This window comes from Nicotiana tabacum, chromosome 5 (genome assembly GCF_000715075.1).
Source record: "Nicotiana tabacum cultivar K326 chromosome 5, ASM71507v2, whole genome shotgun sequence".
In the NCBI taxonomy this organism is placed as follows: domain Eukaryota; kingdom Viridiplantae; phylum Streptophyta; class Magnoliopsida; order Solanales; family Solanaceae; genus Nicotiana; species Nicotiana tabacum.
This window is the reverse complement of record NC_134084.1, coordinates 93979127-94051215: the sequence shown is the minus strand read 5'-3', so window position 1 is coordinate 94051215 and position 72089 is coordinate 93979127. Positions and strand designations below refer to the sequence as shown.

General features: G+C 37.4%; 1 protein-coding gene, 1 long non-coding RNA gene and 1 pseudogene across 2 annotated transcripts; 1 reads left to right on the top strand and 2 right to left on the bottom strand.

The window, feature by feature from the left end:
* Window positions 1-39621: 39621 nt before the first annotated feature.
* On the bottom strand, window positions 39622-42523 carry LOC107818586 (senescence-specific cysteine protease SAG39-like; annotated as a pseudogene).
* A 5404-nt stretch (window positions 42524-47927) lies between these two features.
* LOC142180625 (uncharacterized) lies at window positions 47928-48276 on the top strand. The gene is made up of 3 exons (XR_012709244.1): window positions 47928-47949; window positions 48037-48168; window positions 48255-48276. It is a non-coding gene; the product is annotated as an uncharacterized LOC142180625 (long non-coding RNA).
* Window positions 48277-58768: 10492 nt separating this feature from the next.
* On the bottom strand, window positions 58769-60148 carry LOC107797005 (ethylene-responsive transcription factor ERN1-like). Its single transcript, XM_016619839.2, has one exon. The coding sequence runs from the start codon at window positions 60021-60023 to the stop codon at window positions 59076-59078; it is 948 nt and encodes a 315-aa protein (XP_016475325.1). The 5' UTR covers window positions 60024-60148; the 3' UTR covers window positions 58769-59075.
* Between the last annotated feature and the right edge of the window lie 11941 nt (window positions 60149-72089).

Sequence of the window (72089 nt, the reverse complement as noted above, 5' to 3'; positions counted from 1 at the left end):
GTATTTGTTAAACAACCTCCAGGGTTTGAAAGCAAGGAGTGTCCTGAACATGTGTACAAATTAGACAAGGCTCTCTATGGACTCAAGCAGGCTCCTAGAGCATGGTATGAATGTCCAAATTCCTGCTTGAGCATGGCTACAAAAGAGGTAAAATTGACAGTACTCTATTCTTGAGGGAAAAAAGTAAGGATCTTCTTATGGTACAAATATATGTTAATGACATAATTTTCGGGGCAACCACTGACAAACTGATTAAGGATTTTGCCAAATTAATGGGGAGTGAGTTTGAAATGAGTATGATGGGTGAGCTTAACTTTTCTTAGGCTTACAGATCAAACAAAGCCCAAATGGAACCATGATCCATCAGCAGAAATATGCAAATGAGCTGATCAAAAAGTTTAAAATGGATGAATCAAAGGAAATAGATACCCCCATTGCAACTGCCACTAAAGTAGACATAGATGAACCTGGTTCATCAGTTGATCAGAAGTTGTATAGGGGTATGATTGGTTCACTTTTGTATCTAACTGCCAACAAACCTGACATAGTTTTTAGTGTAGGGCTCTATGCTCGCTTTCAGGCTAATCCAAAGGAATGTCACTTGACTGCTGTCAAGAGGATATTGAGATATTTGAAAGGCACTACTGATCTGTGTCTTTGGTACCCTAAAGGTAGTAATTTCAATCTAGTAGGGTATGTTGATGCTGATTATGCATGCTTACTTGTGAATAGGAAAAACACCTTAGGTATGACTCATTTTCTTGGTTCATTTCTTGTATCATGGGCCACTAAAAAGCAAAATTCAGTGGCCTTATCCACTGCTAAGGCTGAATATGTTGCTGCTGCCTCTTGTTGTGCTCAATTACTGTGGATCAAACAGCATCTTGTAGATTTTGGCATTGAAGTTGGTTGCATTCCTATCTTCTGTGATAACACTAGTGCTATAAGTATGAAAAAGAACTCTGTTCATCATAAGAGGACTAAGCACATAGATGTTAGACACCACTTCTTAAGAGATAACTATGAGAAAGGATTGATCTCCATAGAATTCTGTGCTACTGATAGACAAATTGCTGACATCTTTACTAAAGCATTGAGTAGAGAAAACTTTGAGAGGAACAGGTTGAAATTAGGGATGATTAAGATTACCTAATAGGACCAGCTCAGAATGCAAAATGAAAAAAATGACAAAAAATTGAAAAAAAATGAAAAAAAATATTTTTTTGGCTAGGAAATCTAAACTTGTGTAAATATCTAGATTAATTTTTACTCAGCTTCATACTATAATTAGTATAATCCTGTGACATGTGTTAATATGACTTACTGATCTCTTACAAAATTTTCTATATTATGGCAAATTGAGGCATGTTCAAGAGAATTCTAAATGAAGAACCTGGTTCATCAGTATGGGTTCATCTGAGAGCTAAGGTATATTTTATATACTCTGCACAATTAGAAATATAAATATTTAAATCATAAGCAGAAGTCCTACAATTGATTCAATTCCTTAGAAAATACTATCCGTTAGCATTGAACCAGTTCCGTCTGCCTTAGAACTCTAAACCACAAAAATTGCCTAAAATCTAGGGAAGCTTAACCGATCATTCAAACCTGCAATTTCAGGTTGATTAGACCTCTAATTGACCACTACTAAAGTTGTCGTTATACATTAAATGTGTATTTCTCCTTAAATACACATCATTACCTCCTGCCATCTCCATAATTCTATACCGTCAAAAAATCCCTCTTCACTTTCATTTGCTTTCTTCTCCAAAACTCTAACTCACCAATTCTCTCAAGAAACTAGCAATCATGACAAACCCATAAGTTAATCCTGGAACTCCACCACAACCCACTCCCTCTGATTCATCTACCCCTCCTCCACCCAGTACATCTCCCAAACCCAGGCTGAGAAGGGTAAAAATGCTTGCTCGGAAAACAGTAGCGTCTAGGGCTCTCAAAAAGAAATTAAATGAGAAATTAAAGGCAAGACAAGTCTAAGACTCTGACTCTAACTCTGATTCTGAGTCATACAAATCCGCCAGTGAGGGGGAAGGACCTGGGTCTTATGACTCTGAAAAAGATCAAGAATCCCCTTCTAAGGTAAGTTCTTCTGTGTGTGAAAATCTAGAAACTAGGTTTGTTCTGGTTGGACCTATTAAGGATATAGAATTACCTGAGTTACGAAGGAGTGGAGGTAAAAAGAAATCTGGAAAAAAAGAGAGAAAGAGAGAGAGGGTACATGTGGTGAAGAGAGGGGAAATGGGAAAAGAGTGGTTGATCATTCACCCATTGCTGATTTGCCTGTGCCTGCTATTTATAGGGTTGAACAAGAAAAGGTATAAAAGAGTGGGAAGAAGTCAGGGGGAAGTTCTTCTGGTGAATCTGCTGAAGGGTTAGTTCATCTAAGCACACAAAGAGATGAACCTGGTTCATCTACTGAAGAGACCCTAGCTAACCTGTTGAAAAAGGTTGGGGCGAGTTATGATCCTAAGAAACGAAGAACTCCCACACCAAAAGCCCTCAGTGCTCCTAAACCTTCCAAGAAAAGAAAGGCTTCATCCCCAACACCTACTGAAATTTCATTGCCAAAGGGAAGAGCTACAAGAAGCAGGGTGAGGCAGAGTGAGAGTGATCTTCAAAAGGCTCTAGCTGAGAGTAAGAAGAAAAAGCTGGCTAAAGGAAAAGGGAAGGTTACAGAGTCCTCAGAGGATGTGGAGGTTGAGGAGATGGAACAAGTCCATCAGGAGGAAGTTCAAACAGTGCAGGTTCAGACCCCTAAGCCCAAAACGTCCAAGACTTCTTCCAAGAAGTCTTCCTCTGTGTCTGAGACTGCTGAACCTTCATTAGCCAAGAGGACAAGGTCTATAGTGAAAAGTAAACAAGTAAGAATTTTTGAAGATAAGGAATAGAGTGGAGAAGAAGAAGATGATGAGTCTGATGGTGAACAAGACAAGCTTGCCATGTTTGGCAAAAGAAAGATTTTGAAGGGTAGACTATTGAAAGACCTGGTGGAACCGGGAATGATGAGACTGGTGGATGCCTTAGCTGCTCAGGGGTGGAAGGACATGGTCCTTCAGATGGATGGTAGGCTATCTAGGAATAAGATCATCGAGTTTATGGAAGATGCAGAGGTTAAGGATGGCAAGGTTAACAGCCTGGTGAAAGGAGTTCAAGTGTCCTTTGATGCAGAAAAACTAGGAGAGATCATTGATATACCCTCTGAAGGGTTTGATGACTATACAAAGCAAAGGTGGCCTTGTATGGACTCCCTTCCTACTACCTTGACATTACCAGGAGGGTTTGTGATGCTGAATATATGAATGAGGCTAGGGCTATTCAGAATATGAAATGAGGCCTCAACACAAGGTCTTGTTTGAATTTGTCAATAAGTGCCTATTGCCCAGACATAAGAGAAGGCATATTGCAAATTATATGAACCTAGTTCTTATGGAGTGCCTGGAAAGTGGGAGGCAAATAAATTGGCCTGCCTTCATCATCAAGTTGCTAGACAGTGTCATCAATGGATCAAAGGCTCATGCTACCCCCTATGCCTTTATTCTGAGTACGATTCTGGATATGTGCAATGTTCCTTTGAAGAAATGGGAAATGGCTTCGAGCAAGGATCGCTTTGGCATTAACACTCTGATTGCTTGTGACTATTTGGTCAATGCCATCCCAAATGAACCTGGTTCATCCAAGAAGACTCCTATCAATAGTAAAGTCAGGGCTCTTATTCAGGAATGTGAAGCCAATGATGCTGAGATAGCTATGCTCAAGGCTCATGTAGCAGAGGTGGAATCTGAGAGGGATGCTCTCAGAACTGAGCTTGCCAAGGAAAAGGAGAAGAATGATGGAATTCTTCATAATATGCTGAATCTTCTCCAACCCCAAAACCAACCTTCTAGCTCCCTCAAGCGTTAGGAATTCTAGTTTTTGTCTCCTGAACCTTTCTAGTACCTTCAGTGACCCGGATTAGGGATTTTTCTATCTTTTTGCTCATGGTTTAAATGTTTTTCTGTTTTCTGGTTGTGGATTGTGGTAGTAACATATCCTCTGTCAATGATATCTACTATTTTTTTCTCTTGTTCGATGTTAATCTTTTCTTGATAGTTTAAATATGTTTGCCTGATTACTGATGATTAAACTATGATTGTACTTGCAGTTGCCCCAGTGGCCATGAGTACTTATTAAAATCTAGGAATCACACTTTGTATGCAACTTTTAGATGATGCCAAAAGGGGAAAGAGATAGTGCTTTACACACATTCTGAATTAAGTGATATTTATGACCTAATTAACTTGGTCCTTGATGATAAGTGAATTTTCTAAACTTTGAATTGATGGTTCAACTGAGTTCTTACATGATCCAAGTAAGTAAAAAGCACAGAGTTTGTCATCATCAAAAAAGGGGAATTTGTTGGCCCAAGAACAGGTGAAGTTTTGAAGATTGACAAAAGAACTCAGACATGGACCAGGTCCATCTTGTGAAGCACAGTTATGATCAACCTATACATATGAGATGCACGTGAAGGAGATAAATCTAACTGATCATTAAACAATATCTCCTGATCTGATCGAAAAGATTGCATATTGGATAAGGAGAAAAGACTCCTTACATGAAGAGAACATAGTTTAGGAAGAAGATAGTGTTTTGAGATCACCATGAACTCTTCTACGATAGAAGAGTAGCAATTGAATCCTAGTCAAACTCTTTACTAACCTATTAAATGTCAGTGTTGTTCTCTTTTATAGGTAATGCACATAAGCATAAGTTAAACTTAAATTGAGAGCAAAAGATCAAGGCGATTTTGCAAGCAATTTATGTGTGATTTGAGTGTACGAACCTGAAGCTACTTGAACGAGATAGAAGAACCAGTTCCATGTGTCTATCTTTTATTGCAGTTTAATTGTAATAGGTGATTTTACATTGTACCTTTCAGCTTTCATAGAAGCAATTGTATTAGGTACCTAGAGTATTCAAGTTAAGAGTTAAATTGAAGTTGTCGCAACAGTTGAGGCAGTGTGCTACAACGGGATTAGAGTAAATCCTTAGGTTTATAAAGAGTTTTTGTAAATGCTGTTTTGGCTCAATGATTTTAGTGGAAGTTTGGGAAAATCCTACTGAGTAGTAGGTCATTTTTTTCACCTTTTGAGCCAGGTGTTTTCCACGTAAAAATCTCTGTGTTCTTTATTTTCTGTATTTATTATTCCGCAAACAGTAGTAGTTGGAACACCTAGAAGAACCAGGTCCTTCTATAGTTCAGTTAAGCGAAAATTGGGTACCACACAAATCACCCTCCTCTTGTGTGGTATTGACGCTAAAAACATCAGTTGAGTTATTTGCTTAAATTGCAATTACATACTCAGTCATATTCATTCAATTGCATATTATATCTCAAGCTGTATTATCATTTGTTGTCACATCATGTTATCATTGTTTGGGCTGATTGGCATGAGATTTGTGAGCCCGAGAGGCTGGAGAGATTGATGACATAGTGAGGCTGAGGGCCTGATTGTGAGTGATATTTCACGTTGTAGCATGCCATGATTGGCTTATATTAGCGCTTGGGCAGGATCTGCCCTTCCGGAGTCTGACATACTAGCAGTGAGCGTATGTACCTACTTAGTGCGAGTGCCGAGCGTGAATGCCGAGTGCGAGAGTGCAAGTGCCGAGTGACTAGGAGGACTGATTGACTGGGAGGACTGAGTGATTGGGAGGACTGAGTAACTGAGAGGACTGAGTGATTGAGCGTGTTGAGTGAGGTTGACTGCTCCGAGAGCATGAACACATGAGTTTATCACTGTGGTGCATTACAGTTACATGCATACTTAGCATATAGGCACAGAGATGCATTCCCTCATGTTGTACAATATTGTGACATTCATGACTTCACATACACATTGACATATAGGCATAGAGATGTACTTTCCTCATGCCATCTGATAATGAAACATCCTATCCGTTGTTGAAATTTTTTGGGGTAAATCACAGTTTTATGACATACTCACATTTTGGTGACTTCGGTGAAAGATTTGGGTTTTATTGTTATACCTGAAAAGCATGCCTATTTTTCGTATCGATGAACAAGCTGAACATCATATCTTTGAGTATTACTTGTACTGTTTTCATTATATTGTTACGAATTGTTCTTGGCTATTGATGTTGGACTCTGTCCGTTGTCCAAGCTCGTCGCTTCTTTCAACCTAAGGTTTGGTTTGTTACTTATTGAGTACATGAGGTCGATTGTACTCATACTATACTTTTGCACTTTGCGTGCACAGTTTGGAGCTGATATTGCTGTGTATGGCAGAAGCTGGCATTGAAGATGTACCTGCGTTCCAATTGTAGATGTCTCTTGTTCATGGAAGCTTTAGATTTATAAAAATTTGTTTATGTACATTTCGAACAGATGATGTATTTATTTAATACCATCTTTGTGAACTTTAAGTCTTATAAGCTCATGATTCGTACTACTAGTCCTTGGGATTTTATATAAAAACTTAGTTATTTCATCATTTATTTTCTCAGTTAATCTTATTTGACTTGGATTGTTGCTAAATGGCTTACCTAGCAGGTTGGGTTAGGTGCCATCACGACTAGTTGTATTTTGGGTCGTGACATGAGTACACCATTACGGTACCCAGTAAAAATAAAGCCTAACCTCGATATAGTAGTGATGAGGCCAGGTCAAGACACCTATTAGACAAAGAAACTTGTACAAGATATCCATGAAGCTAACAATAGAAAGAACATCAATGTAAGGCTAACAACGAAAATATTATTATTTTACAACCAACAACGAAATGATAGATATGCAAATGACAACAAGTAGTAAACGGGTAATAGAGAAGCAAAATAATCAGAACACTGATGAGATATGAATGAACTCAAATAAGGAGGAACCAATGATAGCTAAAATAATCAAATCATTCCCAACGCATGAGCCTAAAACACAAATTACCCTAAGGCACCTGACCTCGTAAATCACAATCATGGACCACAATTTCTAAATCTTACACGTATAGCACCTCATGCCCATAATAACAATTACCTTCACACTGCAAGGCCTATGTGCTACCATGTACATTGCAACCGTAACAAATATCAATTAAAATGATCGAGAGTTATATTTAAACACCATAAAACATAATAAAAATCTTGAATAAAGTAAGGCGTCAAATGAAATAATGAGTTTATTTTAGAAATTGATTAAAGGAAAATAAAATACAACTTATACAAAATAGAGCATCATATGGATTTAGTTTAGAAATCAATAAAATTGAGTAAAATGTCATATTTAAACAAAGCAAAACATCAGTTAAATTAACGTATTAAATATAGAATCTATCAAAAGAGAAACGTGATAACAATTTTAAGTAAGGTAACCAATCAACATGGTGTTGAGTATAACTTGAGAACCTAATTATAGTAAAAAGGCGATAACTATTTAAAATAGTAAGGCACCGAGTGAGATAGCGAGTTGTATCTTAAGAGACACATAGAATAAAGTATGTCAATGATTATATTATTTAAATATTTATATTACCAACAACTCAACGGAATATGTTATAGTGACTCCACGCAATTAAATTCATGTTGACAATCAATTCACCAAATTATAATGGAGGCACAGATTGATATGTTAAAGCAATACAATAAATCACTTAGAATGCACGACTCACACAAGAAGCCACAATCGTTCCAACACCAAGATAACAATGAATAACCAAACATAATCAAAATACGGATGAATGATTTAAGGAAGAACAATAACCGTTCAAATCAACAAGTTGTCTCAACATAGAATGTACAACAAGAATCACAACCGAGGTACCGCCTCGAAATCACAATTCACAAGACATAACACAATCTTTCCTTATACTGCCGATTTGAGCTTTACATTTGGATAGTTTTGAAAATATTTTCCCCCCAAAATAGCTACACGCACTTTAGCCCACCTTATGTTACCGCGTGGCTTCAAGTAATTCTCTTACTAGCAACACACACGTAAATCCCACCTTATATCGATGCATGCGCATTAACCCCTATCCTTATATCACTGCATGCGCATAAATATCACAACACAATCAGGGGCGAATTTACATGGGAGGGGGTGGTTCACGTGAACCCATCCTCCTTTCCCTAAACCTTGTATAGCACCAGTAAATTTCAGCACAAAATACTTGAATTTGTATGGGTGAACCCATCCTCAAGTGAACATTGTAATGCACTGGTAGAGAAGTGCACCTTCCATCCACCGGGTAGGTGGTTCGAATCCCCGTAATACCCTTTTTAAAATTATCCATTATTTCACTCTTTAATTAATAACTTGGCTACATACCCATGCTCCTAGGCCCGCAGTTTAAAGTTTCCCATGCTCTTTAGCACACACGTTCTTTTTCTTTTCCTCTCTTTATTACTACATAACTGCTTCTTTAGTCTTTCAGTTATACTTTCAAAATCCCTAAATTAAAAATACCTCTCTACACAAAACTCTCTAACGCTCTAAGTCTTCTGCAAATCAACAAAATACCAACTTTTCTGCAAACAAAAGTCACATATTTTTCAAGTTTCTTTATCAATCTCACTTCTTCTTTTGTTTCTTTATCTTTTTTCTTTGATTTATGAAGTTGGGTTGAAAAAAAATAACTTTCATGAAGCCAGAAAATTCAATAATGGTGTTTAAATGTTTAACATCCTTTGCCAGTGGGCTATGCAAGGGTGTTCAAAGTCTATTTTTTTTTAAAAATAAGTAATAGTTTACCCTATACATAGTATAATTTTTCGGCAAAGGATAGTCAGTTCGTCGTACATAGCTTCGCCCTGGGTGCACCCATTCTCGTGAAATCCTGGATACGCCTCTGAACACAATAACAACTCGCACCAGAAGTATCCATATGTCACAAACCAAAAATTATCAATACCAAAGTTACCACAATATATAGCCCACGACTCAACCACAATATGAACAAGAATCTCAATAATAACAAAATAAAGGTGAATAACCCAACAAGAAAGACATCTCAACAATTAACAACTTCGCCTCAATGTGAAAATGACTTTCACAACTTCAATACCAATAACTCAACAAGAAGATATTCCATGAAATAATAACTTTAAGTAAGGTAATTCAACAATTAAATAATTAACAAGACAATAATAAAGTCAATAACTTCAACTAAAGTATGTAAGAGAAAAATAACAAGTAAGAGATAGAGCAAGTGTTAACAATGTTAAATAAAGCATTCAAGGATAGATTAACACATGTAAGGGTAGATTAATAATGAAAGATATATAACATGTTATGGCAATTCAATTAAAGGCATGAAAAGAGTCTAAATAGTCTAAACCGGTCAAATACCATATATAGCCCGTGTACCCACTCGTCACCTTGAGTACACGGCTTTCACATAACACAAATAGCACAATCAACCTAAATCATAAGGGACAGTTCCTTCCCAATATTCTGAGTCGTTTGGCAAGCATAGTGGGGAGTCTGGGCAGTTAGTACTGTCCACTGGAAACAATAACGAAATTATACAAGCCAACGTGAGGAAGATGGTAATTAAATCCAAACTTTGGGCTGACCAAAGAGAGGATGATGATGAAGAAGACTGGGGTGCTGAAACTGCGGGGGATTCGACTAATGAAGGTGAGCGATGTAGTGGAGATGAGGAGATGCTTTCAGTTGGCTCACCATCTTTGCCAAAAATTGGTAGCTCTTCAAAGTTGAACTCAGGCAGCAAGTCAAACGCAAATGCCCCAGATTTTATCCCTAAAAATAGGCAGCAATAGATTGGAACAAGCACAGTAGGTGCTATTTCGATGGCCAAGGCAGTAGAAAGTACTGGACATCAGCAGGTTATTGCTAACAATCCAACTACTATATATGCAGCAGCAATATCAAGTCCTTGATAGCAACAACAGATTAATTCAGATGTTATTACTGCTGATGATCAAAAAGCAACAATAACACCAAAGTCCGGGCAGCAGCAAAATCGTGCAAACACTCCAGTCATTGCTTTGGAGGATAGATTGTTGCTGGATGCATTGGTAAGTACTAAACCCTCAGTGAATTCAGTTCATAATTTAAGCACTGGACATATGGCAAAGAACAGACGCAATACACAAATTGTTGAGCAACATTAAGACAAGGCAGTCATGACAAAGTCACAAGACGCAAATGTTTTGATGGCACAAGACACTATCCAAAACTTTCCAAATCCAATGAATGTAGGAAGAGACATGTATGAAGATGGAGAGGAAGATGAAATGCTACAAAAATGCAGGCAAGAGGTAGCAAAAAAAGGTGATTTATCACCTATGCACAGTGTAGAAGAAAGAAGACTCACACAAGGAAGAAGAGTTGGGACGACAAGGTGAATGAGGAAGCAAACGTTAGACGACTCCCAATGAGAGTTGCCAAACAAAAACAGGCTGCCCCAACCACATCTACGAGATCCAACCGTTCAAACAAGAAATCATGAAGTTTGAAGACATATTGAAGAGGGTTGATGAAGATAAAAAAGAATTACAACTTGAAGAAGTTGCAAATTTAGATAAGAAGGGACAACACATTAACTCTTACTACACTTTATTCTACCACTATGTTAGTATACTCATTTGTAATATCATCACAGAGTATGTTATAAACTTTGCGATGATCATAGAATATTTTGTACTCTCTAGTTCTTACTTTTTACATGCATGCTAGTAGTGGAGGTTTTTTATGCCTCGATAGGATTAGTAAGGTATGGTTTAGCCTAGTTTGTGTTGCTCTTGTCCTATGGCTTTGGAAAGATATCCTAATGGATATGAGATTATATGCCCTCGTGAGACTTTGCCGGTACCTACACCATGATCCTCTACATGAGGCTACCATCATAAGGCAATGTGAGGCGCAGATGAGTGATTATATAACCAAGGCATAGAGGAAACACTATTGGTGCTATTGTCCCCCTTATTTTTACTCTTCCTATGTGGTTTGCTTTTTACTATTAATAAAACTAGCCCTAGGCACCTCGCGCTAGTGGATTTGCTTTAAAAAAAAAGTTTCCCCATACAAACTTAGGCAAGATATCTTCCTTAAAGAAGCTAAATCAATACTTTATGAAGCCCTTCCCGTGTGAAACAACCTCTAAACGGCTCGAATATAGCCAAAATAACTTAATATCATAAATAAAAGCCATAGGAAACAATTTCGGATAATAAAGCTTCGGCCTTTAATAAAAAACAAAAAGTCAACCCAAAAAGTTAACCCCAAGCTCGTATCTCAGAATCCAACAAAACTCACAAATTCTGAACACCCATCCCGATACGAGTTCAATCATACTAAAATCATTCAATTTCGACCTCAAATCGGCCTTCGAACTATCAATTTATGTTTAAGAAAGTTCTTTACTAAAATTCCCAAATTCTCCAATTCAATTTATTAATCAAATACTAAATCGAGATTGGAATCATGTAAAAAATATGAGTCAAAAATATTAATTCAATCCAAGTAATTAAAATCCCATTCAAAATCGCCCAAAACCGAGCTCCAAAACCTTATGAGAAAAGTAACTAATTCTGAAATAAGGAAAAAAAATGCAGCAGTTGTTCCAACTCGATTTAGGTCCTAGATGATCCCGAAACTTACGTTTGATAAGCCAAACACGATCCTTATAAGATTACACCCAAGATAGACTCTTGAATCATCTAATTTGGCCTTAAAATAAGTAAGATATGATGTTTTGAAGTTTTAAAAGAAATCTAAAAATTTCAATGACATTTTCGGAATTATTTACACTAGAAGAAACCAGCAATAAGAAAATTTTCGTTTTAGCACCCAAACTCATTCGGAACCTCCTGGACACAAACCATATATGCATTTCAATCAGAAAACACGCTACGAACCTGCTCACATACTCAAAATACCGTAAAGAGGTCATCTTGATCTGATATTGACCATGGTCAAATTTCAAATCCTTAACTTAGCTAGTTTCTCAACCAATGTTCCAAAATATACCCGAGACTCTTGGGCCTCATCCAATCATACCTACAAGTAACAATACATCATAAAACTTATCCAAATCCTCAAAAAACCCACGGAAATACCACAACAAAGAATCGAGGATCAAACCGAATAGAATTTCTCTTAAGTTGTTAAATCTTCATTCTTTCAAAAGATTGTTCGAATCACACTTAAATACTTCAGATTACTTACAAACTTTGCACACAAGTTCAATTCAACTATATAGAATACCAATTGGAGTCCAATAACATCAAAGTCAACTTTTGGTCAAACTTATGAACTCTTAAGTTTTTCAAATTGCCAACTTTCGACTAATAGTGATGAATTCTTATAGGAACCTCTGAAACCAAATCCGAATATACGTACAAGGCCAAAATTATCATACAAACTTATTGAAATAATAAAAATCCGATTCTAAATCTATTTACCCAAAAGTCAAACCTTGGTTAATTCTTCCAACTTAAAGCTTCTAAAAATGAGAACCATTCTTCCAAATCAATCCTGAACCGCTCGAAAACCGAACGAACCATACAAAAAAGTCATAATATATAATATGAAGCTACTCTAAGTCTCAAACCACCGAATGGTATGCTAAATCTCAAAATGGTGGGTCGGGTCATTACATTCTCCCTCACTTAAACATACATTCGTCCTCGAACGTGCCAAGAGTCGTTCCAAAGCCACCAAATCGCCGTGTAACCTTACCATGCACATACTCGGGGGGTGATCCCATGTCATCCCAATCCATATAAACCTGGCGACATAACATAACTTAAGATCCTTAATTCAATCTTAGCCCATAAACCTTAGAACCCAAATCCCCAACATCCGAAACTCATTATATGATCCTATTCTTGCATCTATGCACCGTATAACTCTAAACAAGCCGTATCAGTCCATAACCATATCTCTTTACATAATCAAATGATATACCACATAACTCAAATACTCATAGTAATAATTTCCAACCGCAATAGCTGCTCGATAACCAACCCAACACTGGTAACAAATCTCATATCAACTAAACCCTTGTTCTGAACCTTCGTACACTGCCAATGATGAAAGAGACATAAGAAACTCATTACCACCCATCAGATCAACAGGTCGTGGAGCTCTCTTGCCCGATAGTAACCATAGCCAAAATCTAAGCCGACTAGTGACACTATTCTTCCAAACATACATTAATCAAATCCGTTGGCATTCATTCAAGCCCAATAACCTCACCTCATCCAATACAAGCTACTCGACTGACCTGTCATACAAATGCTACTTAGAGCCACATACCATGCAATCTGTGCACCAATAAATAATTACTCAGATATACCAATGATGGAAAGAGAATGAAAATGAAAGAACCATCCCACCAGCTTAACATATACCACCATGAAGCTCAATGTTGCCAATACACCATACAAGGAGAAACATAACACATGAAATAAGCACAAAGGATCATATCCTAACATAACGTCGTTGCGATGCATGACCCAATCTGACACTGGTCCACCTAGAATACGTCGAGCCATGATACTCACAATCAATAACCATAACCATATCAACAACAAACATACGAAGCAAATGACCATAACCATGGAGATACAGATATCACAATATACCAGAAACAGGAAGACCATAACCAAGGCACAATCAACCATTCAACACCCCAAGAGAAATCTCGCTTGAATTTCGATACAAAGCCCAAACATAACTGCATCATATGTAAATAGTCAAGAGTCTCACAATCCGTCGTGGCATAGAAGAGTAACACATAGAACACATCAGAACACGAATAAGGTCAATTCTAACTGATGACACCACTCGCTATAATAACTGTGCTGAGTAAACAAGTCTGACCTTATGTAGAATATACATTCTCATTAAGCCTACCAGTGGTCTCCAAATCAATTCTGATCCTTCCGAAATAGGTAGATAGCCTCCAAAAAGGCCACTATAGCATATCTATAGCACATATCATCAGTCACCAACCTCTTAGCATACCTTTATCGTCCGCAACTATGGAATAAGTTTCCTCTGAGAAACTTCTTAGTCTTTCGATCCTTAAAATGCCAAAATATCCATATCCAATCACAATTGCACTACTCAAATGACTGATACCTTCATTATATACGATCATCCCATGATAAATATGCCTTTGTGCCATATAGAAAAATCTGAACATCCGCGGTCGATCAATCAGCCGATTACCGTAATACTAGTCAGGCATCCGCAAGTCGAAGCAGAGTGCGCACCCTTCTCAGGTGGTACCAAATGATGCTAGCATTCTTCTACATATCTAAAATCATCCATGCTGTCTGAACTTGTGACCCCATCCAAGCGAAAATCGTAACACGCAACATGTTCCTTATGTCGATAGAAGACATCTGGTTCAAGCCATGGTCGACACTACCAGAACTCTTTGAGACCCGTCCACTACCACCAAGCCATAAAAACTGAACTTCCCCAAATCAACCAAGTCACACAAGCCGCCAAACCCAAGAGTACTGCCACAAAAATGTCGATAAGGTATTACCATACCAAAAGAACCAATTACCTTTGTTACCGTGCTGACCCAACACCACCAAGTTGACATACTTGCTCGAATATTCCTTGATTTGTCTTTAAGTTAGTACGTTTGCTCATCGGTACACAATGATTCCAAATCAAAGTTCGTTGCAGACGATCCTAGCACGAACCAAGTCATCTGAAGGCCCATAAACCTCTATATTTCCTCTGAAGCACCCAACAATGCTGCAACTAAGATACCTAATCTGAAAAGATCTTCTGTGAATCTGAAGATGCTTCTTTAACCTCTCTGATACTGAAATTTAGATTTAGCAGTAATACAGATATACCGCATATATACCTCAGACCCAAAGCTGATATAACACCTGCCTATGCAATCTGTTTGTTGATAGTAAACTTTCCACTTGGCACGAAGCCATAGGACACAACATTTGATGATCCACAATAGTACAACACTAATCAGAGACAAGAACCTGTTGCATCCCACACCTGAACAACTGGAGATATACCAATATGTTCGCGTCCTTAGTTTGGACAATAGAGACAATGATCGAGCATCCTTGGCCCCCTTATATCCTATTCGCAGCATTCCGTACCATTGTAGCATAGCTGATACCGAGTGCACATCATCACATACGAGTGGATGTAAAGGAATATAAGATGTATGTTTCAAGCTGAATTAGTGTCGCACGATAAAGAATGAAAGGAGTGGAATTTCCTAATAGTTCTGTAGCCTCTCGAACATAAGTACAAACATCTCTGTACCGATCCACAAGACTTTACAAACCTTCTTATGACTCGAAGCACCTATGAACCTAGAGCTCTGATACCAACTTATCACGACCCCAAATTCCCACCTTAGGATGTCATGATGGAACCTAGTCTCTAGATTAGATAAGCGTAACACATGTTGAGTTAATAACAAAATTAAACTATTTAATCATTAAATCATAAACCAGTAAATGACATACATAACTGCAACGACCAATAGTTATCCATTTCCCAAAACCGGTAGTACGGGGTCATAAACTCTACTGAAATATACTAGAACTTTTAAATACTATATTATTTCGATTTACAATTTAACAGTAGCACAAGGAAGTAGGATGGTAACTCCGAGCCCGCGAGTGTCAAACAGGTATACCTTGAAGTCTCCGCCGCGTATACGCAACTCCTAATATCACAATTAGAAAAACCTAAATCTGCATAAAATGTGCAGAAGTGTAGCATGAGTATATCATAACGGTACCCAGTAAGTATCAAGCCTAACCTCGATAGAGTAGTAACGAGGCCAGGTCAAGACACCTACTAGACATAAAATCTGTACAAGATATCCATGAAGCTAACAATGGAAAGAACATCAATGTAAGGCTAACATCGAAAAGATTATTGATTTACAACCAACAACGAAACAATAGAAATGCAAACGGTAGCAAGTAGTAAACGGATAATAGAGAAGCAACATAATCAGGACACCGATGAGATATGGATGAACTCAAATAAGGAGGAACCAATGAAAACTCAAATAATCAAATTGTTCCCAACGCATGGTCATAAAATACGAATTACCCCGAGGCACCACACCTCGTAAATCACAATCATGGACCACAATTTCTAAATTTTACACATAGGGCACCTCGTGCCCACAATAACAATTACCTTCACATGGCAAGGTCCACGTGCTACCATGTACATTGCAACCGTAATAAATATCAATTAAAATGATTGAGAGTTATATTTAAACACCATAAAGCATAATAATAATCTTGAATAAATTAAGGCTTCAAATGAAAAATGAGTTTATTTTAAAAATTAATTAAATATAAAATATAATTTATACGAAATAGAGTATCATATGTGTTTAATTTAGAAATCAATAAAATTGAGTAAAATGTCATATTTAAAGAAAGCAAAACATTTGTTAAATTAACGAATTAAATATAGAATTTGTTAAAAGAGAAACGTGATAACAATTTTAAGTAAGGTAACCAATCAACAAGGTGTTGAGTATAATTTGAGAACCGAATTATAGTAAAAGGGCGATAACCATTTAAAATAATAAGGCACCGAGTGAGATAGTGAGTTCTATCTTAAGAGACACATAGAATAAAGCATGTCAATAATTCTATTATTTAAATCGCTATGTTACCACCAACTCAACAGAATATGATATAATTACTATACACAACTAAATTCACATTGACAATCAATTTATCAAGTTATAATGGAGGCACATATTAGCATGTTAAATCAATACAATAATATCACGTATAATGCATGACTCACACAAGAAGTCACAATCGTTCCAACACCAAGATAACAACGAATAACCAAACATAATCAAAATGTGGATGAAAGATTGAAGGAAGAACAATAGCCGTTCAAATCAACAAGTTGTCCCAACATAGAAGGTACAACAAGAATCACAACCGAGGTACCCTTCGAAATCACAATTCACAAGTCATAATCACAATCTTTTCTTATACCGCCGCGTGAGCTTTATATTTAGATAGTTTTGAAAATATTTTTTTTCGAAATAACTACACGCACTTTAGCCCCCTTTATGTCATCACGTGGCTTCACGTAATTCTCTTACTAGCAACACGCACATAAATCCCACCTTATGCCGTCACATGCATATTAACCCCTATCCCTATACTGCCGCATGCACATCAATATCACAACACAATAACAACTCGCACTACAAGTGCTCATATGCCACAACTTGCCAAAAATTATCAGTATCAAATTTTTCACAACATATAGCTCACGGCTCAACCATAATATGAACAAGAATATCAATAATAACAAAATAAAGGTGAATAGCTCAACAAGAAAGATATCTCAACAACTAACAACTTTGCCTCAATGTGAAAACGGCTTTCACAACTTCAATACCAATAACTCAACAAGAAGATATTCCATGAAATAACAACTTCAAGTAAGGTAATTCAATAATTAAAGAATTAACAAGACAATAAGTAAGGCAATAACTTCAACTAAAGCATGTAAGAGCAAAATAACAAGTAAGAGATAGAGCAAGTGTTAACAATGTCAAATAAAACATGTAAGGATAGACTAACACATGTAAGGGTAGATTACCAATGAAAGATATAACATGTTATGACAATTTAATTAAAGGCATGAAAAGAGTCTAAATAGCCTAAATCAGTCAAATACAACATACAACCCATGTACCCACTCGTCACCTTGCGTACATGAATTTCACATAACACAAATAGCACAACCCAATCCTAAGGGGTAGTTCCCCCCTCCCCTCCCCCCACAAAGTTAGGCAGGATACTTATCTCAAAAAGCTAAATCAATACTTTAAGAATCCTTTTCCGTGTGAAACAACCTCCGAACTGCTCGAATCTTGCCAAAATAACTTAATATCATAAATAAAAGCCATAGGAAATAATTTCGGATAATAAAGCTTTGATCTTTAATGAAAACCAAAAAGTCAACCCCGAGCTTGTTCCTCAGAATCCCATAAAACTCACAAATTTCGAACATCCATTCCTATGCAAGTCCAATCATACCAAAATTATTAAATTCTGACCTCAAACCGGCCTTCAGACCATCAATTTATTTTTTAGAAAGTTTTTTTACTAAAATCTTCAATTTTTTATTTCTCCAATTCAAATTATTAATCAAACACTAAATCGAGGTTGGAATCATGAAATAATAACAAATACGAGTCAAAAATACTTACCTCAATCTAAGCAGTAAAAATCCCTTGCAAAATCGCCCAAAATCGAGCTTCAAAACTTTGTGAGAAAAAGTAACTAAATTTCGAAATAAGAAAAAAATGGAGCAGTTGTCCCAGCTTGATTCAGGTCCTAGATGATTCTAAAACTCATGTTTGATAAGGCCAACACAATCCTTGCGAGATTACACCCAAGATAGCCTCTTGAATCACCCAATTTGGCCTTAATATAAGGGAGATATGATGTTTTGAAATTTTAAAAGAAATCTTAAAATTTCAATGGCATTTTCGTAATTATTTACACTAGAAAAAAAATCAGCAATAACAAAATCTTCCTTTTAGCAACCAACACTCATCCGGAACCTTCTAGACACAAACCATATATACATTTCAATTATAAAACATGCTACGAACCTGCTCGCGCTCTCAAACATCGAAAAGAGGTCATTTTGATCCGATATTGATCATCATACATAATATGAAGCTACTCTAAGTCTCAAACCACTGAATGAAATGCTAAAGCTCAAAACAATTGGTCGGGTTGTTACATCCTTGTTGTATTCTATAAGTTCAGCAATTATCTCTAAGCAAGTAATAAGACATGTTCAATGATTAAATTTATTTCTTTATGTATCTTTTTTTTCTCGATGAGTTGATACTTGTTGGTTTTTGATTTTTTTTTATCAACGGTCATGTGAGCTTAGAATGTATTTAATTTTATATTCGCGAGTACTTTAATTAAGAATATTAGAGTCTATGGCTCTATGCACTAGCTAATATTAAAGCCGAACATACCGAAATTACCGTACCGAATAAACCGAAATCGAAAAGAGAAATGCCAAACTATACCGAACTTAATTAGGTACCGTATTGGTATAGCATTATAGGAAATCGAATATTGAAAATATCGAACCAAAATATCTAAATATCATACCATATCGACTGACGAACACCCACGAAGCAACTTAAATTTTCCAAAATTTTCTATACCTAGTGCACATGATTTGTATAGGAATTTTATTCTCCATTTTTTATTTTGTCTATAAGAGTTAGTTAGTGAGGTAACTATTACAATAGGACACATGTAGTTAGTTATAGCTTCTTTTTTTGTTTACACTTTAGTCCTAGTTAATTGTATATATATGTAGTTTTACAGCAGCCCTGAATCAATTAGAAAACGAAAATTTCTAAATTCCATATAACTAGTTAATTTATCCGCGCTTTGCGCAGTTTAATATAATTTTTTTTTTCTTAATTTAATATAGAAGCAATAAAAAATAATGAAAGACATAAATATGAAAAATTAAAAAGTCAAATATATAAGATAGAAGGTACATATCAAGATAAAACATAAAACAGAGCAATTAAAAAGTATCATATATATTTTTTATAGATTATCTTGACAGAACTCATACACAAATAAACATGTCTCAACTAATCAACCTTTTTTTCCTTCGGAGTAATAAACTTCCACATCCTACAAATCGTTTATCTTTCGGATACAATCATCCTCTTTTAGACCCAAATGAAGTTACAAGAACCAATAGTGAATGCAGGGATGGAATATTGACTAACACAACTGCAACATAAAGTGTTGAAATATTCAATCTATGTTAAGATATTTCCTCTTTGCACTATGTAGCTCTTGTGAGAAAGTTTTGGCGCTCACAGTATGTTGGATCGACCAATAATATGTGTCCACTTGCAATCATCATCACCAAATTAGAAGTAACCTCAAAGAAATCTGCTTATTCAAACTCCATTAGTCAAGTCTTTTCTTTATTATTGGAAAAGTCACATTGTCTGAGGGCTAGGACATGATCCCATCTTTTCTTTTTATACAAAGCTGCAAAAACATGGTTAGCGAAAAGAGACCACTCTCATGTACAATTTTTCTACTACGATCAGTTAAGCAAGAAAAAAGGAGTAAACAAACTATTATATATTTATAACGAACTTATTTATCCAATTATTTGCACAACTCCTTAGTTAGAACAAAACAGAACAAAAACGAATCTACACTTGTTTCTTTAGCGGAACTTTATTGAATTCAAGCTTCTATTTCAGGCTGCACTAATGGCTATAGTTTTTCGAACACTATAGTGGCATCATCTCCTTACCACCAAATCTCAATCAGGACTATTAAAATTTAAAGTAGCAATGTATAAATTGATATACAATAATGATTCAGATATAAAAGTTTTAAAAATAATTTAGATATATGCAATAATGGAGTAACAAAAAGAAATCCTCTTCTCCTATTCACATCAGACTCCATCAGAAACACTTAACTTTTCTATTTGTGTAGTCATTAAAGCAAGAATAATACATAGTAAAAGGAGGAAGAAAGGTAGAAAGGTGATACGAGTAAAAACCCAAGATATAAAACTGAAATTGCTTAATTAAGGAGAAAAAAGCAAAAGAAAACTGATATATTGCACTACACCGATGACACTTCTATTCGCAATACACAGATTCTTCAAATTACTAACAAATGACACGACCTAATAGATACTCCCTCTACTCCGTTCCAAAAAGAATGACCCCTTTCTAAGTTTGGAAATAATTTAACTTAAACTTACAATTCTATCCTTAATGAGAAGCTTTTATAACCACACAAATACTCTGGGCCCCTTTTTGACTTGTTTAGAACCATAAATTTCAAAAATCTTTATTTTTTCTTAAACTCCGTGCCCAGTCAAACAAATTCACATAAATTGGAACGAAGGGAGTACCTAACTTCATTGCAATAGTCATCATGTAAAGACAACAATATCGAAACAAAACCTCACAAAAAAACGGAATAACCTGCATTTTTGAAATTCTCTGGAGGTGTATGGAAGGAGTAGCCACTAATACAACATTAGGGGATTCTCTCGTCAATTCAACACTATGATTATTTCTCTCATCGATTCTGCTAAGTTTTTGATTAATTCTCCCTTTTCTTCTCGACTTGTGTTGTTTCAAGTTCAATTAACCTTAAAAGATAAGAAGATAAACAATGTAAGAAGAAAAAGCAATGATGCCAATGGCACACACTGATCAGCGGAAAATCAGTCTTAAAGGGTAAAATAAAAGAAAAATAGTTATCCTTATTACATACCAAAGGAAAACTAAGCACTGATATATACCAAGAATATATATTAGTGCCGTACAATCTGGTAAATAGGAAAAAAGAAAAAGACCACTAAAATGATACATGACTGATAATGATAATCAAGGAAAAAACTCCATAGTACTATAATATATAATAATAGTCGTTCAAAAACATTAATGGTATTCACCATGATATCAAATGTCTTTTTTTTCCTGATAATCTCGTAGACAAATAAATATGATAGAATAAAAGAACCAAAAGAAAAAGTAAAAAGAGTGAAATCTAAGAAAGTATTAAAACTCTTCCTATGTTTTCTCGCTAATTTCTCTCTGGCGTTAAAAAGAAAACCTTAGTCATATACTCATACTTCTGTTCTTCTGGATGGAGTGAAGTTGGCTTCGTGCGCAGATACCATATTCTTAATCAACTAAAATCATATTATGAAATTACTTTTCTGTGTTTCTATTCTCACGCACAAGTGGGTTTAAACAGAAATTCTTCAGCACAAAAACTGTAAAGCTGCAAAATTTACAAAGAGGAATGTCATACCATATTACCAGTTCTTGTTTTCATCTTATCATTTGCTTCAAATTTTAAATCCTCAGACTTCTGCTACCTTGAAAGGCCTACCAAATAAGAGACAGAAAAGGAAATTATAATAACAGAGAGGAAATTATGAGAAAGAAAAGGAAATCAGTAACTGTAACTGGCACGACCCGCATTTCCCGCCCTCGGGAGTCGTGATGGCGCCTACTAATGTGAGCTAGGCAAGCCGATTGTTTGAACAATTTACCTTTTTCCCATTTTAAATCCTTTAACAATTATAAGCAATAATTTAAAGACAGTGGAATTTATGACAAGCGAAAGAAAAACAATAAAACAATACAACTATTTAAAAAAGACTACCCAGAACTAGAATCACAGTTTTACAGACGGTCTAAGAATACTACAAACAAGGTCTGAATGAAATACATAAGTCTGTCTCTAAATAAGTAAAACAGTAAGAGAAAAGATAGGAGGAGACGCCAAGGCCCGGAGATGTCTGCAGGACTACCTCAGGTCGCCTGCGTAGACTGAAGACAGCACCGTCACTGCGGTCCAAATACTCCGGTATCAGTATCTGCACACAGTGCTGAGTGTAGTATCAGCACAACCGACCCCATGTGTTGGTAAGTGCCTAGCCTAACTTCGGCGAAGTAGTGACGAGGCTAGGACCAGACTACCAAATAAACATGTGCAGTTAAATCATATATAGCGGAAATAGAAGCAGATAATTACGACTAAAGTTGGGCGGGGGAAACATACTGCGAAGAGTAATAGGTAACAACAGAACGACAATAGAGAAATATAAGGAATGCCATAAATCAATTAGCAGCAAAAGTAAGGAAATATAAGAACAAGTACACATGTAATACCGTTGCAGACGTGCAACACGATCCCATCATATGATACCGTTGCAGGCGTGCAACCCGATCCCATTTCATATGATACTGTTGCAGGCGTGCAACCTGCTCCCATTTCATATACTACCGTTGCAAGCGTGCAACCCGCTCCCATTTCATATATTACTGTTGCAGGTGTGCAACCCGCTCCCATTTCATATATTACCGTTGCAGGCGTGCAACCCGCTCTCATTTCATATATTACCTTTGCAGGCATGCAACCCGCTCCCATTTCATATATTACCTTTGCAGGCATGCAACTCGCTCCCATTTCATATATTACCATTGCAGGCATGCAACCCGCTCCCATTTCATTTATCAACACCAATCATAAAGGAATCCCAGCAAGGGAACAATAGCAATATAACAACATCCCGGCAAGGGAGCAATAATATCAAAATAAACATCCGGCAAGGGAACAATAATATGACAATAACATCCCGGCAAGGAAACAATAATGATAATAACATACCGGCAAGGGAACAATAATGATAATCCTCATATGAAGCGCAATAAATCACAACGTGTCATAACAATTACAATACAAGACTCACGAGCATGTTTGACACCGACGTATAGATACTCGTCACTATGCCTATACGCCGTACTCCACAATTACCACATAGCAAATAAGACACGACTCCTAATCCCTCAAGCTAAGGTTAGACCAAACACTTACCTCGAACTTCCACGGCCAACTCAAGCCTCAAATACTGCTTTTCCTTTTGAATTTGGCTCCAACTCAATTGTATCTAGACATAATCGACTTAATAACATCAATAAACGCTAAACAATCCAATCCCAATGCTTAATTATAGATTTCCTATCATTCTTCCCAAAAGTCAAAAATCGACTCCGGGCCGCTAGGTCAAAACATGAGGTTTGGACCAAAACCCGATCACCCTTTCACCCACGAGCCCGAATATATAATTAGTTCTAAAATCCGACCCCAAAACAAGGTCTAAATCTCAATTATACAAAAAACCCTAACTCTACCTAAATCACTAATTTTCTACCCTTAAGAATATGATTTAGGCCTAGAAATCTAATGGGTGTTAATGAAAATAGAAGAAATAAGTTTAAGATTACATATCTATGGATTTGTGGTGAAGTTTTTTTTTTCAAAAATCGCCCAATTTGGAGTTTGGAAGAAGAAGTTATGAAATTTGGGTTAAATCCTGTATGCTCTGTTACTGTTTAAAAATCACTGGGTAGGCCTTCATCGCGTTCGCGATAGGCCTGTCGCGTTCGCGATGGGTCAGGCCCAGCTGATCATCGCGTTCACGTTCGACGGCTCGCGTTCGCGGAGCTTAAGCTCCTAGAGCCTTCGCGTTCGCAGTCAGATGGCCACGTTTGCGTAGAACAAATGTGAACCCGCCCCCCAGGCCTTTAACCTTATGCGTTCGCGAGTGCCTGGACGCGTTCGCGAAGGGTACTCCCCCCACAGCCTCGCGTTCGCATCCCAAGCTCCGCGTTCGCGAAGAACAAACTGGCACCTGAGAAAATTACCTTACGCGTTCGCGAGTGGAACCACGCGAACGCGAAGAACAAACCCTCTGTGCACCTGAGATAGCAAAAACCTGCAATTTTTCCTAAGTTCAAAACGTTCTGAAACTCACCCGAGCCCTCAGGGCTCCAAACCAAACATGCATACTAACTCAAAAAATCATATGAACTTATCCGTGCGATCAAATCGCCAAAATAACCTCTTAAACAACGAATTTAGCATAGAAATCTAAGAAAAATCTCAAAACTTTCAAAGTATCAATCTTCACAACTACGGGTCCGAATCACCTCAAACGACTTCCGTTTCTTATCAAATTACACGGACTCATCTTAAATCACATATAAGACCTGTACCGGGCTCTGAAACTAAATACGGGCCCGATACCATCAAGTTTTAAACACATTTCATTTCCAAAAACTCATATATATTCAAGAAAATAATTTTCTTTAAAAATTCATTTCTCGGGCTTGGGACCTCGGAATTCGATTCCGGGCATACGCCCAAGTCCCATATTTTCCTACAGACCCTCCAGGACCGTCAAATTAAGAGTCCGAGTCCGTTTACTGAAAATGTTGACCGAAGTCAACTTAAATTCATTTTAAAGTCAAAATTCATCATTTTTCATAGATTTCCACATAATGGCTTTCCGGCTATGTGCCTGGACTGCGCACACAAATCGAGGTGATGCTGAAAGAGGTTTTTAAGGCCTAGGAACATAGAGTTTATTTTTAAAACAAGTGATCATCATATTCTCCACCTCTAAAATAACCGTTCGTCCTCAAACGGACAGAAGAAGAAAGTACCCGAGTCGGGGAAAAGATGGGGGTAACGGCTCCGCATATCGGACTCGGACTCCCAGGTTGATGCCTCAGCAGGCTGACCTCTCCACTGAACATGAACAGAAGGAAAACTCTTTAATCTCAACTGACGAACCTACCGGTCTAGAATGATGTCCGTGGGAGTCCAACAATGATGTCCATAGTAATACGCTCCCACTTCCACTCAGGAATCTCAATCTTTTGGAACAAACCACCGGGCATATGATGCTCGTACTTAACCTGTTGACAATTCAAACACCGATCCACATGAGCAATAATTCCCTTCTTCATTCTCAGCCACCAATAATGCTGCCGCAAATCCTGATACATCTTAGCGGCGCCCGGATGAATAGAGTAATGGGAACAACGGGCCTCCTCTAAAATCAACTCTTGGAATCCATCTACATTCGGCACATAAACTCAACCCTGCAATCTCAGAACTCCATCATCTCCTAAGGTAACATACTTGGCACCTCCGTGCTGCACCGTTTCTCTAAGGACACACAAATGAGGATCATCATACTGCCGATCTCGGATATGCTCCAATAATGAAGAACGAGCAATGGTGCAAGTTAATACACGGCTGGACTCAAAAACATCCAACCTCACGAACTGATTGGCCAAAGCCTGAACATCCAAAGCAAGCGGTCTCTCACCGACCGAAATATAAGCAAGACTGCCCATACTGGTTGACTTCCTACTCGAAGCATCGGCCACCACATTGGCCTTTCCCGGATGATATAAGATGGTGATATCATAGTCTTTCAACAGCTCCAACCACCTTCTCTGCCTCAAATTTAGCTCTTTCTGCTTGAACAAGTACTGCAGACTCTTGTGATCTGTGAACACCTCACATGTCACGCCATACAGATAATGCCTCCAAATCTTCGACGCGTGAAAAATGGTTTCCAACTCCAAATAATGAACCAGATAGTTCTTCTCATAAATCTTCAACTGCCGCGAAACATAGACAATGACCTTGCCATCCTGCATCAACACCGCACCAAGTCCAATACGAGATGCATCACAATAAACTGTATAAGGCCCTGAACCTGTGGGCAAAACCAACACTGGTGTCGTAGTCAAAACTATCTTGAGCTTCTGAAAGCTCGCCTCACACTCGTCTGACCATCTGAACTGGGCACCCTTCTGGTTCAACCTGGTCATCGGGGCTGCAATAGACGAAAACCCCTCCACAAACCGACGATAATAGCCTGCCAATCCCAAGAAACTCCGAACCTCTGTAGCTGATGCTGGTCTAGGCCAGTTCTTAACTGCCTCAATCTTCTTCGGATCAACCTGAATACCCTCTGCTGATACAACATGACCCAGGAATGCAACTGAACTCAACCAGAACACACACTTCAAAAACTTGGCATACAATTGACTATCCCTCAAAGTCTGAAGAACCACCCTAAGATGCTGCTCATTCTCCTCCCGGCTATGGGAATAGATCAAAATATCATCAATGAAGACTATCACGAACGAATCCAAGTAAGTCCTGAATACTCGATTCATCAAATCCATAAAAGTTGCTGGGGAATTTGTAAACCCGAATGACATCACCAAGAACTCATAATGCCCGTACCGAGTGCGGAAAGCTGTCTTAGGGACATCAGATGCCCTAATCCTCAACTGATGGTAGCCAGATCTCAAGTCACTCTTCAAAAATACCTTGGCACCCTGAAGCTGATCAAACAAATCATCAATCCTCGGCAATGGATACTTATTCTTGATTGTAACCTTGTTCAACTGCCGGCAAGCTTTGCATATTCTCATTGATCCGTCCTTCTTTTTAACAAACAACACCGGCGCACCCCAAGGCGAGACACTAGGTCTAATGAAACCTTTTTCAAGCAAGTCTTGCAATTGCTCTTTCAACTCAGGCGGGGCCATACGATACAGTGGAATAGAAATAGGCTGAGTGCTCGGAGCCAAATCAATGCAGAAGTCAATATCCCTATCGGGTGGCATACCTGGCAGGTCTGAAGGAAATACCTCAGGGAACTCACGAATAATAGGCACAGAATCAATAGAAGGAACCTCGGTACTCGAATCACGAACATATGCCAAATAGGCCAAACACCCCTTTTTGACCATATGCCGAGCCTTCATATAAGAGATAACACTACGGGTAGAATGACTAGGAGTCCCTCTCCACTCTAAACAAGGTAAACCCAGCAAGGCTAAGGTCGGAGTCTTGGCATGATAGTCCAAGATAGCGTGGTAAGGTGATAACCAGTCCATCCCCAATATGACATCGAAATCAACCATGCCCAGCAGTAATAAGTCTACTCGGGTCTCAAGACTCCCAATCACAACTACACAAGAGCGATGAACACGATCTACTATAGTAGAATCACCCACCGGCGTAGACACATAAATAGGAGCACTCAAAGAATCGCTAGGCATGACCAGATACGGCGCAAAATAAGATGACACATAAGAGTATGTAGACCCTGGATCAAATAGCACTGAAGCATCCCTACTACAAACCAGAACTGTACATGTGATAGCTACATCGGAAGCCACAACCTCAGGCTTGGCCGGAAGAGCATAATATTGGGGCTGGGCCCTACCACCCTGAACTACATCTCTAGGATGACCTGTTGCTGGTTGGCCTCCACCTCTAGCTGCTTGACCTCCACCTCTAATACCTCTACCTCCACCTCTAGCACCTCTACCCCCACCCCTAGCTAGCGGAGCGGGCGGTGGAACACCTGGTGCCTGAACTATAGCACAGGAACCCTAATACTGTGACTGAGAGCTGCTCGGTGCTCGAGGGCAATATCTAGCAATGTGCCTCGTGTCACCACAAGTAAAACAAGCCCTCGGCTGTTGGGGATGACGACCCTAAAAACTCTAAAGTGGCGGTGCACTGATATGAGCTGGTGGTGCACTGTAGGACTACCGATCAGAATATTGCATATGAGAACCACGGCCACCTGAAGCACCGTGAGAACCCTGAAGTGCTGACTGAAAAAGCCTAGGAGGATGGCCTCTACCATATGAATCCCTACCTCCAGACAAGGCGCCACTGAATCTTCCTGAATGACGAGGCATCTTGTCGGACCCCTGACCACCTCCCTGCGATAGAACCATCTCCACTCTCCTGGCTACATTGACCGCCTCCTAAAAAGAAATCTCATTCCCTATCTCCCCATCCATCTGAAGTCGAATCGGCTGAATAAGTCCCTCAATGTACCTCCTCACCCTCTCTCTCTCTCTCGGTGGGAAGTATGATAAGAGCATGACGAGCCAAGTTGATGAATCTGGTCTCATACTAAGTAACGATCATAGAACCTTGCTGGAGAAGCTCAAACTGCTTCCGATAGATCTCTCGCTGAGTGATAGGGAGAAACTTTCTCCAGAAATAGCTGGGTAAACTGCTCTCAAGTCAAAGCTGGTGATCCGGCTGTCCTATCCAAACAATAATCTCTCCACCAAGTCTTGGCGGATCCAGACAAGCGAAAAGTAGCAAAGTCGACCCCATTGGTCTCCACTATCCCCATGTTCCTAAGAACCTCATGATAGTTGTCTAGATAATCCTGGAGATCCTCAGAAGATGCACCGCTGAAAGTAGTAGTGAAGATCTTGGTGAACCTGTCCAATCTCCACAAAGCGTCGGAAGACATAGCTGCTCCGTCACCGGTCTGAGCTACCACACCCGGCTAAACTGCTCCAACTGGCTGAGCTGCTGGAGTTTGAAACTGGGGAGCCATCTGCTCCAGAGTGTGAGTAGCAGGAGTTTGGGCTCCTCCTCTAGCCTGAGAGGTGGCTGGTGCTACAGGAAGCAAGCCTGCCTGGGTGACACTCTCCATAAGGCCCACTAGACGGACCAGAGCATCTTGGAGTACCGGGGTAGCAATAAACCCCTATGGGTCCTGAACTGGGCCAACCAGAACTATCTGGGCCGGAACCTCATCATCAAAGTCAACCTGAGGCTCCACCACTGGTGCTGCTGCTCTGGGCTAAGCTTTTCCCCTCGTAGGAGCTGCTGTTGGGGGCTCGGGCTGTTGGTCAGTGGATGAGGAAGCGCGTGTTCTCGCCATCTGCGAAAGAACAGAGTAGAAATTTAATTAGCATTGAGAAACCAAACCGCACGACAGAAAGGAATAAATGTGAAGTTTTTTCCTAACTCTGTAGCCTTTGGGGGATAAATACCGACGTCTCCATACCGATCCCTCAGACTCTACTAAGCTTGTCTATGAACTGTGAGGCTCATGTAACCTAGATCTCTAATACCAACCTGTCAGGGCCCGAATTTCCCACCTTCGGGAGTCATGATGATGCCTACTAATGTGAGCTAGGCAAGTCGACTGTTTGGACAATTTGCCTTTTTCCCATTTTAAATCCTTTAACAATTAAAAGCAATAATTTAAAGACAGTGGAATTTATGACAAGCGAAAGAAAAACAATAAAACTACTAAGTATATCCAATACAACTGTTTAAACAAGACTACACAGAACTAGAGTCACAGCTTCACAGACAGTCTAAGAATACTACAAACAAGGTCTGAATGAAATACATAAGTCTGTCTCTGAATAAGTAAAAATAGTAAGAGAAAATATAGGAGGAGACGCCAAGGCCCGCAGACATCTGCAGGACTACCTCGGGTCACCTACGTGGACTGAAGACAGCACCCTCACTGCGGTCCAAATGCTCCGGTATCAGTATCTGCACACAGTGCAAAGTGTAATATCAGCACAACCGACCCTATGTGTTGGTAAATGCCTAGCCTAACCTCGGCGAAGTAGTGACGAGGCTAGGACCAGACTACCAAATAAACCTGTGTAGTTAAATCATATACAGAGGAAATAGAAGCAGATAATTACAACTAAAGTTGGGCGGGGGAAACATGCTGCGGGGAGTAACAGGTAACAACAGAACGACAATAGAGAAATATAAGGAATGCCATAAATCAATCACCAGCAAAGATAAGGAAATAGAAGAACATGTACACATGTAATACCGTTGCAAGCGTGCAACCCGATCCCATTTCATATGATACCGTTGCAGGAATGCAACCCGCTCCCATTTCATATACTACTGTTGCAGGCGTGCAACCCGCTCCCATTTCATATATTACCGTTGCCGGCGTGCAACACGCTCCCATTTCATTTATCAACACCAATCATAAAGGAATCCCGGCAAGGGAACAATAGCAATATAACAACATCCCGGCATGGGAATAATAATATTACAATAACATCCCGGCAAGGGAATAATAATATTACAATAACATCCCGGCAAGGGAATAATAATATCAAAACAAACATCCCGGCAAGGGAACAATAATATGACAATAACATTCCGGCAAGGGAACAATAATGATAATAACATCCCGGCAAGGGAACAATAATGATAATCCTCATATGAAGCGCAATAAATCACAACGTGTCATAACTATTACAATACAAGACTCACGGGCATGCTTGACACTGAAGTATAGATACTTGTCACCATGCCTATACGTCGTACTCCACAGCTACCATATAGCAAATAAGACACGACTTCTAATCCCTCAAGCTAAGGTTAGACCAAACACTTACCTCGAAATATTTTGGGTAAACGGACTTGGACCTGTGATTTGACGGTCCCGGAGGGTCCGTAGGAAAATGTGGGACTTGGGCATTTGCCCGGAATCGAATTCCGAGGTCCCAAGCCGGAGAAATAAATTTTTAAAGAAAATTATTTTCTGGAATATTTATGAGTTTTTGGAAATGAAATGTGTTTAAATCTTGATGGTATCGGGCCCGTATTTTAGTTTCGGAGCTCAGTACATGTCTTATATGTGATTTAATATGAGTCCGTGAAATTTGGTAAGAAACGGAAGTCGTTTGAGGTGATTCGTACCCGTAGTTGTGAAGATTGATACTATGAAAGTTTTGAGATTTTTCTTAGATTTCTATGCTAAATTTGTTGTTTAAGAGGTTATTTTGGCGATTTGATCGCATGGATAAGTTCATATGATATTTTTGAGTTAGTATATATGTCTGGTTTGGAGCCCCGAAGGGCCCGCGTGAGTTTCGGAAGGTTTTGAACTTATGAAAAATTGCAGAGCAGGCCTTCATCGCGTTCGCAATAGGCCTGTCGCGTTCGCGATGGGTCAGGTCCAGCTGATCATCGCGTTCGACGACTCACGTTCACGGAGCTTCAGCTCCTAGAGCCTTCGCGTTCGCGGTCAGATGGCCGTATTCGCGTATATCAAATGTGAAAACCCCCCGACCTTTAACCTTATGCGTTCGCGAGTGCCTAGACGCATTCGCGAAGGGTACTCCCCTCACAGCCTCGCGTTCGCGTTCCAAGCTCCGCATTCGCGAAGAAAAAACTGGCACCTGAGGAAATTGCCTTACGCGTTCGCGAGTGGAACCACGCGAATGCGAAGAACAAACCCTCTGTGCACCTGAGACAGCAAAAACCTGCAATTTTTCTTAAGTTCAAAACCTTCTGAAACCCATTCGAAACTCACCCGAGCCCTCGGTGCTCAAAAACCAAACATGCATATTAACTCAAAAACATCATATGAACTTATCTGTGCGATCAAATCGCCAAAATAACCTCTTAAACAACGAATTTAGCATAGAAATCTAAGAAAAATCTCAAAACTTTCAAAGCATCAATCTTCACAACTACGGGTCCGAATCACCTCAAACGACTTCCGTTTCTTACCAAATTTCACGGATTCATCTTAAATCACATATAAGACCTTTATCGGGCTTCGGAACAAAAATATGGGCCCGATACCATCAAGTTTTAAACACATTTCATTTTCAAAAACTTATAAATATTCCAGAAAATGATTTTCTTTAAAAATTCATTTCTCGGGCTTGGGACCTCTAAATTCGATTCCGAGCATATGTCCAAGTCCCATATTTTTTTACGGACCCTACGGGACCGTCAAATCATGGGTTGGGGTCCATTTACCCAAAATATTGACCGAAGTCAACTTAAATTCATTTTAAAGTCAAAATTCATCATTTTCAGAGATTTCCACATAATAGCTTTCCGGCTATGCGCCCGGACTGCGCAAGTAAATCGAGGTGATGCTGAAAGAGGTTTTTAAGGCCTCGGAACACAGAATTTATTTTTAAAACAAGTGATGACCTTTTGGGTCATCACAGTAACCCAAATATTAGTTCAACAAACAAAATCCATTTGGATGGTGAAAATTAGATTTTTAACAAGCTTAAACATGTGGGTTTAGATTTCAAATTTGATTTTGTGAGAAATTTGGAGTGAGTATTATTTAGAATTTTTAGAAATAGTATAAAGAGGTTGTATATAAAATTTGAAGTCATTTAATGGAGATTTGGACTAATTTTGAACAAGAATTGCAACTGCAAATCGTGGAAGAAGTTCGTCTGCAGACGCTTGTATAAAGATGTATAATGGTGTATAAGATGTGTTTATACAAGATTATACATAATTATACAAAAAACTGACTTCGTCTTCTTCCTTGCGTTTTTTTTGAAATTTAACTCAAATCTTGCTCAAATCTACTCCAAATCACTTCAAATTTAAATTTTGAACTCCTTTTGATATTTTCAATCAATTGGAACAACACCAATCCAAACAACTAACAAACTCAAAAAATCTTTTTTTTTGAAAGCCAAGCTTTGAATGGCCTTCAATGGTGGAATGTTGAATCTTCAATTTTCTTACATTGCAACTAGGTGACACAGGGGAGATGCAGTAATGGCAGACGGCCCCTTGAAGCATATGTAGAAGATGTGAGAAGAAAAGAGAGTGAAAGCAATGTTTGTGAGAACATAAATTTAACTCTATAGCTTTTAGAAGCAATGATGGTAAGAAAACAGATTTTGAATTTACTAGTGCTTTCAAAATATGTACAATATGGGCTAGGTCGGGTAAAACTTAAAAATATGGGCCATTTTTTGTTGTGAAGCCAAATATATTTTCTTGTAATTCTTTCTTAAAAGAAATGACAGATTCATTTGTAAAGAAAAGTAGCGACTGTTGAACTGCCTTTTTTATTTTTTTTATAAATCATTTGTTAAAGGAAAAAGGGAAAAATTTGACAACAGGGATAAATGCGAAAGATGAACGATGAGAGTGGCACCTCACCTCCCTTAGCCCCTGCTTTATAGATATATATAGATGAGTATCTTGTTAGGATGTGTGATGCCATCATCTTTAAGCTGTTAGAAAGGTGATACATTTATTTATTTAATTATATCTTAACAAACTTAGATATATAAGATTGAAACGGTTCCTTTGCAAGTATTAATGTGAACTTATTACACAAAATCTACAAAAGGCAGTTTGATGTTACATTTGAAAACAAAGGGTTTAGGTTACAATTAAAAATTGAAAAACAATTCATGTAATTAAATTGTGTATTGAATTCAAACCAGGCATTTTTGTCAATAACATATATATCATCTATCAGTCCTATGAAAGTCATTCTTCATTGTCTTTCAACTTTTACTGTTATTTATTTGTTGCAGTTTCTGGAGATTTTTGTCGATCACAATTGCAAATAAAACCAGCCAACTCCCAACTTTATCATATACGTAGTGTCTCCCTCAACCCATCAGACCACCACCACTGTGCAATATACACACTAAATGAATATTGATTCCAAACGCATACAGATGATGTTACGTTCTAAGTCAAGGTGCTTCTTATTTGCTGCTATATTCATGACATATTTGTCTCATTTTTGCTTTTCGTTTTTTTGTAGTGGTGATGTCGGAGCAGATACCTGATACCTCCCACCAGCCAAATGTACTAGAATTTATCCACCAAGACTTAGACAGACCATGATCTCCTATAATTTGTACTCGTCTCATTTATATAGGGTGACAATTTTATTGGATTAAAGTTGTGTTCTTGGATTTCATTTGTTGCTTTTGATGTCCTGAAGTTGTGAATATTCATGCATGTTTTTCTATTGTATCTTGTTTAAAGACTGAATTTTTTATGTTTTTGGAGGATTTGTAGAGCTGGATCCATTATTGAGCCTGGAAAGAGGAGACATGCTTCTATCTTTTCAAGAACAATTTCTGCATCCAAGCTTTGCAGATGTGATGCTATGGGATCACAAATTGATTCAGATGCCCTTGTTTCTCTTGAACGAAAACCCACTATTAAGCATTCGTCCGAGGTATTAAAACCTTTTTATGTCATGTTTGATGCTCCAACTATAAAGTAATGGTTTATTTTTTATTTAGGTTCTCAATAGGCGAATGTTATATCAAAGAATTGATATTTAATTCATAAAAATGGAGAAATTGATAGCGAAAATTGATATAAAAATGGGATTGTGGTGTAATTGTAGTTGTATCAAGTTGACACAAAACTTAGATGGTTCGACTTTCATACATCAAAACCCTGATTCTTTTGTATGGAGGGAGTAGTTCATTTTTTTATTCAAGCGCATTATAAGGAATTATGCAAATAAATCTTGATTTTTTTCCTTTTTGGGAAGTGATTTTTTGGTGGATATGGATAATAAGTTTTGTCCAAAAATATTAAATTTTATTTGTTATATTTATTTTTTGTTTGTGTAGAATGGGATCAATAGATTTTTGATCGTGCAAGAGCAAACGAGGAAACTTGAGGAGGAGCTGAGAGAGACAAGAGAGCAATTAAGTTTTGTTGAAGAAGAAAAGAGCAGAGCCATTGATGAACTTAGTGAGATGAAACATGTAGCCTATGAGACCAATGTGAAGGCGACCGATGGATTATCGCCAAGGAAATCAAGAGAACTTTATGCAGAAGTTAGGACTTTGATGGAGTTGCTTACTCACAAACAAGAAGAATTGAAGATAAAAGATAAGAATATCAAGTCTTTGAAGTTGGAGCTCGAAAAGGCGAGGCAATGTGAGCTCAAGTTACTAGAGAAAGATACAAATTTAGGGAAAGTGAAAGAAGGATTTAGTCATGTAAAAGCATTCAAGATTTGCGTAACAGATTGGTTGTCTGATTTTAGAAGAAGGATTCAAGAATTAGAAGATGAATTGGAGAACAGGAAGTTATCAGAGTCCAAAATATTTGATGCTTGGTTGTCAAAGACAAGACAGTTTGAACAAATCAAGATTGAACTCGAAGAATCCAAGCTCGAGATTGCTTCTCTTCATGAAAAGATTGAATTTTTAGACACTACTTTCAAGGAAAATGGAAGGTATCTTGATCATTCTTGCAATGAGGAAATGGAAAATATCAAGTATGAACTTGAATTGGCAAAAGAGAACGAGAAGGCGGCATCATCAAAGGCCAAGGCTTTAAATGATGAGATGAGCTTGCTGAAAAATGAAATGAAGTTGGCAAATGAGGCAGAAGAAAAGAGCAGAAAGGCGTTAGATGATTTAGCGTTAGCATTGAAGGAAGTTGCTTCGGAAGCATGTGAGGCCAAAGAGAAACTTAGTGCTACACAATTAGAACTCGGACAAGTGAAAAAGGAGGCTGGAAATCTGAAGGAGATGATCAAGAGCATTAAGGCTAGATATAAAAAGCTTATGGATGAAGCAAAAGAGGAGACGGAACTATATAGAAATATAGCGGACAGATTGAAGTTAGAGGTGGAGGAGTCACTAGTGGCTTGGAATGGGAAAGAAATGAGCTTCATCGCGTGTATAAGAGAAGCTGAAGAAGAACGGGATGTTGCTCTCCAAGAGGCCGCTAAGCTCAACGAGTCTCTTAAAGCAGCCGAGCAAATGACTAAAGCAGAAAGGGAAGAAAACTGTAAATTGAGAGACATATGAAGCAAATGCTGGAAAAGGAATGAATCGATGCCATTTCCTCTCTCGAGGAAATGGAAGCCTTGTGATTGATGAAGCTGCTTCATGAAAATTTAACTGAATATAAAAATGCGGATCAGAGTAATGAGGTTATGAGTTAGTTCTATCGACCACTTTTACAAGAAATGTGGTTGTTTTTTAAATTTCAAGCTTGGTGTATAGAAGCATTGGTTAATATGTTTACTCTCTTGTTTACTCCATAAGTTATGATCTTGATGGCTTCAGTGAGTTTTAAATTTCTAGAGAACTTTGATCTCCCAAATTTAATTTTTGTTAGGATGAATTTCTTTGTTTATGGACGTCGAAAAAAGCTTGTAAGTTAAGTTTTTCAAAGTGGGGATGTTTAAGTAGCTTTTCCAACTGCAGAGCATTTTCAAATTTATCAGTACATAATATTGCTTGGAGCTGTATTTCTTGATTTGGAGCCTGCTATTGTGGATGAAGTGAGGACTAGCTCATATCCATGTATAAAAGTAATTATTCATCAAATCTTGTTTACATTATACATTAATCAAAACTAGCTACTATATTTTTAAAAACCAAGAAGCAGAGTATATAGAGTGAATTAAAAAAAGAGACTACTGTCAGTTGCTTCCTATTTTCTCTTGGTCTCTTGCTTATGTGCATCAGCTTGTCTGTAGATGATCATCCAAAGATGGCCAACTCAGATCTGCTGCAATAACATCATCATCAGAACCCAATAATTCCTCCATTGTGAAGCACTCGTCGCTGCTTATAACTAAAGATGGCTCAGCATAATAATCTGATGATGTTAACATATCAGTAAAAGTGCTAGGTGCTCTCTCTTCAATGTTCTGCACTTGCTGTACTGACCACTGATCAGACACAAATCCAGCACTACTACTTCCTTGAGCCATTGGACGTATGATGTTCTGCTCATCAATGCAGATAGGCAACTGAGATTCTGCAGTATTTGATTTTTCTGCTAGTAAACTACCAATGTACTCGTACACTTTCCTTATCCACATGATCAATATTTTCCATCATCTCAGCCAATGTTGATGGAACAGTATCCCTATGATCACATTCAATATTATGATCTTGTTGCAACTGAAAGTCATTATTATCAGATGAATATGTGAATTGATTTGAAGTTGTCCCTTCCTCTGAAGATCTTCCAACATATTCAACATGACTTTGAGCTGAAGGTGCCATCTCTTCAATATTCTGCGCTTCTACATTCACTAATTGTTCAATATTTTGGTCTTGTTGCAACTGAAACACATTATTATGTTCAGATGATGAGAATTGATTAGAAGGACACAAATCATGAAAACCTGTCCCGTGATCCTCTGAAGAACTTGTAACATACTCAAGTTCATGTTCTTGAGTTGTCAAAAGCATGGCATTCATAACAGCAACAACGTTGTTTCCACTGGCCGCTATTACCATATGATCTCCTAATTCCTCATGATCATGATCATGTACAGATTTACGCTTAATGCAACACAAAACAAAGTCCTCATACTGAATTGAATTTCGTTGTCTTAACACCTTTAGGATGTTGTCATCAAGACTATACTCTTTCATATTCCAAACAATATTATTAACTTGATCGCCACCTAATCTCTCCGTGCAGCTATCTTTTTCTTGATATTGAAAACTTTTCTTGAACCCAACCAACTTTGACCCTTTAAAAACTGGTTTACTTTTGTCAAGTCCTTTCCAACAGCCTCCTCCAATCAGCCCTCGACTGAACCTTGAACCATCCGCTTTTGTTCTCTTCAACTTAGTAAAGAAATAGTTTACCTTTGTATCATCTCCCAGAAAATTGTTTTCGAATATATCCCATGGCTTCTTATTCCCGTAAAGATCCTCAACTCGAATATGATCACACGAGAAAGTCTTGCAAGAGACGAATTTGAGTAGATAGCGAACAAGCTCTTCATCAGTGGGTCGAAACCTGATTCCCAGTACTGGATATGGACCATAATTATGGCTAATGATAGTCATGTTTTTTGTTTTCAGTGGAAGAAATTAGCCTGAAAATAGAAAGGAAATACTTTAACTGAACACTAACAACACTCTTCAAGAATGAATTGGTGAAGTGAAGAACAACAAAGGAGCTACTGAGGGTTTAATGTAGAAAAGATATTGCCGATTTGATGCTACTTATATACGTAGGTTTGGGCTATAGGCGGGAAGCAATAGAAAGCCGACTTTAGGAAGAATTAGGATATTAAACTTCCTATTCCACCGTTCTAGACATTTGTAATAAACACCCCTATAATATTACTGACTTATTTCCTTTTTGCTTCGTTCCAAAGAATGACTCCTTTCTAAATTTGGTAGCAATTTAGCTTAAACTTACAATTCTACCATTAATGAGAAGCTTTTTTATAACCATACAAGTGCTCTGGACCCCCTTTTCACTTGTTTAGGATCACAAATTCCAAAAGTTTTTATTTTTTCTTAAATTTCGTGCCCAGTCAAATAGGTTCACATAAATTGGAACGGAGGGATTACTTATTTGCAGATGTAATGTTCCTTATATTTCAGAATTATAAACTAAAATTACCTATATATGAAAACACAACTAAAATCTCTTGTATAAGTTTTATAGAATTTAATATGTATGAATTTTTAATTTATTTCGTTTTGAATGTGTGACTTCAGTTTAGTTAATTTACTTGATTACGGATACACCCCTTATATTTCAAAATTAAATACTTAAGCCCCCTCCCCTAATGAAAATATTAATATAAGTTAAAGTTTGTGTATATGATTTTGTTGTACAAGCTAGGGTTAAGTGGCCAATTTTGAGATATATTCCCGTAGTTGGTTATGTTATATGGGTATTCAATGTGATACTCTAATTATTTTAACTGTGAATTGTTTTCTGTGATTTCTAAACAGACAATTAAAAAAAAACATCTTTAAAAGTTCAGTTCTAGAAAATTGACAAATCAAACTCCATTTTTACACGATGAAATTTCTTTATCTTCTGAGGTGGAATTTATAAAGTGCCAACGCACTGACATGGCGGTTAGCTGTTTGAGCAATTCACACATTCAGTTACATTAACGGAACAAATTATTATTATTATTTTAAAAATAATTTTGTTGTTATAGTGAGTAAAATTTAGTGGCCCTGCGATTAACCTGATTTTTGGTGAATGTAGTTTCGGAATGTCAAACAAAAAAGGCTAGCTCATTTACAGTGTCACAAACAGAACTACTCCCTCCGGTTCATAATAAGTGACCAATTTACTTTTTTATTTTGATTCAAAATAAGTGTCCATTTATATAATCAAGAAAAAATTCAATTTATTTTTCCAACATTACCCTTATGTACGTATTCCTAAAAAGTCATTTACTCCTCACATTTGAGAAAAGAAGTAAGTACTACTATAACTATGGTGCAACATATGAAAGGTAGTTTAGTCACACTAACTATTTTCGTCTAGAATTTAGTATTTCCTTAATAGGTGACCCAAAACAAATTGGTCACTTATTGAATACCCTTTTGATCATTGGTCCCTTATTATTTGAGAAAAAAATTAGAAACTTTAAAGTTTGAAACAAGCTTAAAGCAAACACCTTCCCTCCCCGTACCCATTTTGAAAAGAAATACCCCTCTATGTTTGGTGCTTTCTCTTTCTTTCGAACTTCATTTTGCTTATACTTAGAAGATAAGTCATCATAATCATTAAGTTTTTAAAGAGTTGTATGCCGAATTTTATTTATAGTTATTAGCATATCGTGGTCCCCGTGATGCTCAAATCTTGGGTCCGCCTCTAGGAGTATCTATTTCATAATTTAGTTTTTAACACAAGTTATGTACAGATAATGAAGCTTGAAGCAGCTTCAAAATGAAACATATGCACACAAGGCATGCTCCTTTAGCACATTTACATAATCAAGAAAAATTTAACACTTCACTTGACATATCATATAGTAATAAAGATTAAGCCTTTGATTTAGCTATATACTTAAGCAGTTGGATAAGAAGCATCCATGGCAATCCCGCATAGCCCTTCTTTAGCATCAATGTCACGTTCCATCCTTATATATCCATTTTCACCCCAACTACTACCCCAAGAATTCTTAATCAACCAACATTTAGTACCATCTTCAGCTTTTCCATATCCGACTGCTGTAATACCATGATCTAACTCCATTCCACACGTGCCTGTAAAAACTCCACTCGTGTAGAATTGGAAGGTAAAGTCACTGGCATCAATAGACACTGAAATTGGCTGATTTGCCACAGCATTGAGGAGTGCTTTCTCATTGTTTTTGGGTACTTTTTCGTAGCCTTTGATATCTGCTACATGTGAAGACTCCTTTTTTGTGTTGCATTTTCCGTCAGCAGCTTCGTATGGGTAAGATGTTTCAGTTGTAATGCCTTTGTTTTTCACCATGAAATCGAATGCATCTTCCATGTAACCGCCTTCACATCCTTGATCTTCACTCTTTCTGTCACAGTCCACCAACTCTTGTTCTGATAGAGAGATCAACTTTCCTGTTGAGAGTTTGGTAATCCCCTCTGTTGCTGCTATTGCAGAAAATGCCCAACAGCTCCATGTTTGTTTGTGATAGAAAAAAAGGACCACAAATTAACGATAATGTGGACTGATAGTGTCGTGGCACCTAAAATATAATTACATGTACTTCTCACTAATAAGTGGAACTAGTAATATAGAAAATAAAGTAAGCAAGCTCTGATACCAATTGTAGGAATATATACCACAGCGGAAGCAATAACAGAATCTTATTCACGTGTAATCTAAACAACTAGCACGTATGGAGATTTTAGGATTACCTCTTGAAGCGTAAACACAACAAATCTATGTCGTTCTCCAGTTCCTTAGTTGAAAACACACCAGCAGATTTCCACAGTCTTCTACTGTGTTACCCAAACAATAACCGAAAAATGGAGAATTTTGGGTGGGCAAAATTCTAGTAGAAACCGTAGTCAGAATCTTGTCAAAAACGTCCAGCCTTTATATCCATATATATATAATTGCGTTTTAGGTCAAAACCGTTTTCAAAACCTGTTAGGTTTCCTTCTCCCACTAAGGGACGGTTTCCACGTTTTCTTTCTCACTAAGTAACAGTTTCCACTATTTTCTATTATTTAGGCATAGTAGGGACCACAAAATTTAATTAACAAGGCTTCCTATTATGATATTAATTTCGAAATTCTGAAATTAATTTTCATCATAATAACTTACGAATTATTCCACTAAAAATTCGTAATTGCACTCCTTAGTTCAATTTCGAAATTCTTCCATAAAATCTTATTTAACTCCCCATGTTAAGATTCAGATACTAATCAATCAAATTAAATTACTGACTATTTAATTTATTGATTACTTCCTTTAGACTTACACTTAACTTATTTCATGTGTCGGATACAAAATCCACTGGTCGGGTTTACACATGAAAACTTATAAGCTTTCATAAAGGAGTATCATCAATCTCAAAATCGAGACATGGATTCCATCAACTAATTATTACTTCGCCAATGTATATCATTGTTATCCAATTTACCAGGCTTATTGACTCGCGAAAGAATCTCGCCTTTTAATAAATCAAAACAACAAGTGACATACACAGCTAATAATAATTATATCAGGATTAAGAGTATAAGTACATTAAATGGACTAGAGAAATTATTTTATAAAGTCAGTATAAAATACGCATCTCTACTTGATCCGTTCAATACATACAAAATGTATTAGCACAAGAAGTTGGAATTAAACCATTCTCATAATCAAGATAAATTATATTTAATCTTGTGCTACAATCATTCCGATGATTTGTCCAATTCCATCATTAGATTGTGAACATTAACTTTTATGTCTTACAAGAACCGATGATTTAATCTTCCGTGTATAAGCTAAACTCTATACACTAAATCATCTACTATGTAAGCAATGGATGCACAAACCAACACATGATATTTAAAATGAAACTTTATTGAATTTAAACAAGTAAATAAATAATTGTTCATAAAGAATACTATAACAATACGCATGGCTTATAGTATATTCTAACACATGTTAGGTTATATTGATAGCATAAAGTTATTTACATTTTCAGTGTACATAAATTAAATCCATCGTTTTTAAGGCAATTATAAATGTAAGGCTAGACCACTTACCACATTGTCCTTGATCCTTAATTGGTGTGACTGCACCCTTTGTTCTCCAATCCATAGTTGTTGGAACTGCTGTCACATTTTTTATATCTGAATGAGGTAATTTTTGGTTCACAAAATGGAATCTTCAGACCATTTCGAGCTGCTCTAAATTCCTCATTAGTTAAATCTGCAAATGCATTGATTCCCAACTTGTAAGGCCGGTTTTGCTGCATCATTAAAAGCTCCAATTCGCTCTGCATTCTCCTTGAATATCTTGAAACGACTATCTCTTTCAGCATTGTTTTTGTATACGCGTCCATATTGAATCATCCATTGCTCATATTTTTGCATCAGAGGTTCATCTGCAAGTGTTCTTGCTGTAGTTTTAGAAGCCCATATCCAAGAATTGCCAAAAGAAGAACTAGGAACTTCATATCTAATGAAAAGAATTCTTTATAAAGAAGATAATTGTAAGCTGTAGGTAATGGTGTATATATTCCTTTGGAGATACTGGTATATATAGATTCTTGAATTTGCATTTGCCTCTAGTTGAATGATCTTCCATCACATGTATTGGTATGAAAATAGCTCTAGTTTTTCTGAGTTTGCCGTGTCAAATATTGTGATTTGGACTAGCCAGTTCTTTGCCGTGGATGCTGGGTTGTTTAGTAATTTTACTCCAACAGTAAAAATTAATCGATTCTTGTTTTATGTGTTTATCTCTCGGGTAATGAAGATCTAACAGCCAACAATTTCAGCTTGGACTTCTTTTCGCTTGAGCAATGTATATATTTTTTATAGCTACGCATAGGTTAGAAGGATGTTTTTGTTAGTAATCCGTATTCGAAAATATATTCAAAAAACCAGACACAAAGTAAAATCAGAAACGTGGAAGAACAGAAATTAATCCGAGCCCACTTAATTCTCAATGTTTCATTGAGGAACTTAATCTCCTCCTAGTACCCGAGATTTAAGATTATTAGAACGGATTACCCTGGTACTTCAAACTCCAGTGACCAACGAACTCAAAGACAGTAGCAAATCATATTTCCTGCTTTCTTTCTGTTAAAAACAATGCAGAAGAAAGAAGGAGAAATCAAAATTAGAATTTTCATAAGGAAAATCTATAGGAGTTACAGAAATGACTATTAACAAATAAATTTGGTCCACTAAGTCAAATTATTTGACCAAATCCGAAGCTGAAGCCGAGCGTCAATGATGATGGCGCGAAGCTTGCCTTCTTCTCAACTTTTTAAGAGATAGAAGAAGTACAATTGTATATATACCCATCAAAACTCTTTTCCTCCTCCAATATGGGACAATTTATCTTTGTCAAAGAGGGAAATTCAAAATTTAATTTATTCCTCCATTTTTCATTCACTCTATTTTAAGTTCTAACAAGCTTAAACCCAACAATCCCCCACATGAATGGGGAATGACTATATCACGGAAATATGCATGAAAAACTGTATAATTTACAAGCAAGGATTAATCGCATCTGGATAAGTAGGTTTCTCTTTGAACTTTCCCTTTTCTAACAAGGAGAAATCATAATTTTCGTAAGGAAATCTATGGGAGTTACAGAAACGGCTATTAACAAATAAATTTGGTCCAATCAATCAGTCAAATCATTTGACCGAAGCCGAAGTCGAGCGAGCGACGACAACGAGGCGAAGCTTGCCTTCTTCTCAACTCTTTCGGAGCTAGAAGAAGTGCAATTGTATATATAACTGATAGTAGGCTATATAGTTGACATTTACACCTTAAGATGACCATACTTTGTTGTTGTTTTATAGATAAATTGCTAACAAAATGCTCTAAATAGTGTTCTTTTGTGCCACAGGGAATATTATATGAGAGGAAGCAACATAGAGTGTTTTGGAGGCGATAGTGTGAAGAAAACACTCACTCGAGAAGTACCCGAGCACAAAGAAGCAAAAAAATAGCCTGGGCAAGAAGGCCACCACGAGCGCGGTGGACTGCGGCAGGTTAATGAAGTGAGGCAGAAAGGTGATCTTTCATCGCGGTCGACCGCAGTTGGTCGTGACTGCGGTGCACTGTTCACGCAGCTAGAAGTTTGAGGACCAAAGTGTAATTTCGGGGAAACTTTTGTAAAACCCTTATAAGCTTTAGAAACTCGCTAAACTTGATTCTAAGCTAATTTTAAACTACTTTTGGAGGCAAGAACAAGAGTGAGAAGATCAACCAAACATTAGAGTTTTTCTATCTCCTTTTAATTCTTGCAATTTTACATTATGAACAATTTAGTAGTTTTCTCTTATTTTGTTATGAGTAGCTAAACACTTATCTAGGGTTGATGGAACCAATTGTTGGTTGAAGTTTTGACTCAAGTTGTTATAATCGAGCCAGAGTTATGATATGATTGTTCAACTACGTTTTGTATGGTGATTAATTGAATGAGCCCTTGATTAATCATGTCTAATTATCTTATATTGCTTGAGAAAGAATATTAGGTTAGATAGCTGTTAAACAACACCACTTTTGGGTAGTTGAAGAGATTCATTACTTGAACTTAAAAGTGGGTTTAGAGATAATAAAACTTTGGTGGGATAATTTAGAGTTGCATAACTATTGTCAGCTAGAGTAGTTCGAGAGAATACTCTAGTAAATTATTGTAGTTGATCGAGAGATAATTATAATAACCCATAACTCTTAATCTTCATAGAGTATTACGGCGAGATTATAGCGGAAGAGTCAAGACCTAAACTAGCAATTGGGAAAATCACTGCTCTAGACCTTTTTACTATTGAATTATCTTTGTTTTAGCTTACTGTTGTTTTTAATAGTAGTTGAAGTAGTTAAACAAAAACCCAATCTTTGTTGATCAAAAATTTTGCATCTAGAGATTGATTGAGTTGATAATAACATTACCGAAGAGTGTAATAGAAAGGTTAGTTCCCTGAAGATTCGATTCCTGACTTAAAACCGGATTATATTTGCAGCGACCGCTTTGTCCTTTAAAAGGCATAGTTGGGCGTTATCAATAACCATCAATACTCGTTTCCTCCTCCAATATGGGACAATGTCCCTTTGTTAGAGAGGTAAATTCAAAAATTTTATTTTTCCCTTCATTTCCCATTCACTCTATTTTAAGCTCTAACAAGCTTAAACCCAACAATCCCCTACATGAATGGGGAATGTTGTATCACGAAAATATGCATGAAAAACTATGTGATTTACAAGCAAGGATTAATCGCATCTAGAAAAGTAAGTTTCCCTTTGAACTTTCCGTAGTGAATTTATGTTGGATATACTCGATCAATCGGTAGATTTGATATATTTGAATTGTCGAACTTTAACATATAACTAGACAACCATAAGTCACACAATCAACCCTTAACCTTCTTTGGTTCTTATTGTTGTATTCGTTTCAATCATGAACACTGTCTGGTTTCATAAGTGTGTAGAGAACTGGCCTTGCAAAATTCTCCTTGAAGCGGCTAATACTTCACACTTACATAGGTGATTCCTAAACGTGTCATCCCGTAGATACACTTTTTGATATACCCTGTATCAAATTTAGAAACCATAAAAAGTCTTAATGCTTTATCCTTAGTACTAAATATGATCTCATCACAAGAATGGACCAAAATTTTAGTTGATAATGTTGAACCGTCAAGGAGGATGTTTTTTCCATGGGACAATATACAGGCAACGTTTCATTCTATCAAGGACTCAAGTTAAAATCAGTTTCATCTGCAGTCAAATGTTGCATCTTAACTATCGATGGACTGGCAAGAAGCCAAAAACATGGCTTTACCATTTATCCGTCTCCTCAGGTAGCTTTCTTTCCTACATATTTTAGAGACCCTGAGTTGTAAGTTTTTTTCTTTGGTCCTGCATGTGTTGTATCCATATTGCTAGTTAATGAGTATCACGTGTTGAGCTGTTGCAAAATTACTTTCATAAATGAAATCTAATCCCCAACTTTAGGTAAAATAAATCCTGAAATAATTAAAGGTTAGGATAAGCATATATATTACCATATATATATATATATATATATATATATATATATATATATATATATATATATATATATAGTGTCATAGTGTGTCAAAGGACAGTCAAAATCACAGGCATTAAGCAGTAATAGAAGAGAGGAGAATGATGGAGTGAAAAAAGTGGAATAAGTCTCATCATTGACCTCTTCCTCGAGGTTTGATGGAGCCGTTAATATGGAAATCACAGAGCTAGAAACCAACCTTGTACCTTATCCTCTAATACTTTCATGCTTCCATCATACACACCTGTAATTTGTTTAACCAAAAATCTGAGTCTTTAGTCAAAGCTAAAAAGAAATTCGGGTTACTGATAATCAGGAGACAAAAATAAAATACTTTTGAGAACGATGGTAAAGAAGCAAATAGATGTATATTTCAATAAATTCTCAATAGTATTCCGTGTCCTTACAAATGATGATACTTCTTCCTTTTATAGATAATTCTAGGTAAAGGAATGAAGCCTCAGCTTTAATGATATAATCATGAGTAATAAATGATATTAAATAAGCCGTTATACAATCATTCCTATTAAATACCGACTTCATAACGTATCAAGTATTTAATAATGAATTTGGACTCCTTTCTGTCACCAGATCTTTGCTTTCAATGCCTTCTATCCGTTGGCTGTAGATAATTTAAATTGGTACGAGACTCGTATCTATACGTTGTCTCGTGCCTATTTAAATTCTTCTTCCCGTGGCTGTTTCCATCCGTGCCTCTTAGTCAATTGTTGCGCTTTGACCATTTAACTAATCCACGTGTCATGCCACATCATCTTTTAATATAAACTCAGTTTTTTCCCAATACAGATAGTCCCCCCACTTTCCATTTTTTTATCAATTAAATAATTGGGAAGTGGATCTTCATGTAAAAGGAATTTTTACCGTAATTAATGCTCATGACAGTACTAACGTCTCATCAGTCTTTTCCATTTAATGTTCTGCCCATGTGTCATTTTCTAATTGATTCCACTATTCATACTCTTTTTCGAGACTTCTTCACTCTCACTATTTACGAAGTGATAGCTGCCTTTATTATAGGCTTTTCATCATTACCCTTAAAAAGTTGACGGTTCCCATTTTACACATAACTTTGTCCTCCTTTGTCTTCTTCACAAATCTTCAGCACATACTTCCTTCTTAGTAATGTCTTCTTCAAACCCTAACCGTAAAAAAGTTTCAATTCTAGATCAATTCCCCAACGCCCCTGTTAGACACAGAAGAGGCGGAGGAGGTAGGCTTCGAACAGGGTTAGAATCTACGCGAGGCGGCTCCTCTGGTTCTTCTTCAAGGAGTTCTATCCCAAAGCCCCTTCTTCTAAGAATAGGGAAATTCTTGATCCTTCTCAAGAACCCTCAGTTGATGATATAGTTCCCGGCGATTTGTCTTTTGAAAGTGACAAAACGTCTCTTCAAAAACAAATTAAAAATTTAGAAAGAGTCGATACTTACCCAACAATAGTAACCGAACTTACAATCCCCACCATAAGAAGAGATTGTAACTGGAAGGATAGTCTCCGAATGTCAATTCCTTCCCCAAATCAAAGAACTTCCTCTTTTAGAAGTGGGTATTCTTCTGTTTACACTTACCCCTTCACTTTAGGTTTCAATCCTCCGATTGACCCAGTTATTCTCGATTTTTGTCGTTTCTTTACAATTTGTTTGGCCCAAATCGGTCCATTGGTGTGGAGAACAGTGGCTTGTTTGAGATATTTATCTTCCAAGGCCAATGTCAATTTCACCTTCTCTCACCTCATTCATCTATACCATCCTAACTTAATACGCCATGGGGTTTTTACCTTAACTGCAAGGAGCAAAAAGGTTTTGGTAAATCCTGAGGATGATAAAGATCATGGATGGTATATTCGTTACGTTGCTGTCCGTACAGTGGACTTGATTGGTGAAATAAATATTCCCTTCCCTGAGAAGTGGAATTTTGAACGTAGGTTTCCTCTTATTTACCGTACCTACTTTTGAGAATTTCAAAAGAATGTTGTTTTTAACCTCGTCCCTTCTTGGTTTTTTGTAGCAACCATGGGAGATGTGGAACCTATTCCCAACTTTCGTGGTTGGGTAGACTCACTTTTGAAGATTGCTACTAGGGAGCAGAGAACTTGGAAATCAATTTCTTCTTTACATGGCTGGAAAGTCAAAACACATGGTATCCCCCCTTTTTTAAAAATTTTTGTTTTACATGTTAAGCACTTTTTCCTCAACTTTAATCATGTATATCCATTCTTTAATCAGGATTTGGCATTAGAGGAATGACGGCTGAAGTAGCTATGGCCATTCGCATGTCTGCGAATGCTGCTCTGGATTTAGATAAGGCTCGAGCCTTACTGCCTAAAAGAAAAGCTACAAAGGAAAGTTCTGAAGAAGAAGAGGAGGGTACCTCCCTAATTACCAGGCCAAGAGCCAGGAGACGAATAATCATTGATAATGAAATTGAAAACACTCCTGCTCGTACCTCCGCCACCGAGCCTGTTTTGATTCAATCTGATGAGGATGCCGAACCAAGAGATAATAATGAGTCAATTCAGCACCTTTTTGACAGTGGTTTCGGGAGTGGCGAGCTCGGACCTATTTTTGATGAAGCTCCTCTTTCCTCATTTGTTCCTATTTCCTCCATTCCTCTGCCAGCCGTAAGTATTTCTTTACCAGTTTTGACAACTTCCGTTTGTTTGCCAATTTCTACCGCTTCTATATCCGTTCCCTTGGCTGCTTCGACCGCACCTGCTTCCGCTCCGGTGTTGGTTTATACATCTTTTCCCTCCATTCCTTCCACTGCTCCTCTTCCCTCTGTTCATCATACAAAGACAGGTTCTAGCAGCGGAAATATGACAATGAGAAGTGTTACTTTGGAGGTTCCTGCCAATCATAGCCTCTTGAGGAAGACCGGCATAGCCGATGTTTGGCTCGAACCTCTAATTGGAGATATCGAGAAGAAGAAGATGGAGAGCCATAGCTGCTTAACTTTGATGAATGACGTAGTTCATTCTACTTTGAAGGTATTTCTACCAACAAGTTTTTTTTTTTTAAATTATCTTCAATCTCTCATTTCCATGACTTACCTCTGTAGGCTAACCTTATTGGCACGGAATTAATGAGAAGAATTTCCCTACTGGAAAGAAAAGCTCGTGAGTCTGAAAAATCTGTCCACGAGGCTGAGGAAATAGCTAGGGGAGCCCAGCTTGAAGCGACCAATTGGAAGGAGCAGTTCGAAAATGCTCAAGGGACCATAGAAGAGTTGCAAGAAGATAAAAATCTCCTGGAGCAGCAAAACCGTGGTTTAACTTCTGAACTGGCAACTGTCAAAGCCTCTTCAAGCCAATTGAAAAGAGACAAAGAGCTTTTGGAATGCTCTTTGTCAAAACAATTATCCAGAGCTAGTGAAGAAGTTAGAGAGCTGAAGGCACTTTTGGCTAGAAAGGAAGAATACGCAGGAGAGTTAGTGCAAAGCTTGACTCAAGCTCAGGCTGACTTACAGACTTCTTCTGACGAGATTCATGCCTTGAAGAATTCTCATGCTTCTCTTGAAGCTTCCCTTGATTCCCATTTAGCTGAATATCAAATTTTAAAAAACGATCTTGCTATGTGGGAAAAGGAATATGGACTTCTAGAGGAAAATTTTAACATAGAAGTGAGTTGGGCTTTCCTGAATTCTCGTCGTGATGCTTTGACGGAAGCTGCTCAAGAAGGTTTTGACTTGCAGTCTGAACTGGCCAAAGTCATAGATACCATCGAGAAAAGCCAACAGTCTACTAATACTCCTTCTCCTGCACTTGAAGTTCCTGGAACAGAAGAACTTTTAAATGAGGAAGTGAATACTACAGCAATTGGGATTACAATTCCTGCTTCAGCTGAAAATGTTGCTATTCCAGCTTCAGAGGGTGAAACTTCTATAACCCAGTCTGTGGAAGTTGAAGCTTCCGTGACAACCCCTTCAATTGAATGATGGTTTTATCCCTTAGTTTTTTAAGGGATTTTTTGGTGAAAGTCCCCAGTTATCATAATGGGGCACTTGTATAAACTTTTATTGACTAAGTTTCTACTTAGTCTTTTTAATTATATTAAGAAGTTTTGTTAGTACTTCAATGTGTTCTATTCTTGCCTTTACCTTACTTATTTAGGACTTATAGAATAGTTTAGCATTTTTATCCTTTGAAAATGCTTTATGATTCTTCTCATGACTTATTAACATGAGGCTTATAAAAGAGGGCCCTTTTATTTTATCGACACTTAATAAAGAAGACGTCTCAACTTCATAATGGTGTTATAATACGATGAAAGTAATAGGAAAACACACGTTTTATATGAAACAACTTTGGCAAGTTTTTATTCATAAACTTTTAACAAGTGTTTGACTGTTACATGTATTACAATACATCTACAACTTTCTCGTAACTGTTTTTCTTGTAACAGATTTGTAAATAACATAAAATAAACAAGGTTTTTCTTCATAACCTGTTTCAGTACATAGTCATGACCCTATCTTTACATGTTAAGAAGGGTTTGAGAGGTGACTTTGTTTATGAGTTTGAGAGATGACTCTGTTGTTCTCATGAATGCTGAAGACTTCGTAACTTTTTCTCAACACTTGCTTCTTTGTAGCCGATTTTTCTTCGATACTCGTATCTGTCTCTTTCTACACATATCTGCGTATAATATGTAGTCCCCCAAGTGTTTGAGCGGTGAAGTATGAAGCCTCGAGCATTTGTTTATTTCTTTTACTTTGGACCTTTTCCTGAAACAGAAAGATATACGGGACTCGACGGTGCGATTATAGATTAAGACTGCCTAACTCGTGTGTATTTCCATCAGATTAATTGCAATCCTGGGCTAGGAATTTAAGAATACTCCATTTTGCCTTGCAGGTTGTGATTCTTCATTTGGCACGAGTTAGGATATTTTGCCTAGCATCTAAAATCGTTAGTAAAATATTAATAAACCAATAGAGAAATTTTAACATGATGATACCTGACCGTAGGTACTTTCTTAAAAGTAATATCTTTTTAAGTGGACAGCATTCCAATGTGAGGGTAAAATTTTACCATCCATTGTTTCCAACTGGTATGCTCCTTTTCCCGCAATGCCACGGACTTTGTATGGTCCATCCCATGTTGGACTTAGCTTTCCTGAGTTAGCAGCTTTTGCAGATTGGAACACCTTTTTAAGCACGAAGTCCCCAATTTTGAAAAATCTGAGGCGTGCTTTCCTATTTTAATATAGTTCTATTACTTGCTTTTGTGCTGCCATTCTTATCAAAGCAGCTTCTCTTCTTCCTTCAAGTAAATCTAGGCTAACCCGCATTTCTTCATTATTAGATTCCTCCGTTGCCTGATCGTATCGTGGGCTTGGCTCACCTATTTCAACTGGAATTAAGGCTTCCGTACCATAAACCATCGAAAATGGTGTTTCTCCAGTGCCTGTTTTGGTCGTTGTACGATAAGCCCATAGTACTCCAGGTAACACCTCAGGCCAATTACCTTTTGAATCTTGTAACCTCTTTTTCAAGTTATTAATAATAACTTTGTTAGTTGATTCTGCTTGTCCATTCCCCACTGGATGATACGGCGTAGATGTTATTCTTTTGATCTGCCAACTTCGAAGAAATTCTGTAACTTGTGCTCCAATAAATTGTGGTCCATTGTCACACACGATCTCCTTTGGTACTCCAAAGCGGCATATTATATTTCGCCATATGAAGTCTTTAACTTCTTTTTCTCGTACCTGTTTAAATGCCCCTGCTTCTACCCATTTAGTGAAATAATCTGTAAGTACAAGTAGAAATTTTACCTGACCTTTTACTTATGGAAGTGGACCTACGATATCCATTCCCCATTTCATAAAGGGCCAAGGGGCTAAAACAGGATGTAGTAACTCAGCTGGTCTGTGCATATTATTGCCGTACCTTTGACATTTATCACATTTGGACACGAAACTGGTTGCCTCTTCTTCCATCTTAGGCCAATAATATCCTGTGCGAATTAACGTTCTTACCAGTGACCGTCCTCCTGCGTGATTCCCACAATGTCCTTCATGTACTTGTCTCATGACATATTCGGTTTGAGAGGGACCGAGACACCTTGCTAGTGGTCCGCCGAACATCTTTCGATAAAGATTACCTTGATATAAACAATATCGTGCAGCTTTTTTGCGAAGCGCGTAAGCCTTTCCTTTGTCATTAGGCACGGTTCCGTGCTGTAAGAAGGCAACAATTTCATTTCTCCAATCCCATGTTAGATGATTAAAATTTACCTCGTTTTTATCAGGTTCAAGAACGGAATGAAATAGATGTATGACTGAAGCATCTGTATTGTTTGCCACGTCTGTTGCGGACGCAAGGTTAGCTAAAGCATCTGCCTCTACATTCTCATCCCTTGGGATCTGCACTACTTTCCAAGTTTGGAATTGCTTTATTAACTCCCGTACCTTTGCGAGGTATTCTTGCATTCGTGACTCTCTGGCTGTATAAGTCCCCAGCATCTGATTAACCACGAGTTGAGAATCACTCTTGATTATAATCTGTGTTATGCCGAGTTCTCGTGCCAATTCTAAACCTGCAATTACAGCCTCATACTCTGCTTCATTGTTAGTTATAGAATGACATTTTATAGCCTGTCTAATGGTCTCACCCGCAGGTGGTACGAGGACTATTCCTAAGCCTGCCCCTTTTACATTAGATGAACCGTCAGTGTATAAAACTCAAGTCCCCGGGTTCGCACCATTAAAAACTAATAATTCTTTTTCTGCTTCTAAATACATCCTCTGGCTAAAATCAGCCACGAAATCAGCTAGTACCTGAGACTTTATAGCGGTCCTGGGTTGATAAATAACTTCATACTCACTTAGTTCTATAGCCCATTTTGCTAATCTTCCTGAAAGTTCGTGTTTATGCAATATATTTCGAAGTGGAAAAGCTGTAACAACTACTATGGGATGACATTGAAAATAAGGTCTTAACTTTCTAGATGCCATGATCAAAGCTAATGCTAATTTTTCTAGCTATGGGTATCGTGTCTTAGCTTCCAATAAGGGCTTACTTACATAATAAATAGGAGATTGTTTACCTTGGTCCTCGCGGACTAAAACAACACTTACTGCGACTTCAGACACGGCCAAATAAATGAGAAGTTTTTCCCCCACCTTCGGTTTTGCCAACAACGGTGGTTTTGACAAATAAGCTTTCAAATTTCTAAGAGCTTGTTGACAATCTTCATTCCATTCAAAATGATCTTGCTTTTTAAGTGCAGAGAAAAACTTAAAACACCTTTCCGAGGATTTGGAAATAAATCTCCCTAAAGCTGTAATTCTTCCCGTTAATCTTTGTACTTCCTTTTTATTAGTAAGTATATCCGGGATTTCTTCTATTGCTTTGATCTAAGAAGGATTCACTTCAATACCACGATTAGAAACAAGAAAACCCAAAACTTACCTGATGCCACCCCAAATGCACATTTTTCTGGGTTGAGTTTCATATTAAATTTTCGCAAAATTTCAAAAGTAACAGATAGATGAGAAACATGGTCGTGAGATTGCTGGGTTTTGACGAGCATATCGTCTATATATACCTCCATCGTTTTCCCTAAATGTTCTTGGAACATTTTTGTGACCAACCTTTGATAGGTTGCCCCAGCATTTTTGAGACCAAAGGGCATTACCTTATAACAGTAAGTCCCCCTGTCTGTGATGAAAGAAGTTTTTTCTTCATCACCAGGATCCATTTTAATCTGATTATATCCTGAGTATGCATCTAAAAAACTTAAAAGTTCATGACCTGCGGTTGCATCAATTAGTTGATCTATATGCGGTAAGGGAAAGGAATCTTTTGGACAGGCTTTATTTAAATCGGTATAATCTACACAAACACGCCACTTACCATTTTTCTTGGGTACGACCACCGTATTAGCTAACCAAGTAGGATATTTTACTTCACGGATTGATCCGATTTTTAATAACTTTTGGACTTCCTCCTGAATCACCTGGTTCTTGAAAGCACCTTATTTCCGTTTCTTTTGCTTTATTGGTGTGAAAGAGGGGTCCTCATTGAGTTTGTGAGTGACCACATTTGGTGGAATACCTGTCATGTCAGCGTGGGACCAAGCAAAACAGTCTAAGTTAGCTTTTAAAAATTCGATTATCATACCTCGCATGTTCGTGCTTAAATTGGCCCCGACATAAACCTTCCGTTCAGGCCATTGATCAAATAACATCACTGCCTCAAGATCTTCAATTGTCGTTTTGATGCTTTCATTTTCTTCAGGTTCTTGAATTGTGTCAGGTCTTGAGTCCAAATCCGTCTTTTCCTGTTCAGTTGAAGTTTGATCTTTTTTACCTTCAACTGTTTCCTGTAATTGCTACTTTTCTTTATTCTCGGTGCTCGTACTTGTTAAAGCGTTGACACTTTTAGCCATCTGCTGATCCCCACGAATTTGGCAAATTTCCCATGGTGATGGGAATTTAATAACCTGATGTAGAGTTGATGGGACAACGTCCATATCGTGTATCCATGGTCTCCCCATGATCATATTGTAGGACATTTCCATATCAACTACCTGAAATTTAGTTTCCTTCACAACACCCATAGCAAAAGTTGTTAGAAATACCTTACCTTTTGTTACTACACTTGAATTGTCAAAGCCTGACAAGGTGTGCGCCTTGGGTATCATTTTGTCTTCAGCTTGCATCTCTCGTAGTACCCTTAATAATATAATGTTTACAGAACTCCCTGGATCAATCAAAACTCGTTTTACATTAGTATCATGTACAAGTAAAGATATTACCAGTGCGTCATTATGTGGAGTTGTTACTCCTTCGGTATCTGCGTCATCAAATGAAATACTTTCATTTTCAAGGACCTGCCGCACTCGTTTCCCGTGTGTAATTGTTACCTTAGAAACCTTGTTGGAGGCTGTATAGGTTACGCCGTGAATGTCCTTTCCCCCGCTTATGACATTCACTGTCCTTTTGGGTGAAGGAGGTTGTGGTGGCTCTTTTCTGTTTTTCATATAAGCTTGTTTTCCTTTCTCAAAATAACTCAGTAAGGTATCCTTGCTTTAATAAATGATCCACTTCACTCTGCAGGAATCTGCATTCTGAAGTTTTGTGCCCGTGATCGTTGTGAAATTCGCACCAATGATCCGGATTGCGTCTACTTGGATTTGACCGCATCTCTTTTGGCCATCGTACCTTATCTCCCATGCTTCTTAAAACAGCTACGAGCTCGGAGGTAGAGACATTAAAATTATATCCACCGAATCGTGCCTTTAAACTCCTGTCATCATCTCGTGATTCTTGTCTGTTCCGATCATTCCTGAACTTTGAAGAAGAACCAGAATCCCGATTCCTTGATTTTTGATCATATTGCTGGCTATCTTGCTTCGACCGTGGGTCCTTTCCTGCGGGTCCCATATATGGATCGTACCTGTTTTTACCTGATCTTTTTTCGGTTTCTGACCTTCGAGTACCGCCCCTTTCTTCATGATGGAGCTTAGGTACGGTATCTTCTTCGATCCGCAGCTTCGTGCTATATCTGTTGTAAACATCATTCCATGTGGTTGCAGGAAATTCTCTAAGACTTTCTTTGAGTCGTCTCGTGACTTCAGAACTTTTGTCATTTAAATTACTTGCAAAAGCTATAGCAGCCCAATTGTCAGGCACACGAGGTAGAGTCATTCTTTCACGCTGGAATCTGTCAACGAAGTTTCTAAGCAACTCTGAATCCCCTTGTTTGATTTTGAAAATATCTTCCATCCTTTTCTCAACCTTTTGTGCTCCCGAATGTGCTTTAATAAAAGAATCTGCAAGCTCAGCAAAAGAATTAATAGAATTTTCAGATAAAAGAGAATACCAGGTTAATGCACCCTTGGTGAGTGTTTCTCCAAATTTCTTGACCAATACTGATTCAATTTCTTGTTTGGTCAAGTCATTGCCTTTTACGCCGGTTGTAAATGCAGTTACGTGGTCACGTGGGTCTGTAGTACCATCATATTTCGGGATGTCAGGCATTTTGAACTTTTTCGGAATTGGAAGGGGAGCAGCACTAGGCTTCCATGGTTGTTGTGAGTATTTGTCCATGTCTACTCCTTTTTATTACAGGTGGAACTCCAGGGATTTGTTCAATACGCTCATTTTGTTCCTTAAGCTGTTTCTGCAAGGTTAGTACTAAATTTTGCAAATACGAATTATTTAAATTACCTGGTCCCCCTTCTTGTGGTTCACTGGGGGTTGCTCCGTTTCCAGAATTATCAAGACCAGAACGGGGGTTCTCCAATGTATTATTATTAGGAGTTGGTGTAGGTGGCGCAACAGGCAATCGACTAACAAGTGCCTGAAGAGCTTTGCCGACCTGTGCATCAATTAGCTTTTGCAAAGCTTCAGTTGTAACTCCTTCAAAATGTTCAGATTGCTCTTGTTGATCAGCACGTGATTCGGTAACAGGAGTGCCTTCACGAGATTGACGTGGTGAATTTAGAGGAGAGGGAATCACATTATCTTGATTTTGATGTATTTGATTCTCATGGTTTCCCAATGTGTTATTACTATTGTTGTCGGCGTTGTTGTTTGACATGGTGACGACAATAGATAAGATATAGCTTAAAAGGAAAGATTATCAGATTTCCGGTAACGGAACCAATTTGTTTAACCAAAAATCTGAGTCTTTGGTCAAAGCTAAAAAGAAATTCGGGTTACTGATAATCAGGAGACAAAAATAAAATACTTTTGAGAACGATGGTAAAGAAGCAAATAGATGTATATTTCAATAAATTCTCAATAGTATTCCGTGTCCTTACAAATGATGATACTTCTTCCTTTTATAGATAATTCTAGGTAAAGGAATGAAGCCTCAGCTTTAATGATATAATCATGAGTAATAAATGACATTAAATAAGCCGTTATACAATCATTCCTATTAAATACCGACTTCATAACGTATCAAGTATTTAATAATGAATTTGGACTCCTTTCTGTCACCAGATCTTTGCTTTCAATGCCTTCTATCCGTTGGCTGTAGATAATTTAAATTGGTACGAGACTCGTATCTATACGTTGTCTCGTGCCTATTTAAATTCTTCTTCTCGTGACTGTTTCTATCCGTGCCTCTTAGTCAATTGTTGCGCTTTGACCATTTAACTAATCCACGTGTCATGCCACATCATCTTTTAATATAAATTCAGTTTTTTCCCAATACACTTACCATGAACAGTTATCTGTTATGTGTTGTTCCTAAGGATGTTAAGCACTGCTTTTGCTACCATTAGGCAAAACGGATAGTTCAGTTTGTTGATTGTCCAGTCCAATCCCCCTTCCTTTCGCTCGATCTCTCCAATGAACTTGCTTTTAATTTCAGGTGCCCCACCTGATTTCAAGTGTGTCATCAACTATCAGCCTCCAACGGTGGTGATCTTGCTTGTGTACAGTGTGCTTTCTGCATGATTAGCAACAAGACTGTCGTTGCTGAGATCTTCTCCTAAATTGACACAAGTTTGACCTCATGTATGCCAACTGGTATGTTGGCGAAGGTATGGAGGAAGATGAATTGTCAGAATCCCCGGAGGACCTTGCTGCCCTCGACAAAGATACGAGGAAGTTGGAGCAGAAGGTGCTGATGAAGAAGAGAAAGGGGAAGAATACTAAAAATGGTCTTGCTACGACGACGATGATTTGTGTGCCTCGGGCAAATCTTCTTGCTTGTGTATTTTATTTTACTTTGATGGTCTCTAATTTTTTGAAGGCAAAGTAGTCTATATATGCTTTCTTGAATTGTTAGCACAAGGATGTTCTGGAAGTAAATTATATTTATAAGTTGGATGAATAGCCTTATCCACTTTCTTCTCCCTCTCATTTAGCAATTATTCTCAATAAATGATGCGATGAGCAAGAATCTGAATCTGAAGATAACAATATGCACGAGGACATGTACGGACTTTCATACCAGAAATGTTTGCTAGTCAATGACATGCTATGGCATCAGATAGCCCCAGTAAGCAAAATTTAGCATACAAGTAGCTGTGCTTGCATAGTTTGCAATTTGAGCAAATAGATACCAGATATCCATGTATGTGTCAGTTCTCTCTTATGCTTTGAATCTGCGAGAACACCTATTGGCCCAGGTTAGGTTGGAATTGTTGGGTTTTAATATAATTAGTTAAGAGGTGTCAATGGGAAATGGAGAGAAACGATTTGGGAGGAAACAAAAAGTTTGAAGTTGTTTCCTTTACCAATGTACTTTGTTCCTCATCAGACAATGGAAAGAAAATCTTTGTGCTTATTTAGAGAAGCACATCTTCTAGCTCTTACACAGTTAAGAAGAAGTGGTTTCAGCACCAAAAATTTGCTTTAGCACCAAAAATGTTCTGTAATTTCCATTGCCGGTATTACAGAATATTTTGTTTTATTTTTGCAGTTTCTATTCTGTTTTGTTTTACTTTTGCAGAAATTTTTTTCGAACACAAGTTGAGAACAGAGTGGCGCAGCGGAAGCGTGGTGGGCCTATAACCCACAGGTCCCAGGATGGAAACCTGGCGTTGATATTAAAGGGAGTAGCTTCCACATCAGCTTTGCTCTTCTTTTACCTGCTTCCGAGACTCTAATCTTGCCGTTATTTTTATTACCATTTAAACTTCTGTAGTACTTGATAATCATTTAACTAGTACTCACTTGCTATAACAACTCAAGGAGAAGATAAATAAAATAGCAATGTAAGAAGGAGAAGGTCTATAAAATAACAATGTAAGAAAGAGGTAGTTTTCACAATCCCAAGTCATATAAACCATATTTAATTCAGAATAATTGTTTAGACCGATGTCATGGAGGCTCCACATCCATAATATTCTAGTCTAATTCTGTGCCAACTGAAGCAAGAAAACATATTAAGGGTATTCATATTCCTTTCCTTTTTTCTAAAATGTTTATCCTTGATTTAGCTTTGCAATCAATTCTAAAACTACATTTCAATTGCCCACTCTCTCTTGGTTGACAAGGATAGAGGACCAGAAATGAAAGGTAAAATCAAATAAATAGGAAGACATGAGATAGCTAATATTAAAAAATGACCCTCGAATTTGTTTAGCATAACAAAGAGCACAAAGGGGGAAGATCCCAAAGAGGCTCAGAAGGATCATAGAAATTTTCAATGTATTCTTGAACTCCATTCACTGCATATAGTGATGCGGATATAGACCTTTCCATTTTCATTCTCTCAAATTCTGTGAGCCCCATCTCAGCTGTCTCATCCAAAACTACATTCTTGGGATGATCCAACAATTCTTGTGCAAATTCATAGCCTCGTGCAAAATTCCATGACATTTCATGCTGTGAGGAATTAGTAAAAGAAAATGAATTAGAACCAGAAGAAGACGAATATCCCACGTCGAATTCATCAGAGCAGTTGCTCAGATCAGGCTTATATGTGTCATCAAACAGTTGACTTTCTTGTAGTTGCAATTCTTGATTACAAGAAAGTCTTGTTTGGTCATAAGCCATGTAATCTTCTGCTTGTGTTGGATGTTCAAGAGGATGGATTGGTTCTATATTCTGACTAGAAACAGAATCATCAAAATAACTAGTAGTGATCATTGGACTTGAATTATTGCTGTTGTTACTAGTCACACTACTAGTATTTTGATTGATGTTGTGACTACTAGTTGTAGAAGAAGCTGAAAGCTGCTCCTTCTGATCATGGCTCTTTTGTTTTGCAGTTTTCTTGCTGTTGAGGAGATTTTTAATCCGCGAAGCAAGTGGTGAATCAACTGAGACACGAGTAACGAAGTTGGTTCGTGTGTTTGATCCACGAAGAAGGCAAGCAGCTTCATCGTAGGCACGAGCAGCTTCTTCAGCAGTTTCGAAAGTTCCAAGCCACATCCTTATCTTCTGTGTTGTGTCTTTGATCTCAGCTACCCATCTCCCTGAAGGCCTTTGCCTCACACCAACAAACTTGTTACTTCTATTGTTTCTGCCCTTCAATTTGGTCACTTTTGCCTCTTTTTGCTGCTGTTTTTGGAAGTTAATTTCCATTGCAATAAAGGTTTTTAGGGAGAAGAAAGTAGTAGTAGTAGTAGGAGGAGGAGGAGGAGGAGGAGGAGTATTTGAGGCTTCTTTGGTCTGAATGATAGTAGTGGAGAAAGTTGTCTACATGTCTTTGTTTCTGTTAATGTGAGCTTTATATATATCTGAGATACCTATAAATCAAAGTTAAGTTGTGCTCTTGTCTCATATTCTGTTGCTTTCCTATGTTTGTAAGTTTGTTTGTATTAGGTAATATTCTGATTTCATTATCTCCAAATAAAAAATAAAGATGGTATTAGTATTGAAGGATGACTCATTCTTCCCTATTTTAATAGTGTTTTATTTTCAAAAGTTTAATCTATCCTTGTTGATTTGGTCATAACTAGGAGAGTTTTGGATCTAAGATAATATTGTTAATTTTTTATTTTTTTTACAAATTCCTAAAGCATGGGAACAATCCCTCATGGAAACTTGAAAGATGAGCTATTTTTATATTCTTTTTTGGTTTCTCACCTGGTGTTCGGTACCCACATTGGGACCCGACTAAATCCGGAATTGCGCCGGGAAGTCCCACATTGGAGGGTAAAGCGCTCCCTAATAAAGGCGACTCCATACCCAAGGACTCGAATCTGAAACATCTGGTTAAGGATGAAGGAGTACTTACCACTCTACCACAACCCTAATTGGTTGCTATTTTTGTATTCTCCTGTGCCGGGCATTTAAGTGGAGAAGTTAATGGATTTACCTATGCTATATTAACGGTACATTAATAAAGTACAAACTGTAAATAGCATGAGAACTCGTGCTGCAAACCCTCATAATTGAAAAACAAGTGAATATTATAACATACTATAATAACTAGGTCAAGAATGAAATTTTATGAATTTTAAAATTTGTATGGATCAAAATGAGTTATATCCTAAGTATTTAATTTCCAAATCATATTTAGTGGTGAAGCTAGAAATTATTACAAGCGGATTCAAAAAATAAAAGAGCATCATAGGTAAAACCTACAATCTGAAGCAATTTTTGAACCACCTTTGATTGCTAGACAAGAATTTTTTTTTTATGAAAAAGATTCAACCTGTTTATATATATATATATATATATATATATATATATATATATATATATATATATATATATATATATATATATATATTCAATTTAAGGACATTGATTTCCTCATCATAGTTGTGAAATTTTCAATTTAAGTCCAAGAGTGTTCGAACTTGAAAGAAGAAAAAAAGAATTTCTGAAAAGAGTGTCCAATATATGTTATATACTTCTAAAACCTAATATTTTACAAATATACAACATGCATGTAAGTTTTCAGTAAAGGGTGGTCAATTGACCACCCTTAACCTAACGTAGCCTCACCCCTGGGTTGTGTACTTATAATTACGATCAAAAGCGAAGCTGCATGCTTCAAAGAAGGTTCAATCTCTTTGCGATATGTAATTATATTTTTAACGAAGAGATTGAACCTTCTTTGAAGCATGCAGCTTCGCTCTTGATCGTAATTATAAGTACACAACCTAGGGGCGAAGCTACGTTGGATTAATGGTGGTCAATTGACCACCCTTTGTTGAAAATTTGCATGCATGTTGTATATTTGTAAAATATTAGGTTTTAGAGGTATATAACATATATTGGACACTCTTTTCGGGATTTTTTTTTTCTTCTTTCAAATTCGAACACTCTTGAAGAAATTTCTGGCTTCGCCACAACACAACTCTTAGGACTTAAATTGAAATTTTCACAACTATGATGAGGAAATCAATGTCCTTAAATTGATTATTATTGATAGTCGCAATGATAGAATTATATTGAAAAGGATGTGCAAACATAGGGTAGTAAAAATTTCTTTGATTTTACATGCAGTTGGACTTAAGCAAAAAGGTTAAAACCAGTAGCGCTGGCGGGTTCGGCTGAACCCAGTAAATTTGGTCCAAAATCTATATTTATCTTTAAAAAATTTATTAAATATATATAAATTATTAATTTAGAATCTAGTAATATAAACAAACTAGAATCCCGAACACACAAGATTCAAATTCTGGCTCCGCCTCTTGTTAATACAACCTAGTCCTTGTCTTCTTCTTAGGTCTGATATGCTTTGATCTAAGGTCAAAATATTCAAATAATGGAAAAAGAAAACTGCAGAGGGTACAAAAGCTGCCACTTGGAGGCAAAATAGAGATCTTCTACATAATCCAAATAACAAAGAGTTCAAAATTATATCTACTTATTTCCTCCTTTTAAGTTCTCTTCTTTTTGGTTTTGGTCAGATTATTAGTTAATGGACTAATTAATTGATTAAGAGATAATGACCTACGCAAAATAGAAAATCTTATCGTGCACGCTGCTCTTGTTACATCACCAAACAAAGAAAATGATTTCCCTATAAATGAATTTCAACTTTCGATCAACCCTTTTGGCATAAACGCCAAATTTGCACTTTTGGTTGGAAATCACAATCCATCAAAATTTTAAAATTCATGATAAAGACAAGAAGGCTGCTCATCTAAATATTGGAGTATCGAGGATAGGAGATGCTAATTTATTTTAAGCAAATTCTTGATTTTCCACCACTGTCGAGTTGGGCAAGTGAACATTAATATTAATTAGTTTACCTGGTTATTAATAAAATTGAGGTGACAATGTATGGCAGGGCAGCTCAACAATATTGGTGGCTTATAGCCAAAGCTCAATAAGAGGTCTTTTAATAAAATTTATTTTTTTTATTTTTCTTTTTCTAACGATGATATACCGACCCTCTTGTACGTACGTTGATCATTTATTCATTCATTTATCTGTGTGATGACCCAAAAGGTCATCTCTTGTTTTAGATGTCAAATCTGTATTCCGAGACCTTAAAAACCTCCTTTTGTCTCACCTCGATTTGCGTGCGCCAGTCCGGATGTATATCCGGAAAGCCTTTATGTGAAAAATTGAGAAAAATGCTAAATTTTGCCTTTAAAATTGAATTAAGTTGACTTCAGTCAACATTTTGGGTAGACGGACCCGGAACCGTAATTTAACGATCCCGGAGGGTCCGTAGAAAAATATGGGACTTGGGCGTATGCTCGGAATTGAATTCTGAGGTCCCTAGCCCAAGAAATCAATTTTGAAGAAAATTGTTTAACTGAAAATATAATGGTTTTTAGAAATTTAATGATGCTTGAATTCGATGGTATCGGACCCATATTTTAGTTCCGGAGTCTGGTACAGGTTTAATATGGTATTTAAGTGGTATCTGTGAAATTTGGTAAGAAACGGAGTTTATATGACGTGATTCGAACCCTCGATTGTGAAAATAGAAACTTTAAGAGTTCTTGAGATTTTCATTGATTTTGATGCTAAATTTGTAGTTCTAGGTGTTATTTTGGCGATTTGATCGCGCGAGCAGGTCCGTATGATGTTTTTAGACTTTTGTGCATGTTTGGTTTGGAGCCCCGAGGGCTCGGGTGAGTTTCGGATAGGTTTCGGGATGTTTTGGACTTAGGAATTTCGGTTGTATTGCTGCTTCTAGTATTCTGATGCTTTGTGCTTCGCGTTCGCGAAGCCACTCTCGCGAACGCGAAGTGCAAGCTGGGCTGGGGAGGGGTTTCTTCTACGCGAACACGAGGCCTTGGTCGCGGACACGGAGCATTGGGGGATTGCTCTTCGCGAACGCGACCGACCATACGCGAACGCGTAGTGTAATGGAGGGGGGCTGGGGGAGTCTCCGAGTTGTTCTTCACGAACGCGGTCCAAGGCCCGCGAACGCGATGGTCAGGGGGGAAAGACCATCGCGAACGCGAAGAAGGTCTGTCCAGTGTTTTAAAAACAGAATCAAAACGGGAGTCTTCCACAATTTCATATTTTCTTCCATAAAAACCGATCTTGGGCGATTTTTGGAGAGGGATTTCAACACCAAATCATAGGTTTGTGTTCTTAAACTCATTTTTTTTCATTTTACATCAACACCCATTAGATTTCTAGGCCTAAATCTTGTTCTTTCATGGTAGAATTAGGAATTTTGGGAAGAATTAGGAATTTTACAAAATTGGGAATTTAGATCTCGATTTGGGGTCGGATTCCGAAACTAATTACACATTTGCGCTCGTGAGTGAATGGGTGAATGTGTTTTGGTCCGAACCTTGAGTTTTGATCAAGCGGGTCCGGGGTCGATTTTTTATTTTTGGGAGAAAATGATAGAAAACCTATAATTAAGCATTGGAATTAAATTATTTAGCATTTATTGATGTTGTTAAGTTAATTATGGCTAGATACAAGTGAATTGGAAGAGGAATCTAAGGGGAAAGCGGTATTTGAGGCTTGAGTTTGGCTGTGGAATCGAGGTAAGTATTGGCCTAACCTTAGCTTGAGGGAATAGGTGTTGTCGTCTTATTTGCTATGTGTTAGTGTTGAGTACGACGTATAAGTGTGGTGACGAGTATCTATAAGTTGGTATCGAGCATGCCCGTGAGTCTTATATTGTGACTGTAGTGACTCTTACTATGCACTGTCCATGCTTAAATTGATGATTATCCATGTTGAACAAGACTTATGATAATTTCTTGGTAATTGACCATTGCTGAGTATTGGCTCAAGTTGAGATTTATTTTATGAAGTTAACTGTTGGAACGAGATTGGCTATAGCTAATTCCCTTGCCGGGATGTATTTGTTTCTATTGTTGATTCTCTTGCTGGGATGTTATTGTTTCTATTGTTTGGGTGGGGAAAGAGTGATAAAGCACGAAGGGTGATGTCGTGCACCTTCATACTTATGCATATGGCGAGGAAGAGTGATAAAGCACGAAGGGTGATGTGGTGTACATGTACATTTATATTGATGCATATGGTGAGGAAGAGAGATAAAGTACGAAGGGTGATGTCGTGCATATTTCTATTATTCATATGGTGAGGAAGAGTAATAAAGCACGAAGGGTGATTTTTCCCTCCTTGCGGAGAGAGGTCCGGGTTTCGACATTCCATGGGGTGCAATGTATCATTTCCTTTTTGGGAATTGGGTATTTGAAGAGTCGCCACCTAACGGATTATGGTGCGTTAGGGCACCTAGAGTGATTAATTCTTGGGTTGGTTTGCATTACCAGAGATTAGGGTAAGGGCTCGAGATAACCTCGAGGGGAAGATGTTAGGTACCCCTCTTGGTCCACAACTGTGGGTCCCCCACCAAACTTATATTTTTATAAATTAGTCCATACAAATAATTGAATCAAATAGGTGCAGTACATTTGAACAAGTCAAGTAGTGAAATAAAGGTTAAACAAATTATGAAGAAAAGTTTTAAACAAGGAGAAAGTTAGGGGGTGAAGAGGGGTCCAACGTTGTTTATCCTACGGGATCACCCCATGCAATGTCCGGCAAACACTCCTCAATGAGGGGATACACGTGACATTAGCGCGTAGTCATCATATCCCACGTCTACCCTTCTCATTCCCTTATTGGTCATGCAAAGCGAGTGTTGGTCATCGATTCATATTGTGTGCTGCTACCCGTCCCTTCTTAATAGTCCCGTAGGGAATTAGGACCTCTTCCTATAGGCAGTTCTAGACATACCCCTAAGGCTTAAAGGCAAAATTCTAAGGTGACAGTCAAAGAAAAGCAATTTAGGACTTTCACATAAATGAAGCAATTAAAGGCTCATAATTTCCTTCGCAAACAAGAATACATGCAACATGACTCAACCACAAATAAGGTCTTTAGCAATCAAAATCCTAAAGCAGGATTTCTAAATGATTATGCAGGAATAAACCACTTTCAGATACAGAAGTCACAACCTATTAGTTGCCTAGGATCTCTTTTAATAGCTCATTAGGATTCGGAAATGTTGAGTGACAGAAATAGCTTCAGAGCAGTACATGTTTTGAAAATGCCCTAAGGCTTGCCTACATGCAGGACTGATACTTATGTTAATGCAGAAACAAACAAGTTTTGAAATAATCCCTTTTAAACCTATAGGAAGGATATCTATTGAAATTACAACAGTTTTGAAAGGACTAATTTTTTTTAAAAAATTATTGCCCGGTTTTGAGAAGTAAACTAGGCGAGGTACATTTGATCTATTAGGCTAAACAAAATTGCGAATTAGATCATGGTATCTAGGTGTATTACTGTTTTTAGTCAACTTGCAGTAACATATAAAAGGCTTGTTGAATCGGAATTACACCCTATATGCATGGTATCTACACTTGAGTTGATTTAAAACATGATGACCTAGAAACATGATTTCTACATGACAAATGCAGGATTTAGGAACATGATTTGTATCTGATGCAAGTGACATTAAAAATGAAGTCCTTATAGGCATGGTTTCTATTATGATGCAAATGAGATTGAAAGCGAAACCCTACAGGCATGCTTCTACTATGCAAACGCAATCAGATTCAACAAGAACAGAAACCTTATAGGCATGTTCTCTAGTGAGTGAGGCAAGCAGGTTCGAAATTAAATCCTAAAGCAGGATTTCTACCCAAGTTACCCATAAAGTATACATCTACCCACCTTTTCACTAAATGCTCCAAATATTTGTTTACAAATTATTACAGGCCAACAAATGAATTACATAAGTGAAATAAAAATCAAGAAGTTATTCTATGGAGAGCCTGCAATCAGGCCATAATTACCCAAAGCCTCCAATGGTCTTTCAATTCTTGTTTTCATAGACAAATCAGAGTCTAGGTGCATCAAAGTTCCCTAAGAATCTCAAGGACCCCGGACAATGCTTACACCTAGACTTAATAGCCAAGAATTCAGTGTAATGTGGAAAGCCAGCCTCAGTATACCAGAGTTCCAAGGGTTCTCAAGGGGATCCCAAGGCAGTACATATACTAGAAGGGGCAGAACTTATTAACTAGGAGTAGAGTGAAAGTGCAGGACACATGTTTGAAAGGAGTTTGTTAAAAAACTGGACTGAAAGGTCCATTTTGAAAGCAATTAGTAACAGAGGTGGTTGAAAGAAGTTGGATTAGTAAAACAGAGTTCAAACACTTCAGGGTAAGACCACATACAGCAAGTGAATGAATTCAGTAATCACACATAGGGTTAAGGGGGTTTGGGGATACATATACATTGACTGCAGACACCTAACCCAGCAGGAGTATTAGGACCGGTATGGATATGCTCAGAGATAGTTGGACACTGGCATAATCACAAACCAATCATGAACACATAAAGAAGGGTTAGGGGATTTGGGATTCACAAAGTGGTAAGTGCACAGTAGGTAAAAGAATACAATTGTCCAGGTATGCTTGAATCACACAAAGGGAATACATGAATTTAAAGGGAGGGAAATCATATCAGTATGCTTAGATACAGACTTCACAACAAAACCACAAGTAAAAGCAGGCCAGAAATAAAAGAAACTGAAACAGGAATAGAAACATGTTGTTGTTGAGACTTTAAATTAAACTAGGACATACTAGTGAAGATAGAGGTAAGCAAATGAAAGAACCAAGGTTTACAGATGATTAGCCTTGGCTTGCAGCCGGCTAATAGCAGTAGAATAACACAGAGTTTTTTAAGTAAGAGAGGGGTTTTTGAAAGCCAAGTCTTGTGTCTTGTTAATGAAAGACTTAGGGTATTTATAGCTTTGAAAATAGGTAAAAACAAATAAGGTAACAAGTAAAGGTTAAGCACAATTATGGAAGTAATCACAATTAGAATCCAATTAATACAAGTACTCCCCTTTAATCAAGGAATTACAGCTTAAATGGATACCAATAGGGATAACCAAGGAAAGAAAATCAGTTGAGAAAGACAGGTTTTTACCATATAAGGGGTAGTAAAAGTATAGAGCATATGATTGAGTCTAAGTACAGAATACACTAATTAAGGAAAGGATTCAGCAAGAATGAAGCACCATAGCAAATAAGGAAATGGAATCAATCAACTTAAATAGCCGAGTAAAATTTTAGGGTTTTATAAAAAAATCTTGCAATCAAACCATAAATTAAGGAAATTAGGATCAATCAAGATGGAGTCATGATTCTGTACTTCAACATATAAATAGAGAAGAATGAACAGGCGTAGTAGACATGCAAGGTCAGCCATATCCACAGAAAGAAGCAAGAGATGAGCAAACCAGATGGACACAATCATACAGAAGTGACACGAGTAGGCTAAGGACTCAGTAGAAAAACCCATTTGAAGCATGGTAACCAACAGAAACTTAACAAAATCAAATAGTCATGGCTAACACATTGAACTAGAATGAAGAAAACCAATCTAACACACAAAAATAGGTAAAGAAGATCAGGCCAACACATAGGAACAAGTAAAGAAAATCTTTAAGAAATTAGGGCTTTTTAATAGAGTTGAGTTAAAAAGCAGTAAGAACTTAGAATCGGTCAAGATAAACAAAGAAAAAGATTTAATCATAAAGAAATCAGTCGAAACAGGTATAGAAAGAACTCCAAAAATCCTAGTTTCTCAAAGGGAGTAAAAAATGGCTTAAAGTAGAAGATTTTTTAGAAGAAAGCTCGAGAATAAGCAAGTCACAAAAGGAGATAGGCTTAAAGCATAAAAATAACATAGATCTGAGAGATTCAGAAGAGAGTTAGGGTTTCAAAAAGAAAACCAAGTAAAAAATTAAAGGAACCTGTTGAAACTTCACCGATCGTGACATGTAAGGTGTGATTTTGCCCAAACTCACATCGGATACCCATAAGTAACAGGAACAGAAACCCTAGGTCCAAATTGACATGGCCTTGGACCCTTGAGGGCCTTAGAGATGATGAGCAGGGTGATGAGAGACCCATTAGAGGCTTGTGTTTGAAAGGGTGGTCGTTGGAGATGACCGGAGAAGGAGGCGGTGAAAACTGATTTGGGTTAGGTCGAGAGAGAAGAGAGACGAGAGCATCTGAGGGCGACGCCCTTAGAAAAGTGATTAGGGTTAGGGGGTCTCTCATAATTAAAAAGGAAAGGTTGAACGAGGGTCGTTGATCTAAGAGATCAACGACCAGGATTTAGGATGGCTTGGGTCGGGTAGACGTGTATAGGATCTGGGTCGGGTGGTTTGGGTGTGAAATTGGGCTGGAGAGGGATCCAATTTTGGCTATAATTGAAAGCCAAATTTGGTTGTTATTTAAATAGCCAATTTCACCTATTTAATTTATAAAAAATAACAGGCAATTTCTGGAAATTAAATTTAAGGCGCCAAAATTATTTGAAATACATAATTAACAACTTAAAAATACGAGATCCAATTTTATGCATATAAAACGTAATTAAATCTTAAAAGGGCTAATATTGCAATCACGTGCAATTTACTTTAAAAATACTAAATGTAATTGTAAAAATATATAAAACTTACCTTAGCCATATTTTGGCATAAATATAAAAATTAAGTAGATGAATTATCAAAATAATTGTGAGCACGTGATTTTTTCCCTATATGAATTACTCCCATAGATTCAAGAAAAATAAATTTTCCCATTATTTGCAATTTCGTAGATTTTTGTAGCATTTTTCGTTAATTGTTTGCATTTGTCTACGCATGTTAATTTTGTTTAATTAATGAAAAATACAAAAATATACTGCATTTGCATTTAGGATTTAATTATACATTTTAAGATTAATTAACAAATTAATTGTTTTATAAAAAAGAGGAGAATCCCAAAAAATAACTTATTTTCACACTTTTAATTTTAGTTTTGAATTTTGGTAGTTTTCCTTTAATTTGGTTTTAATTAATTGTGGTAATTATTAGTTAATTAATTCAATGTGGTAGGATTAATTTGATTTAGGAATTAGTTTGGGTTTTATTTTTATTTATTTTTTTTAAAAAAGAAAAGAAATTAAAAAGAGTTTGAAAATAAAAGAAAATTGAAAAGAAAGAGAAAGAATTGAATGGATCAAAGGTTTTGGGCCATGTTTGATTTGAATTACCCCAGCCCAATAAATTCCTCATCAAAACCCGGTTACAGCCCAAACACGTTACAATACCCAGTTCAAACCGTAGCTTAACCAAACGACGTAGTTTCGAGTCTTATTCAGTCCGGGTTCATCTCAGCCATTCGTTCACTTTCATCCAACGGCCCTTAGGACTTCCCCTTCTTTAGTTAAAAATGTCCGAAGACCCTCATAACAACCTAGTACCAGTTCACTCCCCCCACCCACCCACTTCAATTCATCTCCCTTTCAACCTCAAGAACCCTAACCCGCCGCCTCCAAATTCCTCTCCATCTCCAGCCGGCGCCGGCGCCTCAAATCGCCACCAAAATTTTGCCATACAATCCCCACACCCTATGAAACACAAATCTAATATAAATACCCCAAAAATCCCCACCTTTACCCCCAAATCCCAAATCTGGTGCCGGAGACTTGAATGAAATCAAATCACTTCCTGGGCTCTTAATGGGTTAAGACCCATGCTAATCAACTATTCTATGTGAGGATTAGCGATTAGCATAGATTTCGACTTATTTCGAAGTTCATCAGCCTCATGCAAGGCTAAAGACCATTTGTTTTGTCAAAGCAACCTCACTCGTGTTGTTTCTGGTAAAATGATATATGTATTCATCTTTGATTGTATGCCTGTTTCTTTTTCAACTTTGTTTGTTCCCCATTCTGGTCTCATTTCTTTTGACATGTCTCCGTTCATTTATTTTTGTTAAGTTTTGTTCAAGTCGTGTCAATTGTCTTCTTTCTTTTGTTTCTTCGTTGAATTTTATTCCCATGGTTTAATTAGGCCAGTTCTACTGTGTTTCTTTTCTTTAGCCAGTGGACTGGTTTCATCACGCTTGGTCTATGTTAATTACTTTGAGCCTTTGTTGGCCCTTTCTTGATTTATTACCTTGATCGATTTGGGATTAGATTTGGGGTTTATGGTAATGCAGACTTGGGGCATTTGAAACCCATCTTTGTTTGGGCCCAGGTTTGGATTCAGACAGCCTGTTTTGGTTCAGGTTAGGGAGGGTACATAATAGGGTCTTAAAGGGTAGTTTGGGAAGTTTAATTGAAAGAATCTTTGAAAACTGATTGAGGAAGCTTCTAGGAAGCTGGGGTGGGGACTAAATTGAAGTCTTGAATTTTACACTAAGGTATCCTAAGCAAAAATGAAAATATAAAAAGGTGCAAAGTACAAAAACTGATCCCTTAGGTTGCCCTAATAGCTTGCCTATAAAGGCACCTTTACTTGACATTCAAGGCAGATTTTGAGAGGAGAAAAATTCTGTAAAACTGAATCGGCAGCACCCTAAAATATCTCTGAATTCCTTGCATTACTTGTTTGAAACTTTTCAAATTCTGCTTATTTTGTGTCCTCTGATCCCATTTTGGTTAGAAAAACTTCTGAGAATGTCAAATCATGCACCTGGTTTGAAATGGACTGAATTTGGATTTTGAAAGCTTTGGTTTGAGTTTTTTGCTGTTTGGTTTACTATTCCGTTGCTGGTTGTGTGCTGATTCCTATTGATGATGTTTCATTATTGATATATTGCTGCTATTTGCTTCTTCTTAACCTCGAAACTGAGTCTTTGGTTCTGTTTTTTGTTCCATTCAGGTACATGCTCCTGAACTCTATTGTTTGTGAAGTTAAACTTGAAGAATGAAATGAAAGCAGCATTTAAAGCATAGCTCTAGTTTAGCTTGTTGATTCAGTAGTGTTATTTTAATTTGCTTCTTTGAATTCAACAAATTACATCATCTGATTGAATTTTAGCTTGAATAAGTAAGCTTTCGTCACTATATCAAACTTCGGACTGTTATAAGACTTAAGGAACAACTTGTCAATTGAATTAGTGTTCAGGCCATATATTCAATCATGAGGAATCCTGTAACATAAATGGTATTGGGTCCTGTATGCTATGTAGTTCATTTAAGCTTTGGTAGCATGTTAGTTGTGTTGGGATGATGTTGTATTCATGTAATGGGTTGGCTGAATATTTTGTTTTTCTAAGTGTAGTATACACAGAGTCTTGTTAGTAGAAAAGGAGATGGTTCAGGTTATTTCAAAGGGTAAAAGAATGTACTGATTTATTTTGGATGGCATGATGAATACAATTAAACTTAGAATTGAATTTCAGAATGCTTGTTTAATCTATTTAGGATTTATTCAGTTTTAAG

Bases quoted from the DNA above. Each gene is read 5' to 3' on its own strand.
- LOC107797005 (XM_016619839.2), bottom strand. From the start codon at position 60,023: ATGGAAATTAACTTCCAAAAACAGCAGCAAAAAGAGGCAAAAGTGACC.